Below are 72,089 nucleotides of genomic sequence, written 5' to 3'. Positions count from 1 at the left end.
GTATGGAGGCGGGCTCGTGTGAACTTATATCTTCTTAGATTCTTTCCGGTAATCCTTTCACAAACGCGTCGATCTTCTCTTCCTCATCTTCGAACGCTCCCGGGCACAATAGGCACAATTCTGTGAATCGTCTTTCGTACGTGGTAATATCAAATCCTTGGGTTCGTAACCCTCTAAGTTCTGTCTTGAGCTTATTGACCTCGGTTCTGGGACGGTACTTCTCGTTCATCAAGTGCTTGAATGCTGACCACGGTAGTGCATAAGCATCATCTTGTCCCACTTGCTCTAGATAGGTATTCCACCATGTTAACGCAGAACCTGTGAAGGTATGCGTAGCGTACTTCACTTTGTCCTCTTCAGTACACTTACTTATGGCAAACACCGATTCGACCTTCTCGGTCCACCGTTTCAATCCGATCGGTCCTTCGGTTCCATCAAATTCCAAAGGTTTGCAGGCAGTGAATTCTTTGTAGGTGCATCCTACACGATTTCCTGTACTGCTAGATCCAAGGTTATTGTTGGTATGTAGCGCAGCCTGTACTGCGGCTATGTTTGAAGCTAGAAAAGTACGGAATTCCTCTTCATTCATATTCACGGTGTGTCGAGTAGTCGGTGCCATTTCCTTCAAAATAGTCAAATGGAACAAGTTAATCATACAGAATATTAAGAGTAGTTAATAGTATTTCGTAGCATAATATGAACTCATTTATAAAAGCTTTTTCTTCATATTAGCGTTTTATAAGTTTAAATTCGGGTAGTACCTACCCGTTAAGTTCATACTTAGTAGCTAATATACAATTCAACTACTACAATTCTATATGAAAAACTGATTATAATAATATTTCGCGTTCAAACTTTTATACAATATTTTACAAACTTACAATACCGCTTATTTTACATAAAGCATGAAATATAGCACACAATAACTTTGATACAAGATAGTTGTGAAGATAATTCTAGCTAGTACACAAGTCGTTCAGCAAAGGCAATAAAGACACGTAATTCATACGTCCAGAAACAAGTCATGCATTCTGGTTTTACTAGGATTACTTCCCATCCTTGGTCTTGTGGGACATAACCGTTATGGCCGTTGATAAGACAGCGTGTTGTAACGTCGTCAAAAGGATGAGGGTTACGTAATGTCCAACAGTCCCGTAACAATCTAAAAACCTCATTTCTTACCCCAATTACTGACTCCGTCACTTGTGGAAACGTTTTGTTTAATAGTTGTAGCCCGATGTTCTTGTTCTCACTTTGGTGAGAAGCGAACATTACTAATCCGTAAGCATAACATGCTTCTTTATGTTGCATGTTAGCTGCTTTTTCTAAATCACGAAGTCCAATATTCGGATATATTGAGTCAAAATAATTTCTTAACCCGTTGCGTAAAATAGCATTTGGGTTCCCCGCAATATATGCGTCAAAGTAAACACATCGTAACTTATGGGTTTCCCAATGTGATATCCCCCATCTTTGAAACGAAAGTCTCTTATAAACCAAGACATTCTTGGAACGTTCTTCGAATGTCTTACAAACTGATCTCGCCTTAAAAAGTTGTGCCGAGGAATTCTGACCAACTCTAGACAAGATTTCATCAATCATGTCTCCGGGTAGGTCTCTTAAAATATTGGGTTGTCTATCCATTTTGTGTTTTTATACTGTAAAATAGACAAGAGTTAGATTCATAATAATAAAAAAAATACTTATTAATACAAGCAATTTTTACATATATCATAAAGCATAAGCACACTATATTACTTATATTACACCACACGAATACAACTATCTTATTCCGACTCGCTTGTTTCTTCTTCTTCGGTTTTGGTTCGTTTTGCCAAGTTTCTAGGGATATATGATGTTCCCCTAATACGAGCCGTCGTTGTCCACATTGGTTTAGAAAAACCTGGTGGTTTAGAGGTTCCCGGGTCATTGTTACAACTTAAGGACTTCGGGGGTTGACGATACATATAAAGTTCATCGGGGTTGGAATTAGATTTCTCTATTTTTATGCCCTTTCCCTTATTATTTTCTTTTGCCTTTTTAAATTCATTTGGGGTAATTTCTATAACATCATCGGAATTCTCGTCGGAATCCGATTCATCGGAGAATTGGTAATCCTCCCAATATTTTGCTTCCTTGGCGGAAACACCATTGACCATAATTAACCTTGGTCGGTTGGTTGAGGATTTTCTTTTACTTAACCGTTTTATTATTTCCCCCACCGGTTCTATCTCTTCATCCGGTTCCGATTCTTCTTCCGGTTCCGATTCTTCTTCCGGTTCCGACTCTTCTTCCGGTTCCTCTTCGGGAACTTGTGAATCAGTCCACGAATCATTCCAATTTACATTTGACTCTTCATTATTATTAGGTGAGTCAATGGGACTTGTTCTAGAGGTAGACATCTATCACATAATATCAAACGCGTTAAGAGATTAATATATCACATAATATTCACATGTTAAAAATATATAGTTTCCAACAAAATTTGTTAAGCAATCATTTTTCAAGTAAACACGGTCGAAGTCCAGACTCACTAATGCATCCTAACAAACTAGATAAGACACACTAATGCAAAATTCTGGTTCTCTAAGACCAACGCTCTGATACCAACTGAAATGTCCCGTTCTTATTGATTAAAAACGTTCCATATTAATTGATTTCGTTGCGAGGTTTTGACCTCTATATGAGACGTTTTTCAAAGACTGCATTCATTTTTAAAACAAACCATAACCTTTATTTCATAGATAAAGGTTTTAAAAAGCTTTACGTAGATTATCAAATAATGATAATCTAAAATATCCTGTTTACACACGACCATTACATAATGGTTTATAATACAAATATGTTACAACAAAATAAGTTTCTTGAATGCAGTTTTTACACAATATCATACAAGCATGGACTCCAAATCTCGTCCTTATTTAAGTATGCGACAGCGGAAGCTCTTAATAATCACCTGAGAATAAACATGCTTAAAACGTCAACAAAAATGTTGGTGAGTTATAGGTTTAACCTATATATATCAAATCATAATAATAGACCACAAGATTTCATATTTCAATACACATCCCATACATAGAGATAAAAATCATTCATATGGTGAACACCTGGTAACCGACATTAACAAGATGCATATATAAGAATATCCCCATCATTCCGGGACACCCTTCGGATATGATATAAATTTCGAAGTACTAAAGCATCCGGTTCTTTGGATGGGGTTTGTTAGGCCCAATAGATCTATCTTTAGGATTCGCGTCAATTAGGGTGTCTGTTCCCTAATTCTTAGATTACCAGACTTAATAAAAAGGGGCATATTCGATTTCGATAATTCAACCATAGAATGTAGTTTCACATACTTGTGTCTATTTTGTAAATCATTTATAGAACCTGCATGTATTCTCATCCCAAAAATATTAGATTTTAAAAGTGGGACTATAACTCACTTTCACAGATTTTTACTTCGTTGGGAAGTAAGACTTGGCCACTGGTTGATTCACGAACCTATAACAATATATACATATATATCAAAGTATGTTCAAAATATATTTACAACACTTTTAATATATTTTGATGTTTTAAGTTTATTAAGTCAGCTGTCCTCGTTAGTAACCTACAACTAGTTGTCCACAGTTAGATGTACAGAAATAAATCGATAAATATTATCTTGAATCAATCCACGACCCAGTGTATACGTATCTCAGTATTGATCACAACTTAAACTATATATATTTTGGAATCAACCTCAACCCTGTATAGCTAACTCCAACATTCACATATAGAGTGTCTATGGTTGTTCCGAAATATATATAGATGTGTCGACATGATAGGTCGAAACATTGTATACGTGTCTATGGTATCTCAAGATTACATAATATACAATACAAGTTGATTAAGTTATGGTTGGAATAGATTTGTTACCAATTTTCACGTAGCTAAAATGAGAAAAATTATCCAATCTTGTTTTACCCATAACTTCTTCATTTTAAATCCGTTTTGAGTGAATCAAATTGCTATGGTTTCATATTGAACTCTATTTTATGAATCTAAACAGAAAAGTATAGGTTTATAGTCGGAAAAATAAGTTACAAGTCGTTTTTGTAAAGGTAGTCATTTCAGTCGAAAGAACGACGTCTAGATGACCATTTTAGAAAACATACTTCCACTTTGAGTTTAATAATAATTTTTGGATACAGTTTCATGTTCATAATAAAAATCATTTTCTCATAATAACAACTTTAAAATCAAAGTTTATCATAGTTTTTAATTAACTAACCCAAAACAGCCCGCGGTGTTACTACGACGGCGTAAATCTGGTTTTACGGTGTTTTTCGTGTTTCCAGGTTTTAAATCATTAAGTTAGCATATCATATAGATATAGAACATGTGTGTAGTTAATTTTAAAAGTCAAGTTAGAAGGATTAACTTTTGTTTGCGAACAAGTTTAGAATTAACTAAACTATGTTCTAGTGATTACGAGTTTAAACCTTCAAATAAGATAGCTTTATATGTATGAATCAAATGATGTTATGAACATCATTACTACCTTAAGTTCCTTGGATAAACCTACTGGAAAAGAGAAAAATGGATTTAGCTTCAACGGATCCTTGGATGGCTCGAAGTTCTTGAAGCAAAATCATGACACGAAAACAAGTTCAAGTAAGATCATCACTTGAAATAAGATTGTTATAGTTATAGAAATTGAACCAAAGTTTGAATATGATTATTACCTTGTATTAGAATGATAACCTACTGTAAGAAACAAAGATTTCTTGAGGTTGGATGATCACCTTACAAGATTGGAAGTGAGCTAGCAAACTTGAAAGTATTCTTGATTTTATGAAACTAGAACTTTTGGAATTTATGAAGAACACTTAGAACTTGAAGATAGAACTTGAGAGAGATCAATTAGATGAAGAAAATTTAAGAATGAAAGTGTTTGTAGGTGTTTTTGGTCGTTGGTGTATGGATTAGATATAAAGGATATGTAATTTTGTTTTCATGTAAATAAGTCATGAATGATTACTCATATTTTTGTAATTTTATGAGATATTTCATGCTAGTTTCCAAATGATGGTTCCCACATGTGTTAGGTGACTCACATGGGCTGCTAAGAGCTGATCATTGGAGTGTATATACCAATAGTACATACATCTAAAAGCTGTGTATTGTACAAGTACGAATACGGGTGCATACGAGTAGAATTGTTGATGAAACTGAACGAGGATGTAATTGTAAGCATTTTTGTTAAGTAGAAGTATTTTGATAAGTGTCTTGAAGTCTTTCAAAAGTGTATGAATACATATTAAAACACTACATGTATATACATTTTAACTGAGTCGTTAAGTCATCGTTAGTCGTTACATGTAAATGTTGTTTTGAAACCTTTAGGTTAATGATCTTGTTGAATGTTGTTAACCTATTGTTTATTATAACAAATGAGATGTTAAATTGTTATATTATCATGATATTATGATATATAATATATCTCAGTATGATGTATATACAGTTAAATGTCGTTACAACGATAATCGTTACATATATGTCTCGTTTCGAAATCATTAAGTTAGTAGTCTTATTTTTACATATGTATTTCATTGTTAATACACTTAATAATATATTTACTTATCATTTAACATAATTAACCAAGTGTATCAATATCTTAATATGATTCATATGTACCTAGTAAGACGTTGTTATAACGATAATCGTTATATATATCGTTTTCGAGTTTCTTAAATTAATAGTCTCATTTTTATGTATATAACTCATTGTTAAAATACCTAATGAGATACATACTTATAATAAAAACATGTTAACTATATATATATAACCATATATATTTCATCGTATAGTTTTTACAAGTTTTAACGTTCGTGAATCACCGGTCAACTTGGGTGGTCAATTGTCTATATGAAACACATTTCAATTAATCAAGTCTTAACAAGTTTGATTGCTTAACATGTTGGAAACATTTAATCATGTAAATATCAATCTCAATTAATATATATAAACATGGAAAAGTTCGGGTCACTACATTAAGAACCTATTTTGACTCAACATATCCCAACATAGGATTTCGTGAATTAGAAAGAGCTTCTAACATGCAACATAAAGAAGCATGTTATGCTTACGGGTTAGTGATGTTCGCTTCTTACCAAAGTGAGAAAAAGAATATCGGATTGCAGCTTTTAAATAAAACTTTCCCACAAGTGACGGATTCAGTAGTTGGGGTGAGAAACAAGGTTTTTAGATTATTACGGGTCTGTTGGACATTACGAAACCCTCGTCCTTTTGACGACATTACAACATGCTGCCTAGCAAATGGTCATAACGGTTATTTTCCACAAGACCAAGGATGGGAAGTCGTCTTAGTAAAACCAGAATGCATGACTTGTTTATGGACTTATGAATTACGTGTCTTTATTTCCTTTGCTGAACAACTTGCATATTAACTAGATTTATCTTCAAAACTGTCCTGTATCATAGTGTACTATATTTCATGTTATATGTAATATAGCGAAGTTGTAAGTTTGAAGAATATTTGTATGTGATATATTATTATAATCAGTTTTTCATATGGAATTGTAGTAGTTGGATTGTATATTAGCTTCTAAGTATGAACTTAACGGGTAGGTAGTACCCGAATTTAAACTTATAAAACACTAATATGAAGAAAAAGCTTTTATAAATGAGTTCATATTATGCTACGAGATACTATTAACTACTCTTAATATTCTGTATGATTAACTTGTTTCATTTGACTATTTTGAAGGAAATGGCACCGACTACTCGACACACTTTGAATATGAGCGAAGAGGAATTTCGTGCCTTTCTTGCTTCAAACATAGCCGCAGTACAGGCCGCGCTACATACCAACAATAACTCTGAATCTAGCAATACAGCTAACGGCGCAAGAAATCGTGTAGGATGCTCCTACAAGGAATTCACTGCCTGCAAACCTTCAGAATTTGATGGGACCGAAGGACCAATCGGATTGAAACGGTAGACCGAGAAAGTTAAATCGGTGTTTGCCATAAGTAAGTGTGCTGAAGGAGACAAAGTGAAGTACGCTATGCATACTTTCACAGGTATTGTGTTAATATGGTGGAATACCTCTCTAGAGCAAGTGGGACAAGATGCTGCTTACGCGCTACCGTGGTCAGCATTCAAGCACTTGATGAACGAGAAGTACCGTTCCAGAACCGAGGTCAATAAGCTCAAGTCAGAACTTAGAGGGTTACGAACACAGGGATTCGATATTACTTCGTACGAAAGATGATTCACAGAATTGTGCCTATTGTGTCCGAGAGCGTTCGAAGATGAGGAAGAGAAGATCGACGCGTTTGTGAAAGGGTTACCGGAGAGAATCCAAGAAGATATAAGTTCACACGAGCCTGCCTCCATACAAAAGGCATGTAGAATGGCTCACAAACTAGTGAACCAGATTGAGGGAAGAATTAAAGAACAGGCGGCCGAAGAGGCCAACGTGAAGCTAGTCAAAAGAAAGTGGGAGGAAAACGGTGATAAGAGTCACCAAAACAACAACAACTATCCCAACAAACGCAACATCAATCGCAACTACAACAAACGGCACAACAACAACAACAACAACTACAACAATCATCCCAACAACAATAACAACCGTAACAACCACAACAATCAGAAGCTGCTATGCCAAAGGTGTGAAAAGTATCACTCGGGGTTCTGCACCAAATTTTATAACAAGTGTAAAAGAAATGGTCATAGCGCGGCGAAGTGTGAGGTCTACGGACCAGGGGTTAACGGAACGGAAGGAATAAATGGTGTCAGAACGAGTAATGGCGGAGCAAGTAGTGTCAGAGCAAGTTATGCCAATGTAATTTGTTATAAATGTGGAAAATTGGGTCACATTATTAGAAATTGCCCGAACTAGGAGAACACGAATGGACAAGGCCGCGGAAGAGTTTTCAATATTAATGCGGCAGAGGCGGAGCTTGTTACGGGTACCTTTCTTATTGACAATAAATCTGCTTACGTTTTATTTGATTCGGGTGCGGATAGAAGCTATATGAGTAGAGATTTTTGTGCTAAATTAAGTTGTCCATTGATGCCGTTGGATAGTAAATTTTTACTCGAATTAGCAAACGGTAAATTAGTTTCAGCAGATTATATATGCCGGAATCGAGAAATTAAACTGGGTAGCAAAATATTTAAGATTGATTTGATACCAGTAGAGTTAGGGAGTTTTGATGTAATAGTTGGCATGGACTGGCTGAAGGAGATGAAAGCAGAGATCGTATGTTACAAAAATTCAATTCGCATTGTACGAGAAGAAGGAGAACCCTTAATGGTGTACGGAGAAAAGGGCAACACGAAGCTACATCTTATTAGTAAATTGAAGGCACAAAAACTAATAAGAAAAGGTTGCTATGCTGTTCTAGCACACGTCGAGAAAGTACAAACTGAAGAAAAGAGCATCAATGATGTTCCCGTCACAAAAGAATTTCTCGATGTATTTTTGAAAGAATTACCGGGACTACCTCCACATCGATCTGTTGAATTTCAAATAGATCTTGTACCAGGAGCTGCACCAATAGCTCGTGCTCCTTACAGACTCGCACCCAGCGAGATGAAAAAACTGCAAAGCCAACTGCAAGAACTATTAGAACGTGGTTTCATTTGACCAAGCACATCACCATGGGGAGCTCCTGTTTTGTTTGTCAAGAAGAAGGATGGTACATTTAGGTTGTGTATTGACTACAGAGAGTTGAATAAACTTACCATCAAAAACCGTTATCCACTGCCGAGAATTGACGACTTATTTGATCAACTACAAGGCTCGTCGGTTTATTCGAAAATTGATTTACGTTCTGGATATCATAAAATGCGAGTAAAGGAGGATGATATTCCAAAAACTGCTTTTAGGACGCGTTATGGTCATTATGAGTTTATGGTTATGCCGTTTGGATTGACTAACGCACCAGCTGTGTTCATGGACCTTATGAACCGAGTGTATGGGCCATATCTTGACAAGTTTGTCATTGTTTTCATCGATGACATACTTATTTACTCAAAGAATGATCAAGAGCACGAAGAACATTTGAGAAAAGTGCTAGAAGTATTGAGGAAAGAAAAACTGTACGCTAAGTTTTCAAAGTGTGCATTTTGGTTGGAAGAAGTTCAATTTCTCGGTCACGTAGTGAACAAAGAAGGTATCCAGGTGGACCCGGCAAAGATCAAAACCGTTGAAAAATGGGAAACCCCAAAAACTCCGAAGCATATACGTCAATTTTTAGGATTGGCTGGTTACTACAGAAGATTCATCCAAGATTTCTCCAAAATAGCAAAACCCTTAACTGCATTAACGCATAAAGGGAAGAAATTTGAATGGAAGGATGAACAAGAGAAGGCGTTTCAGTTATTGAAGAAAAAGCTAACTACGGCACCTATATTGTCATTGCCTGAAGGGAATGATGATTTTGTGATTTATTGTGACGCATCAAAGCAAGGTCTCGGTTGTGTATTAATGCAACGAATGAAGGTGATTGCTTATGCATCTAGACAATTGAAGATTTACGAGCAAAATTATACAACTCACGATTTGGAATTGGGTGCTATTGTTTTTGCATTAAAGACTTGGAGGCATTATTTATATGGGGTCAAAAGTATTATATATACCGACCACAAAAGTCTCCAACATATATTTAATCAGAAGCAACTGAATATGAGACAACGCAGGTGGATTGAACTGTTGAATGATTATGATTTTGAGATTCGATACCACCCGGGGAAGGCGAATGTGGTAGCCGACGCTTTGAGTAGAAAGGACAGAGAACCTATACGGGTAAAAGCTATGAATATAATTATTCGTACTAACCTTACTACTCAAATAAAGGAGGCGCACCAGGGGGTTGTAAAAGAAGGAAAGTTGAAGAATGAGATACGCAAAGGATCAGAGAAACATCTTAATATTCGGGAAGACGGAACCCGATATAGGGCTGATAGAATTTGGGTACCAAGGTTTGGAGATGTGAGAGAAATGGTACTTAAAGAAGCACATAAAATCAGATATTCAATACATCTCGGAGTGGGGAAGATGTATAAAGATCTCAAGAAACACTTTTGGTGGCTGGGTATGAAAGCCGATATTGCTAAATATGTAGGAGAATGTTTGACGTGTTCTAAGGTCAAAGCTGAATATCAAAAACCATCAGGTCTACTACAACAACCTGAAATCCCGGAATAGAAATGGGAAAACATTACCATGGATTTCATTACTAAATTGCCAAGGACTGCAAGTGGTTATGATACTATTTGAGTAATAGTTGATCATCTCACCAAGTCAGCACACTTCCTGCCAATGAGAGAAGATGACAAAATGGAGAAGTTGGCGCGATTGTATTTGAAGGAGGTTGTCTCCAGACATGGAATACCCGTCTCTATTATCTCTGATAGGGATGGTAGATTTGTTTCAAGGTTATGGCAGACGTTGCAACAAGTATTGGGGAATCGTCTAGACATGAGTACTGCCTATCATCCACAAACTGATGGGCAGAGTGAAAGGACGATACAAACACTTGAACACATGCTACGAGCATGTGTTATTAATTTCGGAAACAGTTGGGATCGACACCTACCATTAGCAGAATTTTCCTACAACAACAGTTATCATTCTAGTATTGAGATGGCACCGTTTGAGGCACTTTATGGTAGAAAGTGCAGGTCTCTGATTTGTTGGAATGAAGTGGGGGATAGACAGATTACGGGTTCGGAGATAATACAAGAAACTACCGAGAAAATCATCCAAATTCAACAACGATTGAAAACCGCCCAGAGTCGAAAAAAGAGCTACGCGGACAGTAAAAGAAAAGATATAGAGTTTGAAATTGGAGAAATGGTCATGCTTAAGGTTTCACCTTGGAAAGGCGTTGTTCGATTTGGTAAACTGGGGAAACTAAATCCAAGGTACATTGGACCATTCAAGATTATAGATCGTGTCGGACCAGTAGCTTACCAACTGGAGCTACCTCAACAACTCGCGACTGTACATAACACTTTCCACGTCTCGAATTTGAAGAAATATTTTGCTAAAGAAGATCTCACTATTCCGTTGGACGAAATCCAAATCAATGAAAAACTTCAATTCATTGAAGAACCGGTTAAGAGACTTAAGCAAAACAAGATACCGATTGTTAAGGTTTGATGGAATGCTCGTAGAGGACCCGAGTTCACCTGGGAGCGTGAAGATCAGATGAAGAAGAAATACCCGCATCTATTTCCAGATGATTCGTCAACACCTTCAACAGCTTAAAATTTCGGGACGAAATTTATTTAACGGGTAGGTACTGTAGTGACCTGAACTTTTCCATGTTTATATATATTAATTGAGATTGATATTTACATGACTAAATATTTCCAACGTGTTAAGCAATCAAACTTGTTAAGACTTGATTAAATGAAATAAGTTTCATATAGACAATTGATCACCCAAGTTGACCGGCGATTCACGAACGTTACAAAATTGTAAAAACTACATGTTGTGGTATATATAGACATATATATATGGTTGACATGAGATTATGATGAGTAAGTATCTCATTAAGTATATTAACAATGTGTGATATACATAAGAAATGAGATTACAAAGTTAAGAAACTCGAAAAGATATATATATATATATATAACGAGTATCGTTATGATAACGTCTACTAAATATATATGTATCATATTAAGATATTGATACACTATATTTAACATGATAAAATGTTATTTAAATATATCATTAAGTGTGTTAACAATGAACTACATATGTGAAAACAAGACTACTAACTCAAGAATTACGAAACGAGACTTATATGTAACGATTATCGTTGTAACGATATTTTAATGTATATATCATATTAAGAGATATTCATAAATCATAATATCATTATAATATAATAATTTAACATCTCATTTGATATAATAAACATTGGGTTAACAACATTAATTGAGTTCGTTAACTTAAAGGTTTCAAAACAACACTTACATGTAACGACTAACGAAGACCTAACGACTCCATTAGAATGTATATACATGTTGTGTTTTGATATGTATTCTTACACTTTTGAAAGACTTCAAGACACATATCAAAGTACTTCTACTTAACAAAAATGCTTACAATTACATCCCCGTTCAGTTTCATCAACAATTCTACTCATATGCACCCGTATTCGTACTCGTACAATACACATCTTTTAGATGTATGTACTATTAGTATATACACTCCAATGATTAGCTCTTAGCAGCCCATGTGAGTTACCTAACACATGTGGGAACCATCATTTGGAAACTAGCATGAAATATCTCATAAAATTACAAAAATATTAGTAATCATTCATGACTTATTTACATGAAAACAAAATTACATATCCTTTATATCTAATTCATACACCAACGATCAAAAACACCTACAAACACTTTCATTCTTCAATTTTCTTCATCTAATTGATCTCTCTCAAGTTCCATCTTCAAGTTCTAAGTGTTCTTCATAAATTCCATAAGTATAGTTTCATAAAAATCAAGAATACTTCCAAGTTTGCAAGTCTACTTCCAAGCTTTCTAATCTATTTCAAGTAATCATCTAAGATCAATGAACCTTTGTTATTTACAATAGGTTATCTTTCTAATTCAAGGTAATATTCATATTCAAACTTTGATTCAATTTCTACAACTATAAAAATCTTATTTCGAGTGAAAATCTTACTTGAACTGTTTTCGTGTCATGATTCTGCTTCAAGAACTTTCAAGCCATCCAAGGATCCTTTGAAGCTAGATCCATTTTTCTCATTTCTAGTAGTTTTATTTAGAAAACTTGAGGTAGTAATGATGTTCATAACATCATTCGATTCATACATATAAAGCTATCTTATTCGAAGGTTTAAACTTGTAATCACTAGAACATAGTTTAGTTAATTCTAAACTTGTTCGCAAACAGAAGTTAATCCTTCTAAATTGACTTTTAAAATCAACTAAAAACATGTTCTATATCTATATGATATGCTAACTTAATAATTTAAAACCTGGAAACACGATGAACACCATAAAATCGGATATACGCCGTCGTAGTGAAACCGGGGGCTGTTTTGGTTTGGATAATTAAAAACTATGATAAACTTTGATTTAAAAGTTGTTCTTATGGGAAAATGATTTTTCATATGAACATGAAACTATATCCAAAAATCTTGGTTAAACTCAAAGTGAAAGTATGTTTTTCAAAATGGTCATCAAGATGTCGTTCTTTCGACAGAAATGACTTCCTCTTTAGTAATTGACATGTAACTTAAATTTCCGACTATAAACCTATACTTTTTCTGTTTGGATTCTTAAATTAGAGTTCAATATAAAACCATAGCAATTTGATTCACTCAAAATGGATTTAAAATGAAGAAGTTATGGGTAAAACAAGATTGGATATTTTTGATCTTTTAAGCTACGAGAAATGTTTATCAAATCTATACAAATCATATCCTAGCTAACTTATATTATATTATACATGTATTCTAATATATTATGTAATCTTAGGATACCATAGACACGTATGCAAATGTTTTGACATATCATATCGACCCATGTATATATATTATTTGGAACAACCATAGACACTCTATATGCAGTAATGTTGGAGTTAGCTATACATGGTTGAGGTTGATTCCAAAAATATATATACTTTGAGTTGTGATCTAGCCTGAGACGTGTATACACTGGGTCGTGGATTGATTCAAGATATTATATATCGATTTATTTCTGTACATCTAACTGTGGACAACTAGTTGTAGGTTACTAACGAGGACAGCTGACTTAATACACTCAAATCTTTAAAACATAATAAAAATGGTTGTAATTATATTTTGATCATACTTTGATATATATGTACATATTTGTATAGGTTCGTGAATCGATCCGTGGCCAAGTCTTATTTTCGAGGAAGGAAATATCTGTGAAAGTGAGTTATAGTCCCACTTTTAAAATCTAATATTTTTGGGATGAGAATACATGCAGGTTTTATAAATGATTTACAAAATAGACACAAGTACGTGAAACTACATTCTATGGTTGGATTATCGAAATCGAATATGCCCCTTTTTATTAAGTCTGGTAATCTAAGAATTAGGGAACAGACACCCTAATTGACGCGAATCCTAAAGATAGATCTATTGGGCCTAACAAACCCCATCCAAAGTACCGGATACTTTAGTACTTCGAAATTTATATCATATCCGAAGGGTGTCCCGGAATGATGGGGATATTCTTATATATGCATCTTGTTAATGTCGGTTACCAGGTGTTCACCATATGAATGATTTTTATCTCTATGTATGGGATGTGTATTGAAATATGAAATCTTGTGGTCTATTGTTACGATTTGATATATATATAAGTTAAACCTATAACTCACCAACATTTTTGTTGACGTTTAAAGCATGTTTATTCTCAGGTGAATATTAAGAGCTTCCGCTATTGCATACTAAAATAAGGACAAGATTTGGAGTCCATGTTTGTATGATATTGTGTAAAAACTGCATTCAAGAAACATATGTCGATGTAATATATTTCTATTGTAAACCATTATGTAATGGTCGTGTGTAAACAGTATATTTTAGATTATCATTATTTGATAATCTACGTAATGTTTTTTTTAAAAACCTTTATTGATAAAATAAAGGTTATGGTTGTTTTAAAAATGAATGCAGTCTTTGAAAAACGTCTCATATAGAGGTCAAAACCTCGCAACGAAATCAATTAATATGGAACGTTTATAATCAATATGAACGGGACTTTTCACCACGGTGATCTTAAATGACCAAAATGAGCTTGTCCCGACCCGAACCATCACGCGATGGTGCGTATGCATAGCTTATAGGCGTCTAAATGATGCAACAAGAAAAGACCATTTCCCACTCCCATACATCGATCAAATGATCGAACGTCTAGCCGGGAGAGAGTTCTATTGCTTTCTTGACGGGTTTTCGGGTTACTTCCAAATCCCGATAGACCCCGAAGATCAAGAAAAGACGACCTTTACATGCCCTTATGGTACTTTTGCTTATCAGAGAATGCCCTTCGGGTTGTGTAATACTTAGAGGACATTCCAAAGATGCATGCTTGTTATCTTCTCCGATATGGTTGAGGACACCATGGAGGTGTTCATGGATGATTTTTCGATGTTCGGGGACTCGTTCGATCATTGTCTTAAAAATCTTGATAAAATGTTAACTCGTTGTGAAAATGCAAATTTGGTTCTTAATTGGGAGAAATGTCACTTCATGGTCAACGAGGGGTAGTTTTGAGACACAAAATTTCGAAGGCGGGAATCAAGGTAGACAAAGCTAATATTAGTGTGATAAAAGACTTACCTAAACCATCGGATGTGAAAGCAATCTGAAGTTTTTTTATGCATGCGGGATTTTATCGTTGGTTCATAAAATATTTTTCAAAAAATGCCCGCCCTATGACCAGATTATTAGAAAAGGACCAACCTTTCTTGTTTGACGACGAATGCATCGAGGCATTCAACTTGTTGAAAGAAAAGCTTATTAACCTACCGATTCTTATCTCTCCCGACTGGGACAAAGATTTTGAATTGATGTGCGATGCGAACGATTATGCACTTGGTGCGGTTCTTGGTCAAAGAGTTGACCAACACTTTAGGCCAATTTACTATGCAAGCAAAACCCTAAATTGGGCCCAATTAAACTATACCACTACCGAGAAGGAGCTTCTTACGGTAGTATTTGCTTTTGACAAGTTTTGATATTATCTTGTACTTTCAAAGACAACCGTCTACACGGATCACTCCGCGCTAAAGTACCTTTTTCAAAAACAATACGTAAAATATTTTTTGATTCGTTGGGTGCTACTTTTGCAAGAGTTTGACATAAGAATTAGGGATAAAAAGGGAGCCAAGAATGTGGCGGCCAACCATTTGTCAAGGTTAGACAATCCGGGACTTCAACCCTTAGACGAGTCCAAAATTCGGGATACTTTTCTGGATGAACATTTAATGAGAATTAACCTAGTTGATGAAGTCCCATGGTTTGCCAATTTTGCAAATTACTTAGCGTCAAATGTTTTACAAAAAGGCTTGTCTTACCAACAAAAGAAAAAGTTTTTCAACGATTTACGGTATTACTTCTGGGATGACCCACACTTGTTCCGCATCGGGGCGGATCAAGTGATTAGAAGATGCGTTTATGGGCAAGAAGCCCGAGATATTTTAAGAGGTTGTCATAGTGGGCCAATGGGAGGCCATTTTGGCCCAAATCACACCGCGAAAAAGGTGTTCGATTCGGGATTTTATTGGCCCACTATCTTCAAGGATGCACACGAATTGGTTAAGTGATGTGACTCATGCCAAAGGTCGGGATCCATCTCCAAGAGAGATGAGATGCCTCAAACCGGCATTCAAATATGCGAAATATTTGACGTATGGGGGTTAGAATTCATGGGTTCATTCCCGAATTCAAATAAGTGCTTATATATCTTGGTGGCGGTAGATTATGTTTCGAAATGGGCCGAGGCCAAAGCCTTGCTAACAAACGATGCGAGAGTAGTTGTTAAGTTTTTAAAAGGATTGTTTGCTAGGTTTGGTGTGCCAAAAGCATTGATCTCGAATCAAGGGACACATTTTGCTAATAGTCTTATGGAAAGAGTCATGGAAAAATATGGTGTAACACATCGTTTTTCGACCCCCTACCATCCCCAAACTAGTGGTCAAGTCGAGAACACGAATCGTGCTTCGAAAAGAATTTTGGAAAAGACGGTTAGTAACAATCCTAAGATTTGGTCGACCAAGCTAGATGACGCCTTATGAGCCTTTCGAACTGCTAACAAAACTCCAATAGGCACCACATTGTTCCGTCTAGTGTATGGGAAGGCATGCCACATCCCGGTTGAGCTTGAACACAAGGAATTTCGGGCGATTAAGGAAGTTAACCTAGACTTAGAACGAGCTGAAATTTCCTAAGACCGCCATTAATGCAGCGTGATCGAGCTTTTTTTGGTGTCATCATGCCCCCATAGCGCCGCTATGGGGCGTGATGGGTGGTTTATTTGTCCGGCGCGATGGTTTCATCACAAAAGGTGATGGTGCTAGCTGCGAATGGAAAGAGGCCACGTGGAAAGTTGCACGTAGCAGTTTGAAAAAATGAGCCGTTGTATTTTTTTTTTTTTACTTTATTATTTACATCTCTATATATAAATACACTACACTTCTCTCATTTCTATATACTCTCATTTAATCTCAACTCTCTCATTTACAAATCTAACATTTCTCAAAATCACAAAAAATGTCTCAAAATCAAGATTCAAATGAGTCCGGTTCCGGTAATCTCTACAATTTCGTCTCGCCGAATTTGCCCGGTTTAAGCTCAAATTCCCCGCAAAATGTTCGGGGTACTCGACCAATTGGAAATATGTCACAACAAAATCTTCTTAACGATTTCAATAATTCGAGCTTCTTTTCACAATTTCTAAATCAACATCAAATGCAACAACCATTTCAACAACAATATCCATCACAACAACAACAATTTCAACAATACCACCAACCATTTAACCAACCATTTCAACAATAATATCCATCACAATTTTCTCATTTCTCACAACCTAGTATGGTGCCATTCCAACTACCAAATACGCAAACATGGACACAAACACAACAAACCTTTACACCTCTAAATAACGAAGAAGTGGAAGAAATTCGTGGTGAGGAGCAACAACCAAAAGTACGGATCCGAGCAAGTCATAAATGAAAAGGAAAAGAACAAGAAAAAGAACCACAAATCAAAATATTGTGGACTCCGCCCGAAGAAATTTGGTTGGCTTCGTGTTGGATCGATTGCTAGGAAGATGGGGTTCATGGTAACTCGCAACGAAACATGGAATTTTGGGCTAGAGTACGAAATAAGTTTAATAATAATGATTATGGGTATTTAAGAAATGAAGACCAGTTAAGTGGGAAATGGCGACATATGGATAAGGCGTGCAAAGATTTCACCGCCTATTTAATAAAGAAGAACGTAACTCAAGGCGTAGCGGTCGTGTCGAACAAGACGTATATACCATTGCCGTGGAAAGATATCTAAGTCGGTCAGCAAAGCCGTGGACTTACAAGGATGTTTGAGAGTTTTTTAAAAACGAGGCCTAAGTGGTATACACCACCTGCAATTGGTGTAAGTGGTGTGCGAAGGAAAAAGGGACAACTTGTAATAGAAGATGATTACGATGATGAGGTTGCTGAAAACCAAACAGTTAATCTCGGGGAAGATCGCTTAAACAACCTCCAGGAGCTTTTTGGAGACAATGCGATTCAACGTCCCATGGGAAGAGATCGATCGAAGAAGGCTGCGAGAAAATCGGTTTCGTCTGATGCGGGTACTTCATCGCGGGGTACGAGCTCTTCACGTGGTACGAATTCTTCAAGATTTGAGGAGTTGTCTTCTAGGTGGGAAGAGAAAAAGGATAAAGAATTGGAGAAACGGAGCATGGGTATTGATCGTATAGTTGAGGAAGAACGAATGAGGTCAGCACTCGAGTGTGTCACAAAAATTATTTACACTTGACGTTAACGAAATCCCCGACCCGAAAGAAAGGAAAAAACCTTTGAAGTTCAAGAAAAAGATGGCCGAGCATTACAAAGAATTCATTCAAGCGACGAGGATGACGCCGAGTAGTTGTAATTTCTAGTAATTTAATAAAGTAATGGTATTTTAGGATTTCTTAAGTATTTTTTTAGGACTTTAATAAATTGTAATCGTTTAATTTTATTAATTTAAGTGTGTTTTTATTAATATAAACTATTTTATATTTATTATTTTTATAAAAAAAATATTTTTTGTAAATAAAATTAATCAAACAAAAAGAAAAACTAAATAAAAATGTGGGTCCAATTTAACTCATCGCACAACCATCACGTACATCACTACAAACTCCATTACGCTCTCACCTCCATCACATTTGTCAACTCAGCACTATATTCCACAAAAACCATCTCCCCCATCACTCCATTACCACTAAATAAGGTCTAAAATACCTTGATGAGTTAACAATTAAGTAACATTCTATACCTCCTACCTTTAAAATTTCATATTTATATCTGTATATTATATTACATAAAAATATTCGTGGATTCTATCTTGAATAAAATAAGTTTTTGAAACATATGTTGCAAGCTATATAAGGAGCAGTTGTTGCCACCACTTCGTAGATATTTTAGTTGCATCATACAGTAAGATTTAGCTCTAAATAGTAAGATTTAGCTCTAATTAGTCTGTTTACTTGTCATTGTTTTTTAATTCTTTTAACACAATAATGAATAACATTAATATGAAATGGTGCAGGTAACCATATCAGGCCGGAGATTATAGGCCACCAATTGTCCAACCTTTAACTTGAAAGTAATGAGGTATCTACTCCTATAAGCACTCTCCTAAGGTTTTAATTTTATTTATTTACGTATATGTATTTATTATACTACTTATATCAAATCAAATTCACACACCATATCGCTAAAAGTATTGCCAGCATTTAGTTACCATGGTTGCACGGGGGGTACCACCTATGTGCAGGAGTGCAGCTGAGGTTAGGTGGTTAGGTGCCCCCAATTCTTATTGAGAAATATTGTTAATAGTCAGGTCATAAAGAAAATATAAAGGTCAATTTGGTTTCGTTTAAAATCTATTTGAGTTGCAAGTGCTCCAATGGAAGTTGGGGAAGAAAGAGTGTATACTTTTTTCTTTGATGTCCCTTGACCCCCCTCATTTATATTAAAAGGAGTAATCGAATTCGAGAATTAATCGGATAATGCTTTTTTATTTATTTAAATAATATAATTCAAAATTATTTGTGTAATATAAAAGAAAATTATAATCATAAACATAAACATAATTGTTTAAAATCGTTCATTTTGTTCATTAAAATTCTAGTTTAAATTCATTTTAAATGTTGACCACTTTTTATTTTGACCGACTTTGATCAACAAATCTGATTTTGACCCATTAATTAACAATAATCGATTAATTAAACGGTTTTGAAAATCGAGACGGATTGTTTTTAAAAAGGAGTAATCGGGGATTAATTGTGTGTTGGGTGGGGTGGGAGGTTTCAAGTTCGAGTCCCCTTCTTTAAATCATTTTGGGGTATTTACCCGATTTATAGGGTGACCTCCGGGAGGTTTTAACGTCCCATATTTTAGGATTTCCAATCGCTCCGCCTACCCTTCATAATAGTTTAAAGATCGGGTCCCTGTAATGCTATTCGGGCTTCCGTCCGAAAGCGCGTGTGTGCGTTGAAAATGATCGGGTTGGTGGGTTATTCCCGAATAAGTGATTCCAAATATTGTCTTTCAAAAATAAAATGTATAATATATAAAAAAAAAACTATAATTTTAAGTAAATAACTTTAATTTGACGTACTAATAGGAGAACTAAAATAACGTTCTATTAGATTTATTTTATAAATTACTTGTGATCTTTGATTGACTATTGTCTACTAACTCATGAAAGTGTTAGATATTAGCTCATAACTTTAAGATTTTTATATTTCGAACTTTCATGTATATGAAAACTCGTCTTTTTGAATACTACAAATAATAGGAGGATATATATTGTTGTAAGCTATTATATTATAGATGTATGAATTATATTGACAAATCAATTAATATTATGAAGATTATTTATTTCAGACTTTTAGTAATTATCTTTATCTCCATCGAACAGGTTTTCTTTATGCGCCACTGCATGGCTATGTTTGTTAGCTATGTTCAAGGCCCCCATTAGTATTTCTGCTATAGATCAAGGAGTCAGGGCAGGGTATTGGCTTTCGGATAGTGGACTAAATGTGGCTGACATTGGCCAACATATATCCAACTTCACTCACATCTACTTCGCATTTGCTACTCTCTCTCCGAATTATATACTTGCCGAATTCTCAGCGGGCAATATAGCGCAACTAAACGCGCTTGTAAAAGCGAAGAGTCGTTCGAATCCACCAATTAAGACTATCATGTCCATTGGGGGTGGTGATATTGCTGTATCAAAACTATTTTCTATAATGGCAAGTCAACCGGCTTCTCGAGCCGCATTTATTAACTCAACTGTCAACGTAGCTAGACAATTCATGTTTGATGGAATCGATGTTGATTGGGAATTTCAACAGAATCAGATTGATATGAATAATCTAGGTTTGTTGTTTAAAGAATTGCGTGCGAACCTTGAAACGGAAGCCTATACCACTGGTCAGGTTCGACTTATATTAACCGCCGCTGTTAGTTATGCACCTGTCTTGATGAACGATGCTCCTCTAGCCTACCCTGTCCAACAGATGAGTCAATCTCTTGACTGGATTAATATAATGGCTTATGATTATTATGGTAGCGATTGGTCAAAAGTAACTGGCATGCATACTGCACTTTATGACCCAAACAGCAATCTTAACACAAATTATGGTGTAAAGGCGTGGATTAACAAAGGTATGCCTGCTAAACAGATTGTGCTTGGACTAGCATTGTACGGCCGAACATGGTCACTCAAAAACCCAAACATCCACACTATTGGGTCCCCCGCCGGCCCCCGCAAAAAAGATGGTGGTGCACTAACGTATTCCGACGTCATTGAGTTTAATAGGGTCAACAAAGCATATGAAGTGTTCGATCCCGTTAGAGTATCCTGGTATTGTTACTCGGAAACAACGTGGATCTCGTACGAAAAAAATAATTCAATCGCATTAAAGGTAAAATATGCACGAGCGCAAGGCTTGCGTGGGTACTTCTTTTGGTACATTGGACAAGATTTGACATATGAACTACCAAGAACAGCTTCGGCAACATGGTTGAGCTGATATGTGATACATGTAATCTGTACGTTTGTGTGAGTGTTTATGTTTAAAAAAAAAAAAAGTTAATAACCTTGTTTCCTTGCAGCCATGTGGTTTATTAATTTTGTTGTGAAAATTTTCTGTGTGCGCGCAATTTGTTGTTTATTATAATGTAATATGATGTAAGATTGAAGTTGATTTATCGTTTGAAGTTTCTTAGTTTCAACTTATTGTTTCAAAGATTATGTATTGTAAGTGGTAATTAAAATTTTGGTTCATGTATAAGGGAATTGTTTAAGGTTTTTCAATCATTATCAAACCGGAGCGAAGAATATTAATGTTGTATTACTTTCTGAAATCAAACAACTCCATTGGTATAGGGCTCAAACAAGATGTTAAATCATCTCGGGGAAGAAGGTGGATTGGTGGAAGACAATAGAGTGGGTTAAAAAGTAGTTCTCAACTTTTTTCATGAAAGAAAAAAAAAATGAAAGAGAAATAAAAATAAGGTGAAATAAATTAAAAAGAAAAACTCAGCCTTATTATTTTATTTGGTATTTATTTTTCAATTACTTGTTCATTGTGTATGGTAATGGACTTGTATACTCCGTATTTTTTATTTTATTTTTGAAAGTCAAACTCACACACACTATTAACACGAATATTTACAACCATGAATATGCCCCAAGTGAGACTTGAACCCGCAACCTCTTGGTTGGAGGGTCACCACGATACCGCTGGGTCAAATGCCCTTTGGTACTCCGTATTTAACTAACAAAACTGAAGCTAGAGTAAAATGTAGAATGATAATAGAAGTATTTGTACAGAAAAAATCATTCATCAATGTACAATATATAAGTAGTGAGTGAAAATATCACATTCCCTAAGACCATAACTCTAAACAAAGTAAATAAAATAAAAAAACATAAAAGTTCTTAATCTTCAACTGGCCAAGCCTAAGAAAAATTTACATGTCTATTTTTTTTTTTTTTTTTTTAAGCGAAGAAACCCTCCTATGAACGAGCACATTGGCTCCCCCATAGAAGGTAAAACCTCGGGTAATCAAGCCCCCGAGCGCGAGACATGGTACCGGGTGATTTGCGCATTATGCGCACCCTCTAGTCACACTCCCTTTTTGAACAATTTGGCATAACCAGAAATTGAACCCGGGTTACAATTCTTTTAAAAACGTTAATGGTTATAAATTTTAGTGGAAATAAATTCTAAACATATTAGCAATCATGAACACGCGAATCACAAAAAATTGTAAACGTTAAGTGTAGTTAAAGTGTGGTTATAGTGATTTCGGGTGTTGTTTTTGCAGTGGATTCATGCATTTATGTTTTTAAAGATGTTAGGCATGTGACTTTTTACTTTTTAAAGTTATATTTTCGTTGATGGGAATTTTGCAAAGATTTCATTTTTCGGTTGATGCGTCTATAGTTTTGCAATGGATTGTTGAACTTTTGCATTGTATTTATCAATGTAATTGTTTTGTGTGTGTTGTACAGTAGAACGTAAAAACAGATGGTTTTGAAACATATTTAATTTCTCTTTTTTGAGAAAAAAGCGTTAACTATTTAGAATAACATATTATGTATTAAGGTAAAATAAATTGTAAAATGGATTTATTCAAGTAAAAGTGCATGAAACCAATAAGAGTTTTCAATATAGAGTTCTAAATGAACCCTTTGAATTTTGTGTTTCTAATTTTTAAATTTTTACGTTTAAATTGTTTATTTAAATTTGTGCAAGTTTTCTTTCTATGTGCGAATCTTGTTAAGTATTGTATTCTTTTCATTATTAAATATTTTTCTGTCTCACTATAAGTGTTTACATTTAACTTTCAGTGTCTTTCTTTGTCAAGTTTGATCGTAAATTTTTTATTTGTGTTATATATTATTTGATGAGAATTATATAATACGTTTAAAAACCAATCTATTCATATAAATTTTATCATAATATAAATATTATGTAACACAAATAAAGATATTTACAGTCAAAGTTGACAAAGAAAGACTCTGAAAGTCAAATGTGGACACTTATAGTGACAGAGGAAGTAATTATTTGCATAAAATGTTACCCTTAACTCTTGAATTTCACCAAATGGTGTCTTTTACACATCACGTTGTGTAGACAATGGGGGAGGGGGTTTTACCTTCTATTCTTTCGGATTGAACCGTGTTTCCTGTTAAACAGCAATTGAAAGTGAGTTATATAATTGCAGTAGATAAACGCGTTGATGGTATAGTCACCTAGATGATCTAATCTGATGTTAAAATAAATTATATGTATTGGAGTAAAATCATAATTTTGGTGTAACCCACATTGTCACATCAGGTGGAACGTTTCCATAACATTTTTCCACATTTGGAATTTTGAGCCAATCACTCAGGAATTTTCAAGAATACCTTGATGAGTTAATATTATTATTATTATTATTATTTTATTATTACAGTTCAATTAACTAACCGTACTTTTTTCATTTCCTTTTTCACCTTTTTTTTTTTAATCCTTTATTTTTTAAGCGTACCATTAAGCAATTGTTATCCAATTTTTTTAACGTTTAAGTAATTAACCGTTAGCCAATCAAATCTACTCCGCAGCGAAGTGCGAGTTTTTATTCCTCGTTAACTAACATTCTATACCTCCTACCAATAAAATTTCATACTTGTATTTGTATATTATATTAATTACATAAAAATATTGGTGGATTCTATCTTGAATAAAATAAGTTTTTGAAACATATATTGTTATGTCAACTTGCCTAGCGCACCCACACCACCGTAAGCTAGGATATAATTTGTTTGAGGCAAACTTGCGAGAAATAATAGAAAGCAAATAAAGTAACTGATAACACGACGATTTAACGTGGTTCGGCAAAACTCTGCCTACGTCCACCACAAGAGTCTCCTTTATTCTTATAATATAAAAGAATCTGGTACAAGAAAAAGTACACTATGGTTAAACTCAAACTCACGCCCCTTAGATTTTAGTATAAAATCTAAATTTCTTGTATACTTTTTTTACACTTCTTACAAGAATAAAACTCTCGAACTTACAAAGAAACTCCGTTGATATTATCAAACAACTATCTTTACTACTTAGTGATATGTTTTCCTTCTGCATGAACACATATATATAGATCAACATATGCATACGTACACGTTACTACCACAAGTCTCAACCACACATTGGTAAACCAATATGTTTTAGAAATGACATAAGCTGTCTTCTTTGACTTGTGAACATGTAGAACAATTCATTTCTTTTTTCAACAATTCTGGCTACTACTATTTGCAAATAGAAACCCATGTTTGTCAAAACTTTGGACCCCGTCCAACATTGTAAGCTATATAAGGAGCAGTAGTTGCCACCGCTTCGTAGATATTTCAGTTGCATCATACAGTAAGATTTAGCTCTAAATAGTAAGATTTAGTTCTAATTAGTCTGTTTGTTTGTCTTTGTTTTCTGATTCTTTTAACACAATAATGAATAACATTAATATGAAATGGTGCAGGTACGTACCATATCAGCCGGAGATTATAGGCCACCAATTGTCCAACCTTTAACTTGAAAGTAATGAGGTATCTACTCCTATAAGCACTCTCCTAAGGTTTTAATTTTATTTATTTATATTTATATTTATTACTACTTATATCAAATTCACACACCAGATCTCTATAGTATTACGAGTATTTAGTTACCATGGTTGCACGGGCGGTGCCACCTAAGTGCAGCTGAGCTTAGGTGCCCCCAATACTTATTGAGAAATATTGTAAATAGTTAGGTCATAAAGAAAATATAAAGGTCAATTTGGTTTCGTTTAAAATCCATTTGAGTTGCAGGTACTCCAATGAAAGTTGGGGAAGCTGGGGAAGAAAGAGTGCATTTTTTTCTTAGATGTCCCTTAACCCCTCATTTAGATTAGAAAATAATAAACTTAACCTTCTTTATTCGCGGAGTATTCAGTCGAAATTTTTGGAGCATTCGACAGTTCGAGAATTAATCAGATTATACCTTTTAGATATTTAAATAATATATTTCAAAATTATATTATTATGTTTAAATATAAAAGAAAACAATAAATATAAACATACTTGTCTAAAATAATTCATTTTGTTCAAAAATCCTAAAATTTAGTTTAAATTCATGTTAAAAATATTGATCATTTTTTACTTTGACCGACTTTGATCAAAAAATCAGATTTTGACTCATTAATTGACGCTAACCGATTAATTAAAAGGTTTTTTGAAAATCGGAACGGATTATTTTTGAAAAGGAGTAAGCTGGGATTAATCGTAAGTAATCGGGGATTAATTGTGTGTTAGATGGAGATGGTAGGTCTCAAGTTCGACTCCCCTTCCTTAAAACAAACATTTTAGGGTATTTACCCGATGTATTGGGTGACTTCCGGGAGGTTTTACCAACCCCTATTCCAGGATTTCAAACCGCTCCGTCAGTCCCTCAAAATGGTTTAAGGATCGAATCCGTGTAATGCGATTCGAGTTTCCGTCCAAAAGCGCGTGTGTGCGTGGAAAATAATCGGATGGGTGGCTTATTTCCAATAAGTGATTCGAAATACTTATTTAAAAAAAAAAAAACTAATGTATAATATAAAAAAAACTCTAAGTATAAATAAATAAGTTTAATTTGATGTACTAATAGGAGAACTAAAATAACGTTCTATTAGATTTATTTTATATATATATATATATATATATATATATATATATATATATATATATATATATATATATATATATATATATATATATATATATATTTTTTTTTTTTTTTTAAAGCAGAATATTAATAATTTATCGAGTTCGCAACAATTACAAAAGGTACACTCGATATCTACACAAGCATAGTGATACCGAGCTAGAATCCTATACTAATAATTGAAATACACGAATGCCTCAAAAAGAAAACTAGTTATACTAAAAACACTTGTGGATTATGTAACCAATCATGTCATTCTATCTTTCTTCATTTACATCTCTTCGCAATCCATTCGTAGTTTTTAACTTGTATCTCACTTATCGCAACCGGAGGTGACCAACTTGATTTCTTGAAAACCATTTGGTTTCTATTATTCCAAATGAGATAGCAACATGTTCATTCTACCGCTTGCCATATTTTGCTACCTAATTCGGAACATTGGTAAGGACAAAACCCGCAAAGGAGATTCCCAAAAGAAGGATTAACCGAACCGAACCCCCACCAAGAAAGAACTCTTTCCCAAATAACTCGAACATGTTTGCAATCTAGTAACGAATGTTTGGCCGATTTGATATAATCACCGCAAAGAGGGCAAAGAACGGAATGAATATCGATACCCCGCTTGTCAAGTTCGACCAAGACGAGCAATCTTCCCCGCTTTGCCCTCCATACGAAGATGCCCACTTTCTTTGGTAGAAGATTGTTTTTCATAGTTGCCAAAGGATTCGCACTTGAGGAATGCACACTTGAAGGGTAAGACTTTGCCATTATAGCTTTTGTTAACTTTTGTGTAGAGAATTTACTGCACCCACTTAGTTTTCAATTCCATGAATCTTCTTTTTCCGGATCCATCCTCATCGAAGCTAATATTTTCTCTAACTCATCTAATTCGCCTTTTGTTCTTCCCGTAAACACACGTGACCAATCCCACTTGAAATTCACTTTTTGATCCACCCATGAAACTCGATTCGCTACCGACGCGTTGGGGTTCAAGTCAAGTGGCACCAATCTCTTAAAAGTCTCCTTAAGCGGTTTATCCATTATCCAAGTATCATCCCAAAATTTTGTGTTGTTCCCATTCCCGATCACTTTAGCAAAAGACTTGGTGAAATCAACTCATGAGTTGTCAATCTCGAGACCTGCTTTAATAATATTACTCCACGTAGTGTTAGAATAAGGAAAAGTGATATCCCCACCCAAATTTAGTAGCCCCGAACCCCCCATAAATACTTTAGATAACCTTAACCCACAAGGAAGTAGTTTTGGTAAGGAACCTCCACCACCACTTGCCGATTAATGCTAGATTTTTGAAATTGAGAGAACCCACATTAAGTCCGCCATCCGCCCAAGGACGAATGACATCATCCCATTTAACCCACGAGATTATTGACTTGTTACCCGCCCCACCCCAAAAGAATTTACGTCTTACACACTTCAATTTTTTAAGCACACTGGGCGGGGCACGATAGAGCGAAAAGTAGTACAACGGTAAACTATTAAGAACCGATTTCACGAGAGTTAAACGCCCACCGAATGACATCGCACGCGCTTTCCAATCCGATAACCTTTTCTCAAATTTATCAAACACCGGTTTCCAACTTGATATTTTACCCATATTTGCACCAATTGGTAACCCGAGATAAATAAATGGGAATGAGCCAATCTTGCAACCAAATACACTAGCCATCTCCTCTACTTCTTTTTTATCTACACCCACACCAAAGATATTACTTTTAATATAATTAACTTTCAAACTTGAACACAATTCGACGCACTTGAGTAGTTTCATGAGATTTTCAATGTTTTCCATACTCCAAGAACCAAAGAAAACGGTATCATCCACATATAGAAGATGCGAAATAGAAACTTTATTCACCTCAATCTCCACACCGTTAAAAAGATTTTTCGACACTGCAGATTTAGTTAACAAATTAAGAGCTTCCGCCACAACCATACTAATACCCAAATGTTGCATTTGTTGTACTTCCTACGAATCGAAGCATGAAAGTACTTTGGATTTTCATCTCCCTCGAGATCCCACTTTATTCTTGTCTTTGGTTTCAATATGTTTGACTTAATTCTTTCCTTTTCGATCCAACAACGCCTGCAAATTAGATTTATTTTATACATTACTTTTGATCTTGATTGACTATTGTCTACGAACTCATGAAAGCGTTAGATATTAGCTCAGAAATTTAAATATTTATATTTCGAACTTTCAAGTACATGAAAACTCATCTTTTTGAATGCCACAAATAAAAGGAGGATATATATTGTTTTAAGCTATTATGTTATAGATGTATGATTTATTTATATTGACAAATTATTAATATTATGACGATTATTTATTTCAAACTTTTAATAATTATCTTTATCTCCATTGAACAGGTTTTCTTTATGCGTCACTGCATGGCTATGTTTGTTAGCTATGTTCAAGGCCCCTTTTATTATTTATGCTATAGATCAAGGAGTCCGGGCAGGGTATTGGGTTTCGGATAGTGGACAAAATGTGGCTGACATTGGCCAACATATATCCAGCTTCACGCACATATTCTTCGCATTTGCTACACTCTCTCCGAATTATATACTTGCCGATTTCTCAGCAGGAGAAATAGCGCAACTAAACGCGCTTGTAAAAGCGAAGAGTGGTTCAAATCCACCAATTAAGATTATCATGTCCATTGGAGGTGGTGGTAATAGTACTGTATCAAACCTATTCTCTACAATGGCAAGTCAACCGGCTTCTCGAGCCACATTTATTAACTCTACTGTCAACATAGCTAGACAATTCATGTTTGATGGAATCGATGTTGATTGGGAGTTTCCACAGAATCAGAACGATATGAATAACCTAGGTTTGTTGTTTAAGGAATTGCGTACAAAGGTTGAAACAGAAGCTAATACCTCTGGTCGAGTTCGACTTATATTAACCGCCGCTGTTAATTATGCACCTGTCTTGATGAACGATGCTCCTCTAGACTTCCCTGTCCAACAGATGAGTCAATCTCTTGACTGGATTAATTTAATGGCTTATGATTATTATGGTAGCGGTTGGTCAAAAGTAACTGGCTTGCATACTGCACTTTATGACCCAGACAGCAATCTTAACACAGATTATGGTGTAAAGGCTTGGATTAACAAAGGTATGCCTGCTAAACAGATTGTGCTTGGACTAGCATTGTACGGCCGAACATGGACACTCAATAACCCAGACATGCACACTATTGGGTCCCCCGCCGGCCCCCGCAATGGAGATGGTGGTGCACTAACGTATTCCGACATCATTGAGTTTAATAGGGTCAACAACGCAAATGAAGTGTACGATTCCGTCAGGGTATCCTGGTATTGTTACTCGGGAACAACATGGATCTCGTACGATAAAAACAATTCAATCGCATCAAAGGTTGGATATGCGCGAACGCAAGGCTTGAATGGGTACTTCTTTTGGCGCATTGGACAAGATTTGACATGGGAACTACCAAGTACAGCTTCGGCAACATGGTAGAGCTGATATGTGATACAAGTAGTCTGTACGTATGTGTGTATGTTCATGTGTGAACAAAAAAATGAATAATATAAAATAAAAGCTCTCAAGTATAAATAAATAAAAGCTTACGGTGTTAAAGATTATGTATTGTGCGCACTTTTTCCTTGGAGAATTCCATTTTACCAATCCACCTTCTTCCCTAAGATGATTAAAATCTTCGCCCAGATATTAATCATTTTTGCAAAAAATGATAAGTAGACGTCTTTTTATTACTACAGTGAAATGAATCATTTTAACCTAACGCTTTGTTGCATCGCTAGTCACCAACTCTAAACCGATGGGAGGTCATCAAATGAGACTATATTCATTTAAGTTAACATCGAGTACGCTTGTTTATTCAGATTATCAGACGCTTGTTTTTTAGACGCCTTTTTTAGTTATGGGTGATAGGTTGCCTATTTACGGACTTGTTTCATTTGCAATTGCACGTAGTCTTTATTAGTGGTATATTGTCTCGAGCATATCATTATTATATTTGCTTGACTTCGTTCGCTTTAATTTAGTTAGTTTGCATATGCCAAAAAAATATCAAAATCAACACTATAACAATGTTTTAAAAATAATTGTACATTAATATAAGTATACGTATTATTTAAACGATATAAATGTAACCCACCATGATATCTAGATAAGCAACTAACAAATCCAGCTTGAAAATCACAGAAAGGAAATACTTAATATTGGGTGCTGGATTCAACAAATTGGCACTGATGTTAAGCCAAAGAGTCAAACTTCAGACCCTGTTACATATAACATCACAATTGCAAATTTAGGAATTTACAAAATATAAACAAAAATTAAATAGTAAAAAATACTTTAAGCACTCAGGATGAAAAGGACTTTGTTGAAAATAGTAAAAAATCAATGATCTTTCAATCTCAGTGCAACATCATCATCACAGTGCAAATAAACGAAAATATTTTATATTATTATCTAAAGAAGAAAAGGAAAAACAATTAATTAAAAAGTGACGAACATTCAGAATGAGTAGGAGGTTTGCTAATCCATCATGAATAAATCTGATAATAAATTAAACAATCCTCATTATGTTCGCCTAAAAACTAATTTCGAATGAACGATAAATTAAAAACCATCAGAAAAAAATTGGATCAATACATCAGTTTTATCAACAGCTTTACAAAAAAGCGTGATATCAGACGACCGTCGTGAGATTAAAATCCAAAATCATCATCTTGTTTTATAAATTTAATATGATACGTAGTATAAAGAAATCAATTTTACCTTGAGGTCAAAGAACCATCGAAGTGATTCAAAAACTTCGGAGGAAAGATATGTTTATAAGGGGAACATGGTTATGAAATTAGGGTTTCAATCGATATTGCTAAACTTAAAACAGCCCTATTTACAAAACAAAGCCCATTGGGTTTTATATCATACGGCCCAATTTTAAATGACTCGTGTAGTCTAAACTCTAATGTCGCCTCTTACCCAGGCTGTATAAGATTAATTTCTTGGGGAATTGGCTCAAATACTCTTTTTTAAAAAAAATTGTTCAAAATACACTTTTAAAAAAAAAAAAATTGTCTTTTTACACCATTAGGTCGACCAACAATATGGTCGACTACCCTTTTAACTTGGTCTACCACCTCATTTTTCAAGGTGGTCTACCAAACTTCATTCAGAGCATGGTCGACTTCCATATAAACATGGTCGATTACCACCTCAACTACACATGGTCGACCACAAAGTAAAAAAACAACGCGAGCGACCAATGAGTTGGTCGACTTCCCCGGATTCAGGTTTCACGGATCCCGAAATCTGCAAAAACATTCATATATTGCCAAAAAAATTGCTACATTTTTAAAATTTTTTTTTTTTTTTTTTTTGCTCATTGTGAAAAATATGTAGACCACCTTAGAAAAATCATTCGGACTCGATACAAATGATGAAGAGGCTTCAACTTCCAATCTAACAAGCTCAATCATGTTAAGACAGTCGAAGCCGCCATTACCCCATTAACCGAACCCGAAAATCTCACATTATTCCTCTAAAATGTTATCCAATTCAAACACCGGCATAGAAGAAGGAGCGATCTCAACCAATATCCTTGTAAAGTGGCCTAAGAAAAGTTTGCACTAAAAACGAAACGCATGAAACTTCAATAACCGAATGGGAAACCACCTCAATATTACAACCAACATGGCACCGTCCATTGCCCTTAAGCTAACTATGACCAACTCTTGATCACTATCCACTTCTTTAGCCAAAAAGGGAGCATCCTTAAATTGATTACTTACAGACGACACTCCATTGCACTTTTGATTACATAGCTTTCTCAAAGGATCGTTACACCAATTTATTGAAACTTTTTTGTACATATACAAAAAGACACTTGTGTATACGAGTAAAAAGGATTTATCTATTAAAAACGGATCCCAAGACGTTGTTTCCGATCCAATGTGTGACCCTCCAACCACTACGTGATAAAAATAAATTTATTTTATTTTTGTAACAAAGTTTTATAATAATAAAAAATTAATTTTAAAAATATAAAAATTCAATCATGAAATTAATATAAAAACCTCCCACCATTTCCAGCATCTTCACATCCTCCGCCACTTCTAATAATCGCCCTTTCATCCCTCCCAATTCCCATCGCAAAATCCTCTCATTTCTCCCCCAAATTAAAAATAATAAAAAAAATGAGAGAGATTTTGCACATTCAAGCAGGCCAATGCGGAAACCAAATCGGTTCCAAATTCTGGGAAGTAATCTGCAACGAACACGGAATCGATTCATCTGGTAAATACACAGGAACAACCGCTGAATCCGATTTACAGCTTGAAAGAATCAATGTTTATTATAATGAAGCTTCCGGTGGACGTTACGTTCCCCGGTCTATTTTAATGGATCTCGAACCGGGTACCATGGATAGTATCAGATCTGGACCGTACGGTCAAATATTTAGACCGGATAATTTTGTATTTGGTCAATCTGGTGCTGGGAATAATTGGGCGAAAGGGCATTATACTGAAGGGGCGGAGTTGATTGATTCTGTTCTTGATGTTGTTCGTAAAGAGGCTGAGAATTGTGATCTGTTACAAGGTAATTTAATACTACTATATAATAATTTGTACGGCGTATTATTATTGTTTATAATACGATTTAATGCATATTTACCTTTTGTTATGGATGTTTAGGGTTTTTGTTAGTGTATCATTATGAAATTGTGGCAATGTAATTTATGATTGTATGAGTCAATTTTGAATCAGTGATCTTAGGTTTACAGATTCGATTGTATGAAAATGTATTATTAGATCTGGAATGCAATGGAAATTGTATACAACTTGTATCAGGTTAATTTGAATTGTGATTGTGATAATGTGGTTCGTGATAACCTAGATCTATAATGCAATGAAGTTTAGTTGAATTTGTGTCAGATTACTTTGAATTTGTGATTGTGTTAATGTTATAATTAGTGGTAAGTAAAATCTATAATGCATATGAATATTTGTTTAATAGCGATTTATATGGTTTTGCGATGACAGGTTTTCAGGTATGCCACTCGCTTGGCGGAGGCACAGGGTCTGGAATGGGAACACTTTTGATTTCGAAGATAAGAGAAGAATACCCGGACAGAATGATGCTTACGTTTTCCGTTTTCCCTTCACCGAAAGTGTCTGATACGGTTGTTGAGCCATATAACGCCACACTCTCGGTTCACCAGCTGGTTGAAAACGCTGATGAATGTATGGTTCTCGATAACGAGGCTCTTTATGACATCTGTTTCAGGACCCTAAAGCTCACCACTCCAAGTTGTAAGTACCCTTGTCTTATAATAGCCTCGTGTTTTACATAGGTTGCTATTTTGACCCATTTGTGTGTTATTGTTCATTTGGGTAATGGTTTACCTCAAGTAGTCAAATGTGTCACATCAGATAGTTTAGCTCAAACTGAAAAGTTCAATTGTGTTGCAAGGGTTAAAATAAATTTAATGGCCAAAAACATTTAAAATGCATATAACTTCTTAAGTGCTATATGTTACTAGTAAATGTAGACTGTTATGATAGTGATTTTTGCAATCATATCTATGCCTGGCAATTGGGTCGGGTTGGAATGGGTTTGGGTTCAAAACGGGTTGGGTCTAAGCGGTTCAAAAAATTATACACATAGATTGTTGCACTAGTTTGAGTAAAGATGGTTGAGCTCAACTGCAGCTGACCCGCTTTGGTCTGAAACCGTTGACTACAACTGCCCAAATTGTCACCTCTAGTTAACAAATATAAGATAATAAAACTTCATCACATACGTTTTTTTTCGTGCAGTTGGTGACCTGAACCATTTGATATCTGCAACCATGAGTGGTGTAACGTGCTGTTTGAGGTTTCCCGGTCAATTGAATTCTGATCTTCGAAAGCTCGCTGTTAATCTAATTCCGTTCCCGCGTCTCCATTTCTTCATGGTTGGTTTCGCGCCCCTCACTTCTCGTGGGTCCCAACAATACATATCTCTTACCGTCCCTGAGCTGACTCAGCAAATGTGGGACTCCAAGAACATGATGTGTGCAGCGGACCCACGTCATGGCCGGTACCTAACTGCCTCAGCCATGTTCCGAGGCAAAATGAGCACCAAAGAAGTTGATGAACAAATAATGAATGTTCAAAACAAGAACTCGTCTTACTTTGTTGAGTGGATCCCAAACAATGTTAAATCAAGTGTTTGTGATATTCCACCGACTGGGCTGAAAATGGCGTCCACTTTTATTGGAAACTCGACGTCAATTCAAGAAATGTTTAGAAGAGTGAGTGAGCAGTTTACAGCCATGTTTAAACGAAAGGCGTTTTTGCATTGGTATACAGGTGAAGGAATGGACGAAATGGAGTTTACTGAAGCTGAAAGTAACATGAATGATTTGGTGGCTGAATATCAGCAGTATCAGGATGCTACGGTTGAGGAAGAGGAGTATGAGGATGAAGAAGGTGAAGAACAGTACGAGGAGTAATATGGTTGTTTGATTTTATGTTTCAAAAAACAAAGTTACTTTGGATTTTATCATGTGTGATGGTTGATTCTCTTTTGAATTCAAATTTTGTTGTTTATCAGTTGCTGTCTCTATTATGTGTGATTTTTGGATTCAAGTTTATAAATCAAGTTACAGTTTGTGGGGGTTATTTGAATGTGTATTACTTAATTGTGCTTTTCATGAATTTTTTTTTCTTTGTCTAGTTTTGTATTGTATATACTAACTAGTAACTAAGCTTATTATATCAAAGTATGTTTTGATATCAGCGATTCGAATCATCAATCAAAGCTCGAATCGTCCTCATTATGATCATGAAATAAAATTGTGTTATGTAAGTTGTTTGTTGTAATTGGTTCCGAAGTTTGGTTTTGTAGGAAGGCTCATTTTTAGATGATCTTCCTATGATTTATAAAATTTATTCGCTTTCGCGAAAAAGGAAAAAAAAATGTACAGCCACTTTTGTTATCCCATTGCATTAGAATTTATGAGTATAACGAGGAGTAATACATGAAGTTTAGACTATTACAGCATTGCTTTCATTAATAACCTAATATATTGCTTACCTTCTTGAAATTAGTACATTGGCGTTGTTAACTAAAATTGGATATAATCCCACCTCTTGAGAAGCGCTACTCAATTAATCTAGCTGGAAATTAACTTCCAAATCAAGAAGCTAATAATGTCAAAATCGACAATTTCTTAATATCCTGAGCTTTCATACACATGGTTGTTTATCATTTAGAAGTCATCATTCAGGCTGTTACTTGATTTTAAACTACAATAAAGTATTTAGTAACGCTAATTATTCCCTAACAAACATTTCCCAACTAATTTAACACTCACCAATTAGGCATATATAAGAGGAACTGCAAATGAACATATTAAGATGGGGCAAAGATATAACACGTATAATCAGCCAAATTTACTAGCTAGAACTTAACTCATCATGTAGAAATACTTAAATTAATAACGTCGCAAATCAGTACTAAAACCACATTACCTGCATAAGGAACAAAGAAATACCTTAAGATCATTATCAATTTTGGCAACTTGACATGAATACCATCAACAATCTCCTTAAGCGGAGACATTGTTGGATACTTGGCTTCATCCCACACAAATCTATAAATCACAAATTCAAATTCAAATTCAAATCAACACCAATCTGTTTCATCAAATTATACAAAAAACACATAATCAATTACCTCGTTAAATATGAATCCACAGGAACTCCGTCCACCGTCAACGAACTCGCCAGAACTCCAGACACCTTCTCCAAATCTTCGATTTGACGTCGTATCTTATGTGTATAAAGGATAAAGATTTGACTAAATATTTTGTTGTATATATCTTGTATCTAGTCCATAATTACTTCCTACTATGTAGATAAGTTGTTCTGTATCCTCCTTATATATTGTACCAATATTCATTCAATATATCATACACTTTTACCCTATGGCTCTACATGGTATACAGAGCAATTGCCGATATTTTTTTTTAGCCATCGATAACTAATCTATCTTCATCATCAATCACCATGTCTTCTCATACAATCCCTAATCTAACCGATCCCAAATCTCCTATCATCATTGCTAATCTCACAAATATCATCAAACTCACATCTCTAAACTACATCTCATGGAAACTACAAATTGAAGCCACACTTTATGGCTATGATTTGTTCAAATATCTGAATGGATCATTCCCTGCACCTCCTGCAACTGTGCAAAATTCATCTGAAAACACTGCAGATTCATCTCCAACTCCTAATCCTGCTTATCTAACATGGATTCGTCAAGATAGGCTGTTATTCGGTGCTCTCATAGGCACTCTTGATCAACATATTGTCCCTCTTGTTTCTACTACTACCACCACGAAACAATTATGGGACACACTAGCGACCACATATGCGAGTACCTCTCGTGGTCACATCAAGCAACTTAAAGCACGACTGAAACAAATCACAAAAGGTCCTCAATCTATCACTAAATATATGCAATCTATCAAAGCTTGCACTGATCACCTAGCCATACTCGGCACTGTCATCGAACCCGAAGACATCACAGATCGGGTCTTAGAGGGCCTGGACGATTCATAACAAGGTGTTATAGATGCTGTTAATGCTCGGGAAAAAGCCATTAGCTTTACTGAGCTTCACGAAAAGCTGATCAACCGTGAACTCATACTCAAAACTCAACCTAATATCGCATCTTTCCCAGCCACAACAAACTGATAAAATAAGAATCGAAAGCTAAATTTATTGTAAACGATTGATCAGTGATTGTTTTTCATTTTAACTTGAAATTTTCAATTGTTTACATCTGCTAAGTGTTTTATACATAAAAGATACAACAGCTATTTCTAATAAAGGTATGGATCCAAATCTACTTTTGGAACCCCTTTTACAATTGTGGAAAGATGCTTGTTTGTGCAGTCTGCTCTATCCGTTGTATGCTTGACCATATAGACTTTGTGATCTTCTATTTTTGGGAAGTGATGAAGTTGACCTTCTGATCCTAAAGTCAATTACTTAAAAAGGTAATTACTTTTGTTTCTTCAGTCTAACACTCCCCCTCAAGTTGAATAGTGGGATTTCCAATGTTCAACTTGTCGAGAACTTCGCTGAAGAGTCTTCCGTTGACTGATTTGGTGAGGATGTCGGCCAATTGGTCTTCTGATCTGACATGTGGTAGAGAAATAATTCCGGCATCGAGTTTTTCTCTGATAAAGTGTCTATCCACTTCAATATGTTTTGTTCGGTCATGTTGAACGGGGTTTTCTGAAATAGCGATTGCTGCTTCATTGTCGCATAGGATTTGAATAGCTTCTTGCGGTGGAAAACCAATCTCTGTTAGTAGCTTCTTAATCCATAAGGCCTCGACTACTCCTTTGGCTATTTCTATGAATTCTGATTCGGCACTTGAAAGGGAGACAACCTTTTGTTTCTTACTTTTCCATGCAACTAAATTATCCCCAACAAGTGTGAAGAATCCGGATGTAGATTTTCTATCCCCTTTTTCTCCGGCCCAGCTTGCATCTGTATATATTTGGGTTTTTAGATGTCTATGTCTCTTAAAAATAACTCCATGATCCGCTGTTTTCTTCAAGTATCTGATGATTCTCATTACAGCTTCCATATGATGAACCTATGGTTGATGCATGAATTGACTCATAACTCCAACTGCATGTGCTATATCAGGTCGTGTGTGAGCAAGATAGATGAGTTTTCTCACCATCCTTTGGTATTGCCCTATATCAGCAAGATCAACATCATCTTTCATATATAGCTTCTGGTTTGGAATCATTGGAGTATCAGCTGGTTTGCAATCAATCATACATGTTTCTGCAAGAAAATCAAGAACATACTTCTTTTGACAGATAAATATCCCCTGTTGGGATCGTAATACCTCAATCCCCAAAATGTATTTAAGTCTGCCCAAGTCTTTCATTTCAAATTCTTTAAATAAGTTCATTTTTAAGTTCGAAATTTCCTTTTTATCATTTCCTGTTATTATCATATCATCAACATAAATGATTAAGCATGTAATTAAATTTTCTTTTCATTTAAAAAAGAGAGTGTGATCCAAGTTATTTTGTTTGATATCATTTTGTTTCATAAATAAAGTAAATTTCTCAAACCAAGCCCGTGGGGATTGTTTTAATCCATATAAAGATTTCTTAAGTCGACAAGATTCCCCATTTTTGAAGTTTTCGGAGAATCCTGGTGGAGCATGCATATAAACTTCTTCTTTTAATTCACCATGTAGAAAGGCATTCTTCACATCAAATTGGTGAAGTGGCCATTCTTCATTTGCAGCAATGGAGAAAAGAACTCTGATAGTATCAATCTTCGCAACTGAAGAGAAAGTCTCGGAATAATCTAATCCATATGTTTGAGTATATCCCTTGGCAACTAGCCGGGATTTGTATCTTTCAATGGTACCATCTGGTTTGTATTTTATTATAAACACCCATCGATTCCCTACTGGTTTTTTTCCTTGAGGAATGACACATTTTTTCCATGTATCACTTTTCTTGAGTGCTTTCATTTCTTCTTCCATGGCCTTTCTCCATTTGTCAGATTTCATTGCTTGATCAACTGTGGCTGGAATTTCTTCAGAGTATAAAGCAGAATTGAATTTCCGTGCTTCACTTGATAGGTTCCCATGTGCAATATTCGCAACTGGGTATCTTGATCTTTGAGCTTTTTTTTCTGGAGAATATCTCTTTGGTGGTACTCCTCTGTTGGCTCTTTGTCGTAGAACATATCTTTCTGTGGTTTCAGCGGGAGTGAAATTGTTGTCAAGTGGTATATCGTGAGTTTGACTATTTTGTTCCTCTTGAACTTCATTACTTGAGGAGATTTCATTTGATTCAATGTTTGGTGATTCGGGACTAGGGTTTGGTGATTCGGGATCAGGATTTGATGATTCGAGATCAAGATCTGATGTTGGATTTGGTGACTCGGGATCGGGATTTGATGTCGGTGTTTGAATGGTGTGGGTAGCACCACAATCAAAAATCCATTCATTATTTTTTACATTATTTGAAATAATATTTGCTTTTCTGATATCACCACAATTATTTAAAAGTTCCTTTTTTAAGCTGAAATCATGTTTTTGGGCCTGTCTGATATAGGGTTGTTGGGCCTGGTCAAGCCCATCCTTGTTTTGAGCCATATAAGCCTCATTAGGCCCAAGATGAGTCTATCTGATATAGGGTTGTTGGGCCTGGTCAAGCCCATCCTTGTTTTGAGCCATATAAGCCCCATTAGGCCCAAGATGAGCCCTACCCCTTTTTCCCTTTTTAATATCGATGGTGGCAGCTGAAGTAGTCAACACCTTCTACTCACTGTTCATGATACTTATATTCCCAAAATTAGGGTTCGTGATATTTAGTTTCTTTTTATCTCCTTCTGGTGCAATTGATCGAGAATAAGGATATACTCCTTCTTCTCCGGTCGTTTGCAAGCAATTAAACGGATTTTGGGAACAAAATGTAGTGACCCGAACTTTTCTATGTTTATATATATTAAATGAAATTGTTATTTACATGATTAAGTGTTTCCAACGTGTTAAGCAATCAAACTTGTTAAGACTTGATTAATTTAAATAGGTTTCATATAGACAATTGACCACCCAAGTTGACCGGTGATTCACGAACGTTAAAACTTGTAAAAACTATATGATGACATATATATGATTATATATATAGTTAAAATGATATTATGATAAGTAAGTATCTCATTAGGTATTTTAACAATGAGTTATATACATAAAAATGAGACTATTGAATTTAAGAAACTCGAAAACGATATATATAACGATTATCGTTATTTCAACGTCTTACTAAGTACATATGAATCATATTAAGATATTGATACACTTGGTTAATTATGTTAAATGATAATTAAATATATCATTAATTGTATTAACAATGAACTACATATGTAAAAAATAAGACTACTAACTTAATGATTTCGAAACGAGACATATATGTAACGATTATCGTTGTTACGACATTTAACTGTATATATATCATACTAAGATATATTATATATCATAATATCATGATAATGTAACAATTTAACATCTCTTTAGATATAATAAACATTAGGTTAACAACATTTAACATGATCGTTAACTTAAAGGTTTCAAATCAACATTTACATGTAACGACTAACGATGACTTAACGACTCAGTTAAAATGTATATACATGTAGTGTTTTAATATGTATTCATACACTTTTTAAAGACTTCAAGACACTTATCAAAATACTTCTACTTAACAAAAATGCTTACAATTACATCCTCGTCCAGTTTCATCAACAATTCTACTCGTATGCACCCGTATTCGTACTCGTACAATACACAGCTTTTAGATGTATGTACTATTGGTATATACACTCCAATGATCAGCTTTTAGAAGCCCATGTGAGTCACCTAACATATGTGGGAACCATCATTTGGCAACTAGCATGAAATATCTCATAAAATTACAAAAATATTAGTAATCATTCATGACTTATTTACATGTAAACAAAATTACACATCCTTTATATCTAATCCATATATCAACGACCAAAAACACCTACAAATACTTTCATTCTTCAATTTTCTTCATATAATTGATCTCTCTCAAGTTCTATCTTCAAGTTCTAAGTGTTCTTCATAAATTCTATAAGTTCTAGTTTCATAAAATCAAGAATTTTTCCAAGTTTGCTAGCTTACTTCCAATCTTGTAAAGTGATCATCCAACCTCAAGAAATCTTTCTTATTTACAGTAAGATATCTTTCTAATACAAGGTAATACTCATATTCAAACTTTGATTCAATTTCTATAACTATAACAATCTTATTTCGAGTGGAAATTTTACTTGAACTTGTTTTCGTGTCATGATTCTGCTTCAAGAACTTTCAAGCCATCCAAGGATCCTTTGAAGCTAGATCCATTTGTCTCTTTTCCAGTAGGTTTATCCACAAAACTTGAGGTAGTAATGATGTTCATAACATCATTCGATTCATACATATAAAGCTATCTTATTCGAAGGTTTAAACTTGAAATCACTAGAACATAGTTTAGTTAATTCTAAACTTGTTCGCAAACAAAAGTTAATCCTTCTAACTTGACTTTTAAAATCAACTAAACACATGTCCTATATCTATATGATATGCTAACTTAATGATTTAAAACCTGGAAACACGAAAAATACCGTAAAACCGGACATACGCCGTCGTAGTAACACCGCGGGCTGTTTTGGGTTTGATAATTAAAAACTATGATAAACTTTGATTTAAAAGTTGTTCTTATGTAAAAAAGATTTTTCTTATGAACATGAAACTATATCCAAAAATCATGATTAAACTCAAAGTGGAAGTATATTTTTCAAAATGGTCATCAAGATGTCGTTCTTTCGACTGAAATGACTACCTCTTACAAAAATGACTTGTAACTTATATTTCTGACTATAAACCTATACTTTTTCTGTTTAGATTCATAAAATAGAGTTCAATATGAAACCATAGCAATTTGATTCACTCAAAATGGATTTAAAACGAAGAAGTTATGGGTAAAACAAGATTGGATATTTTTTGATTGTTGTAGCTACGGGAAATATTGTAACAATTCTATACAAACCATATCCTAGCTAACTTATATTGTATTATACATGTATTCTAATATATTATGTAATCTTGGGATACCATAGACACGTATGAAAATGTTTTGACATATCATATCGACCCATGTATATATATTATTTGGAACAACCATAGACACTCTATATGCAGTAATGTTGGAGTTAGCTATACAGGGTTGAGGTTGATTCCAAAAATATATATACTTTGAGTTGTGATCTAGCCTGAGACGTGTATACACTGGGTCGTGGATTGATTCAAGATAATATATATCGATTTATTTCTGTACATCTAATTGTGGACAACTAGTTATAGGTTACTAACGAGGACAACTGACTTAATAAACTTAAAACATTAAAACGTATTAAAAATGTTGTAAATATATTTTGAACATACTTTGATATATATGTACATATTTGTTATAGGTTCGTGAATCGACCAGTGACCAAGTCTTACTTCCCGACGAAGTAAAAATCTGTGAAAGTGAGTTATAGTCCCACTTTTAAAATCTAATATTTTGGGATGAGAATACATGCAGTTTTATAAATGTTTTACGAAATAGACACAAGTAATTGAAACTACATTATATGGGTGAATGATCGAAGCCGAATATGCCCCTTTTGCTTGGTAACCTAAGAATTAGTAAACCGATATACTAATTGACGCGAATCCTAAAGATAGATCTATTGGGCCTAACGAATCCCATCCAAAGTACCGGATGCTTTAGTACTTCGAATTCGTTTTTATCATGTCCGAAGGATTTCTCGGAATGATAGGGGATATTCTTATATGCATCTTATTAATGTCGGTTACCAGGTGTTCACCATATGAATGAATTTTATCTCTATGTATGGGATGTATATTGAAATATGAAATCTTGTGGTCTATAATTATGATTTGATAATATATAGGTTAAACCTATAACTCACCAACATTTTTGTTGACGTTTTAAGCATGTTTATTCTCAGGTGATTATTAAGAGCTTTCGCTGTTGCATACTAAAATAAGGACAAGATTTGGAGTCCATGCTTGTATGATATTATGTAAAAACTGCATTCAAGAAACTTATTTTTGATGTAATATATTCTTATTGTAAACCATTATGTAATGGTCGTGTGTAAACGGTATATTTTAGATTATCATTATTTGATAATCTACGTAATGCTTTTAAAACCTTTATAGATAAAATAAAGGTTATGGTTGTTTTAAAAATGAATGCAGTCTTTGAAAAACGTCTCATATAGAGGTCAAAACCTCGCGACGAAATCAATTAATATGGAACGTTTATAATCAATATGAACGGGACATTTCATAAAAGTCAGTCGATTTAGGGAACGGATCTGGGTTTCCTTTCTTTTTCGATTGAATAGAGCAATTGGACCGATTTTTGGGAATAAAAGGCAATCGATTTACTAAATTAGGGTTTGAGGGTTTAACCCTTACCCATTTGGTCGATTGATACAAGGAATTAGATTTCGAGATACCTTTTTTCGGATTATGAAAGAGTTTGAAGTCGCTGTTGCTGGTAACCTTACGGTGGCCGCCGGCCGTCATCACAACCTCAGCTTTCTTTCTATCTCTGACCGTCGCCGTTACCGCCATCCTACCATGTTTCCTTTTGCTCCACCATTCCGGATAACCAATAAGTTCAAAACATTGAACTATTGTGTGTCCTGATATACCACAATATACACACCTCAGTTCTTCTGGTGGTCGAGAGTGGTTTGCAGTGATGGTTTCTATTTTGGTGATGGGAGGTGAGGGTTGACAGAGTATATCCAGGTAACTCGTTAATTTATGGTTTTCTAATTGATCACTTTTGAGTTGTAGTTGGGTTGGGTTGTTGTTAACAGAGCTACCGTCATATTTTAACATGGTAACTTGGTTTAACAGGTTAATTTTCTACTTTGAATTTCTTGAGCTACCGTCAGTTTGTGACATGGCAGCTTAATTTGGTAGATGACTGAAGCTAAAAATGAGTGTATTGATCTCAAGATCTACACCGTTAGCTCTGATACCATGAAAAAATAAGAATCGAAAGCTAAATTTATTGTAAACGATTGATCAGTGATTGTTTTTCATTTTAACTTGAATTTTTCAATTGTTTACATCTGCTAAGTGTTTTAGACACAAAAGATATAACAGCTATTTCTAATAAAGGTATGGATCCAAATCTACTTTTGGAACCCCTTTTACAATTGTGAAAAGATGCTTGTTTGTGCAGTCTGCTCTATCCGTTGTATGCTTGACCATATGGACTCTTGTGATCTTCTATTTTTAGGAAGTGATGAAGTTGACCTTCTGATCCTAAAGTCAATTACTTAAAAAGGTAATTACTTTTGTTTCTTCAGTCTAACACAAACCCTACATACACCCGCAACAATCAACGCAACACAAATACACGTCCCAACAACTACACATAATCTAAATCCCCATCTACTTTTACTGGTTCACGACCTTTTATGGGTCAGTACCAGTGGTGCCACGTTAAGGGACACTCTCTTCAAAAGTGCCCCTGTTTGCCGAATGTCACCCTGCGATCACTCCTCCTGCCTACAAACCAAACAAGGCACAGGTTAACAGCACACAGTTAAAAACACAATCTCATTTGGCTCGATGGTCAATTGGTTACTCGATTCTGGTGCCTCACATCACATCACTCAGGACCTAGCAAATCTATCTCTTCATAATCTATACAATGGCACAGATGAGGTTATTATTGGTTATGGTAAGGGACTTTCTATTTCACATATTGGCTCTACTATTATTCGAACCCGCTCACAACCTCTGTCTATTTCAAATATTCTATGTGTTCCTTCTATGCAACAAAATATATTATCAGTGTTTCAATTGTGCCTTGAAAATCACTTACTAATTGCATTTACTTCTGACTATTTTGTTGTTAAGGATCGGCCAACGGGGACTATCCTTATCATGGAGCTACCTAAAGATGGAATTTATCAATTTTCGTCCTCCATCTCCAAAGTTAATAAAAGAAAATCCTCAACCAACAGACCAAAGTTAATAATGGTCAATGGTGTTTCCGCCGAGGAAGCAAAATATTGGGAAGATTACCAATTTTTCGATGAATTGGATCCCGATGAGGATTCCGAAGATGTTATAGAAATTACCTCGACCCAATTTAATAAAGCGAAAGAAAATAATAAGGGAAAAGGTATAAAAATAGAGAAACCCGATTCCAACCCCGATGAACTTTATATGTATCAACAACATCCGTATTTCCTAAAATGTAACAATCACCCGGGAACCTCTAAACCACCAGGTTTCTCTAAACCATTGTGAAAAACGACGGCTCGTATTAGAGGAACACCATATATTCCTAGAAAATTAGGAAAACGAACCAAGTCCGAAGAAGAAGAAACCAGCGATTCAGATTAGAGGGTTGTAATCATGTTGTATATTATATATATTGTAGTGTGCTTGTACTTTTATGTTCTATGTAAAAAAAAATTGCTTGTATTATTTGTTAAGTATCTTTTACGAATCTAATCCTTGTCTATTTTACAGTATAAAAACAAAATGGATGTTAAGGGTAGACAAGCGAATATTTTAGAAGATCTACCAGAGGATATGATTGAGGAAATCTTGTCTAGAGTCGGTCAGAATTCATCAGCACATTTAGTTATGGCGAAATTAGCTTGTCAAACATTTGAAAGACTTTCCAGAAATGACTTAGTTTATAAAAGGTTTTCCTTTGATAGGTGGGGTATATCACATTGGGGAGACCGTAAGTTACGTCGTGTTTTCTTTAAAGCATTAAATGCGGGGAACCCAAATGCAATTTTACGCTACGGGTTAAGAACCTATTTTGACTCAACATATCCCAACATAGGATTTCGTGAATTAGAAAGAGCTTCGAACATGCAACATAAAGAAGCATGTTATGCTTACGGGTTAGTGATGTTCGCTTCTTACCGAAGTGAGAAAAAGAACATCGGACTGCAGCTTTTAAATAAGACCTTCCCACAAGTGACGGATTCAGTTGTTGGGGTGAGAAACAAGGTTTTTAGATTATTACGGGGCTGTTGGACATTACGAAACCCTCGTCCTTTTGACGACATTACAACATGATGCCTAGCCAATGGTCATAACGGTTATTTTCCACAAGACCAAGGATGGGAAGTCGTCTTAGTATAACCAGAATGCATGACTTGTTTCTGGACTTATGAATTACGTGTCTTTATTTCCTTTGCTGAACAACTTGCGTATTAACTAGGTTTATCTTCAAAACTGTCCTGTATCAAAGTGTACTATATTTCATGTTATATGTAATATAGCGAAGTTGTAAGTTTGAAGAATATTTGTATGTGATATATTATTATAATCAGTTTTTCATATGGAATTGTAGTAGTTGAATTGTATATTAGCTACTAAGTATGAACTTAACGGGTAGGTAGTACCCGAATTTAAACTTATAAAACGCTAATATGAAGAAAAAGCTTTTATAAATGAGTTCATATTATGCTACGAAATACTATTGACTACTCTTAATATTCTGTATGATTAACTCGATTCAATTGGCTATTTTGAAGGAAATGGCACAGACTACTCGACACACCATGAATATGAGCGAAGAGGAATTTCGTACCTTTCTTGCTGCAAACATAGCTGTAGTACAGGCTGCGCTATATACCAACAATAACACTGAATCTAGCAATGCAGCTAACAGCGCGAGAAATCGTGTAGGATGCTCCTACAAAGAATTCACTGCCTGCAAAACTTTAGAATTTGATGGAACTGAAGGACCAATTGGATTGAAACGGTGGACCGAGAAAGTCGAATCGGTGTTTGCCATAAGTAAGTGTACTGAAGAGGACAAAGTTAAGTACGCTACGCATACCTTCACAGGTACTGCGTTAACGTGGTGGAACACCTATCTTGAACAGGTAGGACAAAATGCTGCTTACGCACTACCGTGGTCGGCATTCAAGCAATTGAGGAACGAGCAGTACCGTCCTAGAAACGAAGTCAATAAACTCAAGGAAGAACTTAGAGAGTTACAAACACAAGGGTTCGACGTTACCACATATGAACGACGATTCACAGAGTTGTGCCTATTGTGTCCGGGAGCATTCGAAGATGAAGAAGAGAAGATCGACGCGTTTGTAAAAGGGTTACCAGTAAGGATTCAAGAAAATGTGAGTTCACACGAGCCTGCTTCTATACAGAAGGCAAGTCGAATGGCTCATAAACTCATAAATCAGATTGAGGGAAGAATTAAAGAGCAGGCGGCCGAAGAAGCTAACACGAAACAACTCAAGAGGAAGTGGGAGGAAAACGGTGACAAGAGTCACCAGTACAACAACAACAACAATTATAACCACAATCGCAACAACTATCCCAACAACCGCAACAAAAATCGCAACAATAACCGTAATCCTAACAATAACTACAACAAACATCCTAACAATAACAACAACTACAACAACCGTTTCAACAACAATAACAATCCCAACAACAACCTCAATAACAACAACGGCAACAAAAACCAAAAACAGCCATGTCATAGGTGTGAAGAAAATCATCAGGGGTTTTGCACGATCATTTTACACATTATATGTGGCTCTATCCTCTTAAACGAAAGTCTGATACTAAAGATGTGTTTACTCGATTCAAGGCTTTAGTGGAAAACATTTTGGTAAACCTATCAAAACATTATATACTGACAATGGTGGTGAGTACATAGCCATGGCTTCTTATCTTGCGGACAATGGTATTACCCATCTCACCAGCCCTCCCCACACACCCGAACATAACGGTTTCTCAGAACGCATACATAGACATATAGTGGAAACGGGGTTATCTTTGATGTCCCACGCACATTTGCCAACCATTTTTTGGTCACTTGCATTCACCACTGCCTCATATTTAATTAATAGATTACCCACTTCTACACTTGGTAATATCTCGGCATATCAAGCACTCTTTGGCAACTCACCAAATTACCTCAAGCTACGTAGTTAATGCATTCAAAATGATACGGTCGAAAAGACGTTTAAATTTATGCGGTTTCGTCAGGTTACACAGTGTCAGAATCGGCTGATCAAGGTAACGATCAATAGTTTTAAATTTATATTTAGCGGGACGTAAATCTTACTACTCCTTATTGTGAGTAAGGGAAGTATGACCTCTGGTCGTATTTTGAGATATCAGTAGAATCGAACCTATAAGTAAGCTTAAGATAATCCTAACGTGAAGGAGTAGTGGTTTGTTACATAATTTTGGGTTTTCTAGCTTATAAGATGAAGTAATGTAAATACGATAAAATTTGTAATTCAGATAAGGTTAAAACAAGCGCATCATATGATTTCATCAGTTACTTTGTCAAGATTATGAAATGTTGGCTGATGAATAGGTAGTGGCCTTGTATTCATTACACTGGTCTTAAACGCCCCTGTCATAAGACATGTCACTGGGTAATGCGATAGGCTTGAAGATTCTGAATAGACAACAGCGTCCCTTACCCCCGACGCCCGTGCAGTCTGACTACAGGCATACACGTTCAGACGGCTCATCCAATTGAGCGACTCAGTTGGGTGACGTATTAACATTCCACAAAGGTCTAAACTTTCTTAAGCATAATAGAATACAAGGCTTGCCATATGATGTTATGCGAGGTGTATACGAAATAGTTATATTTTTATTGTGAAATACTATTAAATACGATACAATTTTACACAAGTTATTTATTTATTTATAGAGTGGATATGCCTAAACCTTGCTACAACACTATAGGCAGTGTACCTAATTGTACAGTAGTGTAGTTTTTAGTAAGTCCGGTTCGTTTCGCAGGGAGCTAGCCAAGTTTAACGCTATATTTTTAAACTATATTTGTATATATATATATATATATATATATATATATATATATATATATATATATAAGTAATATTTATTATTATTATTATTATAAAAAGGGGGTTTTTACCGTTTAGTGACCGGTTTGTCGATTTTATGTCTTAAGTCACAATTAAAACCTAATGTAAAATATTAAAAATAAATATAACTTAATTTAAAGCGTAAAGTAAATGACGATAATTAAAGTTCAAAAAATTAAAAAGTGCGATAAATAAAATGACGATAAATAAAATTGCGATAATTGAAAAGTGCGATAATTAAAAGTGCGATAAGATATAAAATAAAGGAATTATGCTTATTTAAATTTCCGTAATCATGATGTTCGACGTGTTGATTTTAATTTATTACCATGGGTTAGTTGTCTTTTGTCCTGGATTATTCGATATGTCCATACGGTTTTGTCCATAATAGTCCATCAGTCATAAATATAAAGTGCGAGGATCTTCGTCAAATTATCCTTATACCCGAAGTCAAATATTCCAACTAACCGGGGATTCGAACTACAACAAGGTCTTAATACTTTGTTTAATGAATACACCAGGTTATCGACTGCGTGTAATCTAAGGTTTTAATAATTTGTTAACAATTACACCAATTACCCTTGAATGTAATCCACCCCTGTTTTAATGAGTCCAATGATTATTAATCCATCCCCGTGTCCGGTTAAATGAACGATTATTAGTATTTATAAATGTCCCGCCCATCGTGTCCGATCGAGTGTATATGGTTATTTATAGATACATTAAATTGTAAATCTCTATATTAAATTAACGAACTATCATTCAGTTAAACAAATATAAAGCCCATTAATAGTCCATAGTCCAATTTCCATAAGTGTCGGTCTTTTGTCCAAACCCCAATTATGGTACAAAGCCCAATTACCCCGTCTTTAATATTTAGCCCAACATCATGATTACTTCGATTTAAATAAGCATAATAATAACTTAGCTACTAGACATTAATTTAAAAAGGTTGAACATAACTTACAATGAGTATTAATTGCGTAGTGTTACACGGACAGAATTTCGACTTACAAACTTAAAACATTCACCACTACAACCTTATTATTATTAACTTAAAATTAAAATTATAGTTAAAATATAAATATAAATATAAATTGAGAGAGATAGATAGAAAAACGTGGCTAGCTACAGTAACTCATGCGATCGCATGACTTTTGTGACCGCCTTTTCCTGCTCACCAAGCAACAAAAACGTGGGCTGCTCGAATTTTAATATATATATATATATATATATATATAATATAATATATATAATTTTATATAATTATATATATATTATATTATATTCTTGTGCATAGTTGACTCGTAATTTTAGCTCTGTTGCGTCATGCGTTGATAGTTGGTTCATGTCCCGGTTTCGGATTTTTCGAACGTCCTTTCGTACTATTTAATATCTTGTACTTTGCGTTTTACGGCTTGTACTCTTGTAATTTTGAGACGTTTCTCATCAATAAATTTAACCTCTTGGATTGTACTTTGTACTTTTTAGCGTTTTGGTCGTTTGCGTCTTCAAATCGTCGAATCTGTTTTTGTCTTCACCTTTTAATATTTAAACGAATATCACTTGTAAATAGAACAATTGCAACTAAAAGCTTGTCTTTATTGAGGGATAATGCTATGAAATATATGTTCGTTTTTAGCATTATCACCATATCCGAGAGACGTGATGTGCTTCGATGCTTTCGTTAGTGATTGGGTTTAAAAGATAGTTAGGCCCTTAAAAGAGTTCAACCATAAGAACACCATGGACAAGTCAGATGTTGACTTCCATGAACACGTTCGATTATCCTAACGGTCCAATCCTTTATGTGCTTAAACAAACAATTCCTTAATTAACCAAGAATCCCTCAAGCGGGGTGCAATGCTTAAGACCGCGTTATGGTGAAGTGTACTAGTTAGCACTGACCGGGTTGAATGGCCTTACTTAGCAGAGGTACAGCTTACAACAACCGTTGTGCTTCAGCATGCACGTACGAAGTTTATATGCTTGGTGACTACACTAGCATGGTCTAGGACCGACAATGTACTAGGAGTCTAGTTAGATGTTTCACTACGAAAGAGTCCTCAGTCGAAATCCAAGGCTCGGTGGACCTACTACAACCGGTGTGCCTCAGTCATACTTACGTTGTATCCGATAGACTTCTCTTACCAAGGGGTGACACAGATAGTGTACTCTGAATCGGGGTTCACGACTTCCTAATAACAGAGTCAATAACTACATTCTATTAGTTGGAAAAGTGATCGAGTTTAAAGCATAATCAGAAAGCATCTCGACAACATATGTGACGCCCCGTACAAAACCATCGTGTACAGATCATCAATAACAGGATCATCACAAGGTCAAACACTATATGCTGTTTGAAAACCGATTTGCATTCATTAAAAAGATAACCTTTTACAAAGATAACATGTCGTAAGACTTATTGCAAACCATTGTTCCAAAATAACATAAGTTTACGAATGCAAAACATAAGTTTCATAATTTGAGACATCTCTAGCAATGCAGCGGATAACTAGTACAGTAGGTCCATAACAGCAATTCAATAACAGCATAACAGCAAGTGAAACAGCATGACATCAAGTCTAACAGCGGAAGCAATAAACCTCTAGGCACCTGAGAAATACACGCTTAAAAAGTCAACACGAATGTTGGTGAGCTATAGTTTAAGTTGTAATAGTAACGTAAGATAGGCCACGAGATTTCAGTGCTGCAACAGCGTATCAAAACAGTATGAAAAGTATATGCATAACCGTGGGCACCCGGTAACTAGACTTAACGTTTATAACCCCCTGAAAGTACACTTGGCAAGTGCGTATGTTCACGAAGTATTAAACACCCATTAAATGCTAGCACGACTAGCCCGAGTAGGGATGTCAAACCCTATGGATCCATATCTAAGATTCGCGTTCACCGGTTCAAAAACCAATGACTAAACGTTACCGTGCTAAGGGGAATGTTTATGCTGTTGTATAACCCACACACATATAAAGTTTAAGTACTCGTGCCTAGTATGTAAAACATAAAGAGCGCATGTATTCTCAGTCCCAAAATAATTAAAGTAAAAAGGGATGCTATAACTCACAGTGATAAAAGCGGTAAAGTCGGTAATGAAAGTACGCAAGTAGTAAGTCGGTCTGAAAGGTCGTCAACCTAAATCAAATGTTACTAGGTCAGTAGGTTGTCTTTATAAATTCTAATAGTGCATAAAATAAGTTTAAGTGTCATCATCATCATCATTCATCATCATAAAAGCTAAGTAAGTTTGACGAGAATAGAGATCGAAACAATAGGATGACTTCGGTCAGCTGCTATGACCTCTACGTAAATCAAAAAGACGCATGGTCAGTGGCTATGGCTCCGTATATGAGTCCCCTAACATCTGACCAATTTTCAGAACCTAACTCGTCTTCGTTTGACTGTGGCGATGGTTTAAGTGCGAGTAGGTCAGAAATTTCAGCACAACGTTAATAGGGTGTAGTGACTATCGGAGGGCCATAAATCCTAAACCGTAACTCGGATTAAGATGATGCCTAAATGGAAAATCATCTACTCGAACCGAACTAACTAAAAATCAACTTTACAGTAGCTCAGGTGGTGTGATCAGATACGAAAATCAGTGGACAAGTGCTCTAGTGGGGTTCTTGGTGCTTGATGCTCATCACGGTTCTCATCCTTGATGCTTGTAGCTTCAAGTGTACAACTCGTTGATGGTTTAGCATCACTTTTGACCAAGATTCACCATAAATATACAATATGTTAAGACCAAGTAAGAATAAAACTCATTCATGAGTCTTAGATGGATGATGAACCAATGTTACATCATATCCTTAGTCTTAACACAATTTCAATTCACAATAACAACTAAAGTTACAAACTTTACATTAATTCAACAAGTAATAGCACAATCTAAGTCAAATGAGGTGATGGAACCCTAATCTAGAGAACTTGGATCTATTTCACACAAGTTACAAGGTTGCAAAGCTAGAAAGCTTGAACCTTTAAGTGTTCTTGAAGATCTTGAAGCATAAAGCTTAGATCTTTAAGATATATGAAGATAACAAACACAAGTTTGAATATTTTTCACAAAAAAACATGATCAAAGCAAAAAGAACTTAGATCTAACAAAAAGATATGAAGATCCAAGCTAGAAAGCTTGCATCTTGTTTGTTCTTGAAGATCTTGAAGCATAAAGCTTGGATCTTGAAGATGCATGAAGATTACAAACAAAAGTTTGAATCTTTATCATAAAATAGAAAGATTAAAGTATAAAAGAAGTAGATCTACAAAAGATATGAAGATTCAAGCTAAAAAGCTTGAATCTTCCATGTTCTTGAAAGATTCATGCTTGAATCAACAAGATATAAGTAAGATTAAAGCTAGAAGGAACTTGATCTTCCACATAATGATGATGATGTACACGAATTTAAGAAGAAAAGAGGAAGGAAAAGAAAACCTTACAAGCTAGGAAAGAAAGAAAGAATAAGTGTGTGAAAAGCCAATATGATCAAGTGTTGGAATGAGGGACTAAAGGCTAGTATTTATAGGCAAATGAAGATCACATGGATTGATGAGGTGGCCAAGACCATGGTGGTGGTGGTGGATGGCATTAGAGGGGGGAGGGGGAGACAAAAACTTGCTTTTTGGCTAATGGTGTCTAAAATGTGTCCTTTTGCTAGAATCTTATGTAACATTTAGATAAACCTTATCCATTATGCTAGTATGACTCATTAATTAATTAATTTATTATTTATTTATTATTATGGGCCACTAGTAATAATACTTGGGCTAATTAATTGGGTCACTAGCTAGAGTAGGGTGGGCTTGAGCCCAACAAGGTAGAAAGTCCAACAAGACTAACTATTGGGCTTTAGCAATTAAATAAATAAAATTAAGCATCCAAAAACCCAGGTAATTATTATTAGAAAATAATAATTAATATTTCGCAGTCCAAAAGTTTCGGTTCCGACAAAAGTCAAACGTGCGCGCAGTCCGCGGTTTATTCGTAACGGCAAGTAACACTAAAGGTTATAAAGCATCCAATGGATAAGTTAAACATTCTACATACCCCAGGGCACGTTTTTAAGTATATATGAATATAAAACACGTGTGCCAAGGTTCCGGAGTAATAAAGTAACACAGTACGCACAACTACGCAGTTTCACTAAAATACAAGGCATAAAAGCAAGTCGAAAAAGTCGGGTCGTTACAACATACACAAACCATAATATTATTTCGGCATTTTGACTGAATACATCATAACATACACTAAAGATAACTACTCGCTAATCATGGCAACAATACCACAAGGCATAATAATGGAAAACATTATATAAAGACAAAGGATAGAAGTACCTGTAGATTAAACGAGTTCCGAATACAAAAGTGATAACTTCAAACTCTAGACCGCTCCTAATACAATCTTCGGCGTTCTTCTCTAGGTACTAGGTTTACCGCACGGAGTCGAAGACCTTGAAAGTATGATTAATATTGTAGAAAGAGAGAGAAAGAAGTGATTTGAAGTGTGTGTGAAAATGGATGACAAAGACCCTTTAAATAGACTTGAAATTTGTCTGCGGTTAGCAGGCCGTTTGCAGAGTCCGTTTGCCAGGCTTGCCCATTTCTTGTGCCTATTTGCCTTAGCCATGTGGCAGGTCATTTTACCTAGTGGCAGGCCGTTTGGCCTACCCTGGTTTGCTGAATTCACTGGATCATAACTTGATTTCTGGTCTTTCACCGATTTCGCTCTAGAATCTTCGTTTTAGCTCCGATTCTCTTGATTCTTTTTGCGCTGTCTTCGTAATCACTTGTTCTTCAATTTTAACCGATGAAGCGGGTATTTTGGCAATAAAGTTTGGAACTTTATTGTTTTGGGCCTTAATACCGAGGTGAAAACGTGAGTTTTTAGCCGATATCAATAGTTTTAGGTGTTTGTGATATCCGTGGCTCCGCCCATACACCACTACTAAACTAGATGCACGGTCACAACCTTGCATTTTTGTTGGATATTCGGCAACTCAAAGTGCCTACTACTGTCTTGATCCCACCTTACATCGAATCTACACCTCACGCCATGTTAAATTTGTGGAGAATGAGTTTTCGTATCTTAAACTCTTTAATACTTCCACCTCGCTCAATCATCCATCCATGGCTTCCTGGTGTACAGTTGCGGTTCCTATCTTGTCTGAGATCGCACCTTCTCCAGATGTGACACCAACTACTCCAACACCACCATCCACTCCCACACCGCCACCAACACCTTCAAATACCGCACCACAAGCTGCCACTCCCCCATCAATAGCAACAACTCATGTTGCTCCACCATAGCCTACAACCACCATTACTACACGCTCTTGTAAAAACATTTATAAACCCAATCCCAAATATGCTAATCCCACCACCACACATACTTGTACTTCTGAACCTACCACGGTAACTCAGGAACTTTCTGATCTACTTTGGAAGGTAGCGATGGAAACCGAGCTCAAGGCTCTTCATACTCTTGGCACATGGGATCTTGTTTCACCTGAAACCTCGTTTAATCTTATCAAGTGCAAGTGGATTTTTTGAATAAAATATAACTCGGATGGTACTATAGACCAATATTGTGCACGCTTAGTTGCTAAGGGGTTTCAACAACGTCCTGGAATCAATTATACCGAGACATTTAGTCCTGTGGTTAAACCTGCAACCATTCGCACTCTCTTAACACTTGCAGTTACTAACAGTTTGTCACTTCGTCAACTTGATATTAATAATGCATTTCTTAATGGTACTTTGCAGGAACAAGTTTACATGACTCAACCTCCAGGTTTCTTAGATGCACGATTTCCTCAGCATGTTTGCAAACTCAAAAAGGCCATATATGGCCTTAAACAGACTCCAAGGGCATGGTACACCGAATTAACGACTTTTTGCAAACTTGTAGATTTACACGCTCCATCTCTGATGCATCCCTCTTCATAAACAAACCGTGTTCAGCTCCTATATACCTCATTGTTTATGTTGATGATATTGTTCTCACAAGTCCAGATACACAGGCTCTTGATGTGTTCGTGCAACAACTGTCAGCCAAGTTTTCCCTCAAGGATCTGGGTAAGTTATCATACTTCTTGGGTGTTGAAGTCATCCCTACTACATATGGCTTGTTTCTCAGTTAGCGTAAGTATATTTATGATATTCTGAAATGCACACAGATGCTTCATGTTAAACCTGCGCACACACCAATTGCTATGAATTGTCATCTTCACCTTACTTCTGGTTACTTAATAGCAAATCCCACTGAGTATCGCCAACTGGTTGGTAGTCTCCAATATTTATCTGTTACACGGCCAGATGTTGCGTTTACAGTTAATAAATTATCCCAGTTTATGCATGTACCTCGTTCTGATCACTGGTCCGCTTTAAAACGTTTGTTGCGCTATTTAGCAGGGACTCTTGAACATGGTCTTACTCTTCATTACCACTCTCCTATTACTCTTCACGCTTTCGTTGATGCTGATTGGGCGGGTGACAAACATGATTATGTTTCTACCATGGGCCACATTGTTTTTCTAGGTCGTAATCCAGTTTCGTGGAGCTTTAAAAAGCAACGATCTTTGTCACAATCGTCAACTGAAGCAAAATACAAGGTTGTTTCTACAACAACATCTGGATTATTATGCTTATGCAATCTTCTATGCGAACTTCAGATTACTCTTCTTCAACAACCAGTAATTTATTGTGATAATCTTGGTGCTACTATACATAGTGCGAATCCAGTATTTCATTCACGCATGAAACATCTTGCATTTGCTTATCATTTTATCAGAGAACAAGTTTAGCTGGGCACCATTCGCGTTACTCATGTGTCAACGGATGATCAACTTGCAGATCCGTTGACCAAAGCCTTATCTAGAGCTCACTTTCCTTCATTCATGTCCAAGATCGGACCTCAGTCACGATCGTCCGTCTTGCGGGGGCGTATAAAGGATAAAGATTGACTAAATATTTTGTTGTATATATCTTGTATCTAGTCCATAATTACTTCCTACTATGTAGATAGGTTGTTCTGTATCCTCCTTATATATTGTACCAATATTCATTCAATATATCATACACTTTTACCCTACGGCTCTACAATGTGAACATCCTTCAATAAACACATTCGACTGCATAATTTCATACATATCATATCAAATCAACAACTACCTAATTTATAACAAAAATTAGGGCAAAATGGTAATAATAACGATAACTTGTAACAATAACGATAACTGATAATAATTATTGACCTTAAGTAGATCATCGCTGAGAGATAAAAGCGAATCGAGAGTACCGACATGTAAATTAGGGATATTTAACTGCAAAATTAATAATTATGAGTTTGGTTAGATATGTCAGTTCATATATTGTGATCGTGATTATATATACATACTCTGTAGAGAGGAGTGTCGAATGTAATCGAGTCCATAATGAAGTGGACGATCTTTGAACGGGAAGAGAAACTATCTAGTATCTTGTCGCCATTATTAAGAGGGTGTTTGGCTTTGCGATTGGAGCTTGATTTTTTAATTATTGCATTTGTAAATCGTAAATAATCTATTTTAAGTGTTTGGCAAATAAATAGTAAAAATCAATTTTTTGTGTTTTTTGAGCTCCAAATCGTGAAAATCAAGAAGTAAGAAAGGAGGTACTGCAGAGAAAACGCAATTCCCAATAAAATATTTCAGCATCTTATTTTACTAATATACCCCTGCATGCACTCTACTCCGTAATACCCCGTACTTTTATATATAGGGTATATTGTCACTCCGTAATACCCCGTACCTTCTAACTTTTATTTTTCAGACTTGGCTCGTTAACTTGTCAGACATTATATTGTTAATGATGGTTCAATGATAAGACCATATTTAACCCTGAGGTGCATGTTGGCGTGTTGCTGGGTGGGGGTGGGGTGCTTGATGAGCGTGCTGCCAGACTTCTGTGTAATGGGTGACGTGCTGAGTGGCGTATTAGGGGTATTTTTATTTCTTTTTCATTTTTTTTATTTTTCTTTCATTTTTATTGATTTTAATTGCTTTTATATTATTATTTTGTAAATTATAAATTTTTTTTTAATAAAATACACTAAAATTCAAATGGAAAAAAGACGATTACATTAAAAATTAAAGAGTCCTAAATTACTTTATTTAAAATTCCTAAAAATGAAAAATACATTAATAAAGACGATACGATTAAAATAAAAAAAATCTTAAACTAATAAATTGAATCCTGACTCACGTAACCTTCTTCAAGGCTCGAATCGGAGCACTCCGGATTAACCGGAGAAATGCCCATGTTTACAAGATACAAGACAATTCGACATGGTCATGTCCTGGTTCGCTCTTTTTATGCATCTCATTGCTCATCCGTATATAGGAACTTCAATATTTGTCCCTCTTCGTCGAAATACACTATTTGCGTGAATACGTATGGTATTTCTTTTTGAGAAACTTTGACAGCCTCGTCCAATCTTCGATATCAGAAACGTCGACGTCTTCAAATGATTTTTTGCCCGTCAACGTATGACTTCCAGTCGTACTCAGCTCGACCCCCGTAGCGAACGTCAAGAGAAACTTTGTTCGAATTCATTGTGTGATTGTGAGAGGTGTATATGTGTATATGTGTGTGTTTTGGTCTGAGATATATGTATGTGTATATGGTCTGTGTATATATAGAAGAAAGAAAGAAAGATAGAAGAAATAAAGAGCAATATATTTGTTGAAATGGCATTACGTACACATTTTTGAACAAACACGCTCCAATTCTCAGGTGCTGGGTTGAAGCACGCCGTGAAAAATACCCCCCAACACGCCGCGTTACGGCGTGCGTGTTGGCGTGTTGTGTAACAACCCGTCTTTTTCCGTTTATCTATTTTAAGATCGTTATGAAATTATAACATCTCCCGTTAAAATGCGTTTTAAAAATAATTTGTTTAGTTAATTCACGCACCCGCTTTTAAACTCGAGGGACTAAAGTTGCCAAATGGTCAAACTAGTGACTAGGTCAACTAGTCAAACCCTCTCCTCCGCCATTCATTTTATCTTCCACCTTTTCACTACTTCCACTTTTTTCTCTCAACTCACACATCAAAGATTCATCATCCATTTCTAATCTAGCAAGCTAACATCAAAATAAATTACATATTTGTGATCTACTAGTCAAGAGCTTTAATTTGGTACCAATTTCATAACTTGGGGTAAGCTTTTCTAAAACACTAGATTTCTTGTTCTTGATCTTTAAACTTAAAAGTATGTTAATTAGTGTGTATGGCTCAAGTCTAACATGAATATGTGATTTATATGTTTGTTCTTGTCATTTTGGTGTAACTAGCTTAAACTTGAAAAATGACTTGTTTAATCTTGAGATTTGATTGATTAAATGTTGTTAGATGTTAAAGTGCATGTATTAAATGTGTTACTAGCATCACTAGCTTCAATTTGGTATGTAGGTTGACTTACAAAGACTCCAATAACATGATTGATGAGTTTATGATTTTTGATTAGGGTTTGGTAGCCTTAAATGTGAATTTTGGATGTATTAAAAGCTTTGCAATGTTGTTTGTAAGTGTTTAGTAGTATTGTATACATAATTACCTACGAAACGGCGTATTATATGTGTGTGTTAAGTTTCCGAATCATTAATTGCATTTATGAGCTTGAAACTTTAAATGATGAACATTCAATGATAGTTCGATGAGGCTTTAGTTGTTGTTAATGATGAATTTGATTGATGATATGTGTTTAGTTATATTCCTCGTTAAAATACCTTTCCAACGATGTATGATGTGCACTCTTAATATTTTCTGTTCATAAATTGTGACTTGGTGAAAATTGGTTCGAGACTTAAACACTTGGAAACAACCCAAATTTATGACCCAGTGGCCCCACGGAGCGCCTCCCTTGAGCCACGGCGCGGCTCCAAGTGTATTTTGAAAACAACCTTTTTCCAACTTGTGAAAACATGTACGATTAATTCCCGCTATGCTATACATGTCCGATTAACATGAAACTTGTTCCAACATACTTATATATGATTATAAAGCTTAGAAAAATTGTCCGAGACCCGACCCGAACATGTTGACTTTTTCATTGACTTTGACTTTGACCAAGTTTGACTTTTAGTCAAACTTAACCAAATACTTATGCAATCGTTCTAACATGCTTTTATACTTATATCTTGCATGAAACTTGACAATTTGACTCACATGCTATATTAATCGAGTCGTAACGAGCCATATGACTAATTGAACAACTTTGACCGACTTCATACTTTACCGATATTGATACAACCTATTATTTAGGTCAAGACTAGCATTCGTTCTTGCACACGTTTACTTTGTGAAGTACATTTATATTCGTGCACTCAAGGTGAGATCATAATCCCACTTTTACTCTTTTATACTTATACTTGGGATGAGAAAACATAAATGTTTTGTTTTGCAAAGTTAACACAAATACGAAAACAAACATTCTACGTGCGAGTTAGAACAAAAATCCTCAAGTCCAATTATAATTAGTTACACTTGTAGGGTGTAACTTATGTTGTGTGGCCATACGGGTTTGACGAACCCTCATTCGGATGGTTCGCTACCGTTAGCGGATGAAATATATTTTCGGGTATAGTGTAGGTTCTAACACTATGATTCAGAGATATCATTCAGTTAAGCCTTGATAATTGGGTACTCATGATACAAACAACATCTTTTGGAATGTAAACGATTTGGATAATCAATTTATACTAAATCTTGTGGTTCAATACAATATACTTACCAAACCTCTGATTTCACCAACGTTTTCGTTGACAGATTTTCTATGTTTTTCTAAGGTCCTTGAATGCTAAGTGATACATGCTTCCGCACACTATTTTGATACTTGCTTGGGTGTCGAGTATACATGCATACATGGAGCGTCTTTTGACTTTACTTTAAATTGTGTCGCATAAGTTTCATTTATACTTTAGAACGTTGTAACGTAGCTAGTTGTTGAACTACTTTGTAAACTTTGAAACACCTTTATATTTGAAATGAATGCGGCATATTTTTGGTTAAACGTTGTTTTAAAAACTTACGACCACGTAACGGGACCTAAGGTGACGGCGCCGTCAATGACGATTTTGTCGGGTCGTCACAGATGGTATCAGAGCGTTGGTTGTAGGGATTTAAAGTTCATTGGTGTCAACCCCGAGTCATAGGGTGCATTAGTGAGTCTAGACTACAAACGGCATATAGACTTGAAGTAGGACTTGCTTGAATACTTGTACACTTATACTTGAACTCTTCTATTCGTATCTAACTCCTTTTTCATCTTAATCTCACGTTGTCTAATTTGATTGACACGCCATCTTGACCTTATGAGATAATGTTAAATGCACATGTGAATTAGGGTAATATAATTGCCGGGATTATATTACAGTGACTCACATGAACATTCCGACATTATAACATAAAGAATTGAGGGCGGGTTAAGGAAAATTTTCTCTCTATCTTTATTCCAAATCACGATTAGTATTATTGAGGATACTAATCAACGATATTCTTGTGTTTTCAAGGAACCATGGCTCGCCGAGGTCAACGTAATACTCCTCCTGAAACTCCCGAACAAGCTCTTCAACTAATGATAGCCACCGCCGTGAATGCGACCATGGCCGATCACTTCTCCAACAACAATAACCATGACAACAACCACGGAGCCAATAATTCCAATGAGGGGTGCTCCTACAAAACTCTCATGGGGTGCAAACCTCATACTTTCGATGGAACCGGGGGACCGGTTACTCTCACCCGATGGTTTGAGCAAACGAAAGCCATTTTTAGTATAAGCGGATGCCGGGATCAAGACAAGGTCAAGTATTCCACCCACACTTTTACCGGTATCGCTCTCACTTGGTAGAATACGTATGTGCAATTGGTGGGTACCGATGAAGCACACGCACTCTCTTGGGCAGGGAAAAGATGATCACCGAATACTTCCCACGTAAAGAGACTCGAAGGCTCAAAAACAAGCTAAGAAGTTTAAAAGCGGTCCGAAATGACCTCAAAGCTTATAATCAATGGTTTGCCGAGCTAGCTTTAATGTGTCCGGCCCTCGTGACTCCCGAGTCCCTAATAGTTTAACTTTACATGGATGGCCTCCCTAAGAGCATTAAATACAGGGTAATGTCATCCAAAATCGCTAACCTACAAGAGGCTTTAAAGATGGCCCGCCAATTGATAGAAACCATTCGGTAAATCAAGCAACTACAACAACAACAACAACAACAACTTCACCAAGAAACCATTCACCTCCGACGGCAAGAAAGGTTATGCCGGATACCTACCTTTTTGTAACAAGTGTCACAAACATTATTTAGGTGAATGTGGCAAGCCATTTGGCAACAAATGTTGAAGAAGTGGCCAACAATTATAGAAATACCGCTCTCGGTGCTCAAAAGGGGCCCAATGCACCAAAAACGGGTGTTTGTTACGAATGTGGCCAACCGGGCCATTATAAGAATGCATGCCCAAAGAATAAAGCTAACCCTAATGCGCGTGGCCGAGTTTTCAACATTAACACCGTGAAGGCCCGAGATGACAATGAACTAGTCACGGGTACGTTTCTCCTCAACAACTCTTATGTTTCTTGTTTATTCGATTCGGGTGCCGATAAGAGTTTTATATCCAAGACTTTGACTCATGCTTTTTGCGCTCCACCACTCCCACTAGATACTACTTATACTATTTGTGATGACCCGTCCAAATCCATTTGGACGAATACATCATTCATTGATTTCATAGTGAGGTTTTGACCTCTATATGATACGTTTTGTAAACATTGCATTCTTTTGAAAAGGCACACCATAAATGAATAAATAAATCCAAGGTTTTCGACATCTGATGATTTCTACGTATAGACAATCACCGTATATAATAGTTTTTAAAAATACATCTGTTGACAATATAGTTAAATAAGATACATGGTGATGATTTTGTGAATGCAAAGTTTTCTCGAATAAAGCATGTATGACTCCATGCACATAGCTTGTATAACGTATAAGCAAACAGCGGAAGACTTCTAGGAACCTGAGAATAAACATGCTATAAAGTGCCAACACAATGGTTGGTGAGTTCATAGTTTTAATGTTGCGCATAATCTGTATATAAAGGTGGATCACAAGATTTCAGCTGTTTCATCCAGAAAAGTTTATCAAAATATTCTACGAAATTGATGTAACAACCCTCACTTTTCGACTTCTAAATTACTGAATTAACCCTAGAGTTATATGTCTGACTATATGTATTAAGGGTTGTTATATACAATTAAATATTGACCGAATAGTAATTTTTAGTCAACAATGTACGCTTAAATAAATAATATATCATTAATTTATATAATTTGACATAATTTAACTAAGTATATAAACTTTGTATCACTTTTATTATTTAGTTAATGTATTATATATTTAACTATATAATAAATCCAATTATATATAAATGTAATAATATTTACAAACTTACTAAAACTATAGTTTAATAATTAAAATCATAATTATTATTAAAAATACAAAATACCGAATTATTTATTATTTTTATGCAAAATTTTTATTTATTAATTAAATAAAAAAAAATAAAAAAAAAATAATAAAATATTATTGTCAAATATTCTTGGAAAAGCATTAAATCAATTTGTTTATTTATATAAAAAAAATCCTTAAAATAAAAATAAATAAATAAATAAATAAATTACTTTTTAATTAAAAATTGTGATGGAAAAACTACTTTTATTATTTTATTTTGTGCATTATCCCATGACCTAACAGTTAATACTTTTTAATTTTAAAATCCCATTAAGAATTAAAATATTTCTTTTTCTTTTAATTATTTTATTCTTTTTACCTAAAGTTTTCAAGTATAAATACCCCTCATTTCTCATTCAAACTCACACCAAAATTTCTCTCATTCTCTCTTTGAAGAATTACTACTAGTAAGTATTCTTTTCTTACTTTTTATTTTTTTTACTTTTTACTTTTTTACTTTTTACTTTTTACTTTTTACTTCGGTTATTATTTTTACCGAAACATGTAAATAATGTTATAAATTATATGCAATTAAAAATAAAATAAATAACATGTATACACTATTACTATTACTATTACTAGCACCTATAACCTACTACTTATATTGTAACATAAAAACATTTTGGGATATGTATTAGAGATGTATAGATCTTCGAACTTTCTTGACGAATGGTTTCTATGAGATTCTAGGCAGAGGGTTTGGATTTCCGATTTAAAGGGTCCTATAGCTCAAGCCCCTAGATCTAAATTAGCCATTCGAAGGGAAAGGGGTAATTGGAAGCTTATCTAATACGGCAAGTATCCTAAAATGGAAAACACTGATAAAAGTAGAAACTCTATAGTCATAAAAACTTAGTAAAATAAGAAACTTTCTAAAAATGGAAACTTTATAAAAATAGTAACTTACTAGGAATAGAAACTTAGTAAAACAAACTATACTTAAACACATACTTAAACTTAAACATGGGCAAAACACTTAACTACTCTTAAATGTCAATAGGTTGACTTTCCTGCTCACTCGTTCAACTCTTTATTCCGAGGAATAACTCTCTCTCTACTTACTAAGGTGAATTCATAGCCCCTCTTTATTGCTAGCAAACTTACTTACTTTACTTGGGGTGAGACACATGCTGTTTTTACTTTTTATACTTTAGACACAAGTACCAAACTGTTAAACTATGCTATACCCGGCTAGGTCCGACTAAGTCCCTACAGTGATATTTTTAATTGCTGTGGCATGCTTAATTATTGGGGGTAGGCCTATCGGGAGTAACGTCCCCGATACATTTGACCAAGTCATTGTATTACTTAATAATGAAATTAAACTGACAAGGACAGACACAACTTGTCATGGGGCAAACTTGAACGTTTAGTCTAAATATCACGCATTGGCATAACTTTTTGATCCTGCGGGAGATCAACTTTACAAACTAAATCTTGTGGTCTAAAACAACGATAAACTTTTTGTTAAACCTATGAACTTCACTCAACCTTTTTGGTTGACACTTTAGCATGTTTTGTCTCAGGTACTGTTTGATTCAGGCTCTTATACTTACTGCTTATGTGATGCTACTTGGACATAGGATCAAGAGATATCGCATTTATTACTTCTGCATGTGAACATTTACGATATTGTTATTCCTGTCATTGTAACGATATTTCATTTTCCGCTGCGTACTCATTAAAGTTAAATTCATCATTTAGTATTGTTCTCGTTTATTATAATATGTTGGTATGTTTTGATATTAGTGACGTTCCTTCCAGACCCTATTGGGAGGACGTTACAGATTGGTATCAGAGCATAACCAGGCTGTTATAGAGAACCAGGATTGCATTTTTATGTGTGCCTTACTTGTTAGCTAGGGTGCCTTAGCAATCTAGGAAACTATAACCTTTCCTGCCTTACAATTAAAGCACTTGGGATTGCTCCATAATCTTAACGATTATGCTTTAATATACTTGACTTAAAGATTCTAATCAAAATCTCTTTCCTAATATTAGGATGTCTAATTCTCATCAAGCGAACAAAATGAATCTTTTCGAGCCAACCGAAAAAGATACTGAAAGATCTTCCACTGAAAGACCAGTCCAAAGCCCACCTTATGGCTTTGGTGGTCCTCCATCACCAAATTATAGCCCAAATACTAATCTTGATTCACATGGGTCTCCTCAATACTATCCAACCCCAAGAAATAAAGACAAGAGGAAACGTCTTGAAGAAACTGACCCGTCAAAGAAAAGATCCCGATCTCCTTCCTACGATGAAGTTGATGTCAAGTACGAGATCATGAATCTAAGAAGAACTACCGAAGGTCTAATTTGCCATATTGCAAGGATCGATGCTCAAATGAAGGAAAAAGACCTAGCGATCAAGAAGCTCATGAAGGAAAATGCTGAGCTAAAGAAAGAGATTATATACATACATTTGTTTTATCCCATGACCGATGTGGGACTTTGGTTTGCACCCTTACAAGAAATGCCCGATGGGGGAAGCAATATCTCTCCTACCTAAGAGAAGATGTTGACTTTAGATTGAAGATGGAGGAAAACCGCGTGAATAATCAACTTTCTATGAGGGAACACAAGTACCATGTAATCAACAATGATGTTTCCAATCTTTATGATAACATCGAGTATCTTTATGAGGAACAAAAGGAGAAGAACGACAAGTTTGAGAAGTTTATGAAGGAGGTTGAGGACGAGAAGAAGAAATATGAAGACTACTTCAATCTTAATATTTCCTAGTTATTTTCTATCTATGCAAAGGCTAGGCCTTAAACTATTTCTATCCCCGAATCGTGTAATAAGAAGGCTTGTTTAAAGCCTTGTTCTTAATAAAATAAAGTGTTTCGTTTATATCATATTCATCTTTATTCCACTTAATTTTTTTTTCAAACTTATGACCTATCAAGTTTATCAAACTTCTATATGTTATTGAAGATAACGGTTCGTCCACAAGCTCCTGCTACTACTTTAAACACTCACGCATCTTATGCCTTTATGCATCGGTTTGCGAACCGGAAAATATTATTGGGTTATCACAGTATACGAATTGAAATTCTTTAATCAATATCTGGTTACAAATCTCAACACGTCATACCACCATTATTACATAAATGGATGACACATCATATCTTATCATATATTATCATGTCTATAAACTTTGTCTACCACTTATCCTAAATTTCCTCCGTAAATTATGGAAATCTTTTTGCTATAAATACGTATTCAAGGAGACGAATATATCATTCGGTATTCAATACCCATTTCATATCAAACCCTATTCCAAACATATAATATGAATTTCTCAAACTCTTCAAGCTCCCACGGCAGCGTAACCGGAACAAACGAACCAATCAGCCATCATCTATTCTGGATGAATTGGGGATGGGTTCGTAGCCGACTCAATCAATGGAGACAAGAAGAAGGTGATCCCTTCCACCAACCGAATTCACCACTTGGCGAAGAACCTGAAGCGCTTACCGGCGAACCAGTCCGAAACACCATTTTCTCTCTTCTTTCCAGGGTATCCCGTCATGAATATATAATATCAAAGATTCTAGATCTTATTCACCCCCTTCTTCCAACCACCAATCATCCCGGAATAATAGAAGAAGTCAACGAGCTTCGCGCTCGAGTAGTGGCTCTGGAAAATCTGGTGTGAAACCTACGAACACCAGCAGCAGCACCAGCAGCATAACCAGCATCACCACCAGTACCATCAACATCACCACTAACAGCATCAGCTTCATCAACAACAACATTCGCATCCCCCGCCTCAACAACACACTCAGTACCTCAAACATCAACATGATACGCCCCATAGATACCAAGGAATATTAGCAATAAAGAGTTAAGATGTATTGACTCATTCTTAGTGAAGAATTATATATGTATACCTTATATATATATATATATATATATATATATATATATATATATATATATATATATATATATATATATATATATATATATATATATATATATATATATATATATATATATATATATATATATATATATGATTTGGAACAATAATAAATCTTGTCGTACTAAGCAATTACGTGAGAATCTCAACTAGTATGTACTACTTGGTTAATTCATATCACTAATATGCTATGATGTACACCCTTCGCTAATGACTTAACAATTGTTAATCACTGCTTCAGCACAATAAACTCTATTTCATAATAAATCAAGTATAACGATGAATGTATTGATTCATAACTTCATTAGCGAAATATTTCGCAACAATTATGAAATCTCTAAGATTTTGGAGATTATTTACTCTCGTTCTAAACCGCAAATCAAATGAGTTTAATATATATTAACTCATTAAATCCATGATTATATCTGAAGAATACATATATGAACGTATATCTTCATAAAGATTGTAAAAACTGTTAATTGTGAAAATATTTTAATGGGTAGGTAATACCTGAGAAATATTTACATCTCACATAAATACACTGTACATTCTTCAATTTCGATTCATAAATCATTAATTATACTCACTGCCATCACTGTGATACACAATCATTTTCATACAAATTTAATTACACATTCTGAAATTAACATACCAGAATTCAAGTAAAGCTTTAGCAGGTGTTATCTTCCTAAAGATCACTACATTCATGAATTATATTCATTCGTATTCTATGATGAATTATCACATCAAACCACCGAAATTATCATCAACAATGCCTATTCGTTAACCATTAGATCCGTTGACGATTACAATCAGCGTTTAATCATCTAAAAAAATAAAATTTCTTGAAACCATCTCGGATTGATAACCAATGATTCAGATATGGTAGCATTATATGCAGAGGAAATAAAAGAATTTTCCTCGTCATTGGAACTTAGAAATTCTGAGATATCACTGTATCTTTCGTTATAAATATCCTCTATATTTCTGAAGATATCTTTATAACGATTCTTGTTAGCAATTAATTATCTCTTTGCGATATCTTTATCACATCATAAAGGAAACTGTTTTAGTTTCTATATTCTGTAAAGTTCAAGTTTAAATTATGAATGATTTGAAGTAGTGTTGGGAATTGAAGCATGAGTTAGTATAATATAATGACGTCAGGCCAACGTGATTATATTACAGTAAGTCATGCTAAATTTTTAATGGAAGATGATGATTCATAGACTTTATAATCATCATTTGCCATGTTACACGACTCTTATCTATTTAAACTCTAAACATATCAAGAAAATATTTTTCTTGATAATTCGGTCTTTTCCGGATATTCTGGTAATATGACAAATCGAATCGTGCTATTACCTTTCCTTCTACTTTGAATATCATGATCATTCGAAACTTCATACCTACGAATTCTGGCCCGTTACTTGCTTTACAAAAGCATGAAGCTTCGACATATAAGGGAAAATATAAATCCCGATAACAACACTGAAATTACAAACCGTGTATATCAATGCATATAGCAATATAAAGACACGGGAGAACTAAAAACACGATAAATTCTAGAGCATAGTAGAAGTAAACAGACTCCTCTGGTGGAAGTTGGAAAAGAAGGATGATTGTGGCGATAACCAATATAATGTCAAAGACAAGAACTGGATTGAGCATATTAACAAAACTTTTAGAAGTATGAATTGAGAATGAAAGTATATAAGTGGTGAATATAATGAAACGGAAGAAGCTAATTTATAGCAAAAATTCTAGACACAGCAATCGAGGTAATTCACCGCCTTTAATTAAAGAAAATCCTAATTTCTGTAATTACCGAAAAATCAAATCTTATAATGATTTCGAAGATTTCTTTAATTCCTTGAAATCCGGAAATCAATCGTAACTACGTCAAAAGTTAAGGCAAACATTTAATTTTCTCATTTACTCTTTTACGATAGCTTTGTTTATACTCTTTCTATAATCGAATTACTTTATCCATATTATTTAATGTCGATAAAACTCTAATTCATCATTCTTGTTATAAAGAATGACGATCTCTATCAAATTTCATGACTATGATTTTCATGAACTCCTCTCTATTTTGTCTGCCTAATATTGCAGCATAAACGCTCAAGGTTTTAAATGAGCTCAATATTATTCATAACACATTTCATGTATCCAATTTACTAAAATGACTTGCATAACATCATCATTTTGAATGATCTCTGCATTAATGATAAAATGCACTTCTGTAACGACCCGCACTTTTTCGATCGTTCTATACTTATAAGATTGATATTTACATAAATTAAACCTTGCCAACATGATAAGCAATCCAAATTGTCGAGACTGATATTTCCGAAAAGAGTTTTACACAACGTTTGACCGTCTAGTTTGACCGATGATATCACGAACCATACAATATATGATAATTATACGTTTGTGTATATATATGTATATATACATATTTAACATGATTAAGGAATGTTTTAATACCTCATTTTATATTAATAACAACAAGTTATATGTGTATTTTGAAACTACTAACTTAAGTTTTCAAAACGATAACTATACGTAACGTTATTTGACATAAATACTTAAGACATATAATGTTTATACATATATTGTATAAGTAATGTATTTAATCACTTTTAAAGACTTAAATACATAAAACCATATAAGTGTATTCACAAAAGATAGCTATATTTGAATCCTCATTCCATTTTTCACAAAATTTCTATACGTATAACTAGAGTATTTATACTCGTATCATACCAAGCTTCTATACGTATTTACTAATAGTAAATACACATCAAATCACACCTAATCAGCTGCTATTGTTGCCCTCATCAAGAGGGAATTCCTTTTTGACATTTACCATCAATAATTACACAAGATTACAAGTAAGAATTTTGTTTTTGTCCATCCTTGGCCACGTTTTTAAAGGGGTCATGGGAACCTCATTTTGATTCAAGTATTACTCTCATTTTTCTAGCAAAACACACACTCTTCCATAGCCTTAAAACCCTTAATCAATTCAGCAAAGTTTCCAAGAAGATCTAGCTTCAAAAACCATACTAAAACACCATAAGAAAACCATACAAAAACACTTCAAGAAAACCTTCCAAGAACACCAACTTACTTCCAATCTTTCATCCACTTCTATCACCCTTTTGATTCTAGCTTCTTACTCCTCTTTTACAGCAAACTTATCCAAGGAACTTGAGGTAGAATCTATGTTCATAACCTTATTCAATTCATATATATATAGCTATCTTATTTTGTGGTACAAAAGTTTAACAACAAGAACATAGTTTGAATGTTTTCAAACTTGTTTGCGAACTAAATAGATCCTTCTAACTTAACTTTTAAAATACTTCAAGACCTGTAATATAACTTATGTATATACTAATTTAACAAGGTAAAACTTGGTTTTTCAAAGTATAAGTATTTTTAGAAAAATGGTCATTAAATGATTTTGTTGTAACAAAAATGTTTAACTTCATATGTTTCACTAATGTTTCACTTATGCCGTATGATTTTGAATACAAACCAAGGTATTTACAGTTCATAGTCTTAAAGAAGAACTCGATCCAAGAAGATGGCAATTTGAATCAACGAAAACGGATTTGTAACGAAGAAACTATGACCGAGACAAAATTGGTTATCCTAGATCATTTCAACTACGGGATCAATTGGAAAAAAATGATATAAATCACATATTTCTAAGATAACATGATATTTTATATATATGTACTTATAATTCAATTTTATATGGTTCAGGATCACCCGTAAACAATACGAGAAGATTAATCATAAGATCCCATGTTTGTACGCAACACGTCATTTGACAACACCGGTACTTTATGTACGCAACACGTCATTTGACAACACCGGTACCATGGGTCAAGATTAATCTCGACCAATACATATACGATGGGGTTTTATTTATTTCATTGGGGGTTTTATTTATTTCATTGCGGGTATATTAAACATCTAAAAATGAACCATTAAAATTGAATTACTAACATCGGACTGCTAACTACGGACTAAGGAATTATTCAAAGTATTAAAAGTATAACAAGTATATATTTATAACGTTTGTTTAAAAATGAAAACATATTGATATATTATATATGGATAGGTTCGTGATATCAACCGGAAGACCGAGTCAAAATATATATATCATCAAGACAAGAGTGAGTATATAGTCCCACTTTTAAACTCTAAATATTTCGGGATGAGAATACATGTACTTTATGTTTTACGTTATGGACACAAGTAACTGAAAAATATATTCTACGTTGAGTTGTACCACTGGCATACTTCCCTGTAGCTTGGTAACTGTTATTTACAGCGGTATTGTAAACGCGAATCCTGTTGATAGATCTATCGGGCCTGACAACCCCAACCGGACTGGACGACCAGTATTCAACGGTTGCACAGTACTTCGTTTCGTGACTAC

At 34.9% G+C, this 72,089-nt stretch overlaps 3 protein-coding genes and 2 non-coding genes across 5 annotated transcripts; 3 read left to right on the top strand and 2 right to left on the bottom strand.

Moving 5' to 3' along the window:
• The first annotated feature begins 19,161 nt into the window (after positions 1-19,161).
• LOC139855195 (class V chitinase CHIT5-like) lies at positions 19,162-21,858 on the top strand. Its single transcript, XM_071844437.1, has 3 exons — positions 19,162-19,269; positions 19,362-19,426; positions 20,739-21,858. The coding sequence occupies exons 2-3, from the start codon at positions 19,422-19,424 to the stop codon at positions 21,856-21,858; spliced, it is 1,125 nt and encodes a 374-aa protein (XP_071700538.1). The 5' UTR covers positions 19,162-19,269; positions 19,362-19,421.
• A 3,365-nt stretch (positions 21,859-25,223) lies between these two features.
• Positions 25,224-30,189, top strand: LOC139851312 (class V chitinase CHIT5-like). The gene is made up of 3 exons (XM_071840329.1): positions 25,224-25,242; positions 25,355-25,421; positions 28,948-30,189. The coding sequence occupies exons 2-3, from the start codon at positions 25,417-25,419 to the stop codon at positions 30,062-30,064; spliced, it is 1,122 nt and encodes a 373-aa protein (XP_071696430.1). The 5' UTR covers positions 25,224-25,242; positions 25,355-25,416; the 3' UTR covers positions 30,065-30,189.
• An 895-nt stretch (positions 30,190-31,084) lies between these two features.
• Positions 31,085-31,159, bottom strand: LOC139856464 (small nucleolar RNA Z105). Its single transcript, XR_011761948.1, has one exon. It is a non-coding gene; the product is annotated as a small nucleolar RNA Z105 (small nucleolar RNA).
• A 35-nt stretch (positions 31,160-31,194) lies between these two features.
• On the bottom strand, positions 31,195-31,305 carry LOC139856474 (small nucleolar RNA Z161/Z228). The gene has a single exon (XR_011761957.1). It is a non-coding gene; the product is annotated as a small nucleolar RNA Z161/Z228 (small nucleolar RNA).
• Positions 31,306-32,686: 1,381 nt separating this feature from the next.
• LOC139852880 (tubulin beta-1 chain-like) lies at positions 32,687-35,238 on the top strand. Its single transcript, XM_071842219.1, has 3 exons — positions 32,687-33,172; positions 33,616-33,885; positions 34,393-35,238. The coding sequence occupies exons 1-3, from the start codon at positions 32,770-32,772 to the stop codon at positions 35,067-35,069; spliced, it is 1,350 nt and encodes a 449-aa protein (XP_071698320.1). The 5' UTR covers positions 32,687-32,769; the 3' UTR covers positions 35,070-35,238.
• The last annotated feature ends 36,851 nt before the right edge of the window (positions 35,239-72,089 follow it).

This window comes from Rutidosis leptorrhynchoides, chromosome 6 (genome assembly GCF_046630445.1).
Source record: "Rutidosis leptorrhynchoides isolate AG116_Rl617_1_P2 chromosome 6, CSIRO_AGI_Rlap_v1, whole genome shotgun sequence".
Classification (NCBI taxonomy): Eukaryota; Viridiplantae; Streptophyta; class Magnoliopsida; order Asterales; family Asteraceae; genus Rutidosis; species Rutidosis leptorrhynchoides.
Note: the sequence above shows the minus strand (reverse complement) of the source record. Positions and strands in the feature narration are given on the sequence as shown.

What these genes read in the sequence shown, in the direction of transcription:
- LOC139852880 (XM_071842219.1), top strand. Translation starts at nt 32,770, where the DNA reads ATGAGAGAGATTTTGCACATTCAAGCAGGCCAATGCGGAAACCAAATC. An exon ending in GAATTGTGATCTGTTACAAG is followed by an intron (nt 33,173 to 33,615) that starts GTAATTTAATAC and finishes TTGCGATGACAG; the next exon opens with GTTTTCAGGTATGCCACTCG. An exon ending in AAAGCTCACCACTCCAAGTT is followed by an intron (nt 33,886 to 34,392) that starts GTAAGTACCCTT and finishes TTTTTCGTGCAG; the next exon opens with TTGGTGACCTGAACCATTTG.